Consider the following 60,948-nt stretch of genomic DNA (forward strand, 5'->3'; position numbering starts at 1 on the left):
GCTAGGCTGGACGGCTCCAGGAAGGCCACCATGGAGCTAGAACCACCCCACTTGAGAAGCCGAGAGCAAGGACAGCCGGATTTGGGGCCAGGAGGACTCGGAAGGACAGAACCACAGATGAGGTCTGCTTCTGATACACCCAGGAAGTCAGGGAGGACTGAGGCTGGGAGAGTCAGGGTGAGGTATTCCTGTGTGTGCCAAATGCTGTGCTAGATTCAATAGCAAGCACTCCACCTGTGGCACACACAGGCTGTGCCACCTTGCAGTTGTCCGCTCATTCGGTGCCAGGCACATCTTACTGTTTTCATTAATCTGATCCTACAGATGAAGAAACTGAGGCCCAAGGAAGTTATGTGACAGGCCCAAGGTGACACTGTATATAAATGGGAACTCAGAGTCTGGGACCCAGGCAGGCTGGCTTCTGGGTGGAGGTCCTAACTATGCACTGAGAGCCCTACTGAAGTCCTAAGCATGCACCAAGAGGCCACCATGAGCCCTGCTCCTAGGCACAGCTGGTAAGGGATACGGCCAGGACCCAAAGCCATTATTCTCTGCTTCAAAACCCAGGACCCCTCTATAATCTCAGCCCCAGTAGCTTAGGACAGAGCTAAGCATCCTCTGTTTTTTCGACAGCTTCTCCTCCACTAAGCAAACACTGCTAGCTGTCTCTTGCCTGTCTATTTTTGATCCTGGGCTCTGCGTCCTCCCTTAGCATCCCTCCCACCCCCAACTTTAATTAGAGCTCGTGATCCACTCAAGAGCTTGTTCTGTGCATCAGCTCCTCCATCACGAGCTGCTCGTGTCTCTCAGCTCCTCACAGCAAAGATGACCGAGAAGAGGACACATAGCTTAGAGTACAGGTGATCTGCCAGACAAACCTCTGGGGAGAGCAAAGGATAAAGCCACCCCTGTACCACAAGGGCCATGCTAGACTATAACGTTTGACCCTTGAGAAAGCTCTTCCCAACTGCTCAGAAGCAGGCAAAGCTCAGAGCAGGATGTGATAGGACTAAATTCCTGTGGAAATGACAGGATGCAGATACGTGGAAGATAATTGTCCCGATTGGGACCTAAGGCAGAAGTTTGGCACAAATGGAACTTGCATAAAATAAAATGAAATAAAATCTCAAAAGCAAGGGAGAAATACACGGAGCTTAGTGCAGTTCCATGACTTAGAGCTGCTGAACATTTCCACTGAGGTTGGATTTAGGTTTCTGTGGGCAGAAGTCACTGCAGGGCTGAACCCAGGGACGGTTCTCCTGGAAACACCCCAGCTGGGGCCATCTGACCCACCAGATGGCAGGTCCTGCCAGGGACAGGCATTGAGTGGTGGCTGAGCTGGACTGGGGCTGAAGGCTCTTTTAGAAGTGGGACCACTGCTGTGACATTAATAAAAGTTTGGAAACTACAGAAAATTGAAAGGAGGAGGCGTCGATCCTCTCCTAGGCATATAGCCCAGATACAGCTGTTATTGTCATTTTATTATATTTCATTACAGCCTTTTTCTTTCCCATGTATTTTTGTGAGCATGCTGTGTAAACAAATTTTGTACACTGTCTTCCCCCCAAATGGGCTTCTGCATGTTATTACTTTGTAAAAATTACTTTATTAGTTGCTCTATATCCTGTCAAGTGAGTTGGAATGCTCCTCTTTGAACATCTGAGTCATTTCTGACTTTTCACTATTGTAAAGACGTTTGTACATAGGGTTATTTTCCATATTTGAGGTTATGTTTTTATAAAACACCTACAGAAATACAGTTCACATATCAAAGAGCACAGCTGTTTTTAAAACTCTTGTTAAAAATTACCAACTGGCCCTCTCAGCATGACCGTCCGTGGGCCTCCCTCAGATTCACCTTGCAGTGTAGGCTTTGGCTTCTCTTTGCTATTTTCTCATTCATTCATTCATTCATTCATTCATTCATTCATTCAACAGTTATTGGGTCCCTGCTGTATACAAGGCACTCCTGTGCGTGCAGCAGAAACAAAAAATGAATCGGACACATCCCTGCTCCTTGGAGAACTCTCGGTCCAGAGGAGAAGATGGATGACAACACAGCATGCCATGTGGAGTCCGGGGAGTTGTGTGCCATATGCCGTGTCTTTCTGGACAGCCTTTGTGGAGATGCCTGTGGCTAGGCTCCCCCTGGGGCCAGGCTCCCATTCCCTAATCCCAGTGTTCCCAGGAGCACCTCCCACGCTTCTCCTTTTTCCAGAATTCCTCTCCTCTCGCCCGCTGCCCAGCAGGGATCCTCATATTCAGGCCACAAGATGCTCAGATCTCCTGAGCTGATAACTGTGTCTTCAGCTTCCTATCCACACCAGCCCTCTTCAGACAGACCATGTAGTCGGATTGTCTGACCTATTTCATCTCCTGCTGCTTCTGTCTTTTTTCTCTGTAGCCCAGAATCTCCGGTCCAGGCTGCCTGAGCCTCTGAGCTCTTTTCTCCATACATCCCAATCAGTCCTGAGTTTCTCAGCCTCCTGCTGGGATGCAGAGAAGATGCCTGGGTAGAGGCAGCAGCACGGTGCTGGAGACATAGAGCATTTCCGCCATCCCTGTGCCACTTGGGTGGTCTTTGGGAAAAGATCTGGGCAATGGCCCTTCAGAGAATTAAACAAATGCAAACAATTCAGGGGACAGAAGATTGTTTTTTTTGCAGCTTCGTTAGGTGCAAGCTGTTGGTCTGAAGTTCTAATGTTATTTTCATTTTTTTCTCTGTCATAACCTGTTTTGAGGTAAGAAGAGTTCATACAGTTTTTTTTTTTTTTTTTTTTTGACAACTTTTGCACAGAGGCAAAGTTGATACAAAGGAAGTCATTCCCTCCTGGTCCCAGAGGATAGTAACAGTAACACTTTAGCTTGCCTCTAATTACAGCCACCATGACAGTTCATATGTTGTAGCAATAAAAATAACCATAAACTTTACATAATCATTAAAGTTAAGCAAACAGCCCCTCACTGCATCATAATGTACAGGTAGTTGCTAATAATCCAGGAACAGCATTGGGGTGTTCAAGGAACATCTTTCCTATCTCCACAGTTTCTTAAACAACTTTAGAGACATATTTTTATTAAGTATATGCAAGGCAGATGATCTTAAACCTCAAGAAGAGCGTGCATAATAATTGTGTACTCTTCTAATGCTCTCCGAAGACCTATTCAGAGTCCATTCTGAAAGACAATAATATATCAAGAAGTTCTGCAAACTTCCTCCTAATGAAGACATGCCAATTTGAGACCAAGAATGTGGCCTCAAAGGACAAAATAACCACTGCTCTCAGTCTCTCGGTGTTTTGCTACTTTATTTCAGAGTGATTCAAAATCTAATTAAATTTCTAAACTCTAATGAAATTACAGAAGAAAAATCATTTAGGATTATATTATGTACAATTACTCACAGCTGAAAATTACAGTTACCCTCTTTCACCAGGACAGAATCTCTTGGGAAATCCCTCGTTATTTATCCACCATGTAAATCTGACACTTCTCCCACTATTTACCGGTTGGAGGTAAAGCCGAATTAATTAAACATATATATCCTGAGCTGCAACTAACAGGTGGGGAGGGAGCTCAAGGAGAGGGAGGAAGCATGTGGGCTGAGATTCCCTTAAGCATGTCTAGGATGGGTGGGGACAGACTGACACTGGGCAGATGCTCAGGATCTGGAATCTCTTGCACATGGGCAGAGAGGCACAAAGCCTTGGATGATGAATTTAGGTGTGGATGTGCATCCCAAGCTTTGCTTGGTTTTGGGAATCTTAGCTTAGATAGAAATATGGGTTAGAGAAGGTCTTGCCACCAGAAGATTGCTTAGGGATCGTGGCCTGGATTTCTGTACTAAAAGAGTTCAATGACTTGATCAATCCACACTAATATAGATAATTAGAATATTTTGAGTAGTCAGCAGCTGGTTAGTAATTCCATGAAATCCATCTGTTTGAGGTTTTTCATCTCCTTGAATAGAGAGCTTTGAAGGTGTCATCATACTTACAAATATCATAGCACACTGAAACAAGTTTGGCTTTGGGGGACTTGGACTTTCAAAAATATAGACAAGATAGATAAGATTCAGACCTTAATTCTTCCCATTAGGAATACCTAGAAAAAATAAATAAAAATATATTTTAAAACATGTGTTTGAAGGTAGCAGAGAGATAACAAGGGAGTGAAGAGTTATGAGAATAAGCTCAGGAGGTAAAACTGAAAAATGAACTTGGACTTTTAAAAGTTTTTCTTCTAGAGGCATCTTTCAATTCCACAAGAGGTGGCTGAGAAGCTGAGAAGTGAGTAAAGCTGCAAATAGCTTTGAGGGCTAGAACTCAGAACCTGCCAAGGAAGAGGAACCCTGGTAACCCTCCCAGGTTTGGGTCAGGATGCAGAAGGACTAATCCCTAGAAGAATGGTCAACCAGAAACAAACTGGTCCTTGAATGGTCTGAAACACAACTTTAATTCATAATCATCTCTGAAATTGGATTTAGGGGTTGCAGTTTTGCTAGGGAAATCTAGAAGACTGTCAAAAGCAACATGAATCCATTTGAAGGAAGATAACATTGTCCCAGGGTTAAAGTAATTTTATAATTTTTAATTTACAATGTCAGAGTCATTAAAAAATAATGACCAGACATAAAAGAAGACACAGAATTTTCTGTGTTGTGTTTCAGAACACACACACACACACACACACACACGCAAAAAAAAAGAGAGAGAGAAACAACATACAATAAAAACAGACCCATAGTTGATTCAGGAACCAGAATATATACTTTGGAAGAACTATGCTTACTTTGCTCAAAGAAATAAAAGATAAAACTGTGAACATTGGTAGAGAATTGAAAAGTATAAAAAAGAATTAAGAAAATCATTCTTGTGATAAATTTCAATCACATGAAAATTATAGAGTACCAGAAGGAGAGGATAGACAGTATTAAACAGAAATGATATTTTAAAGATAATGGCTGAGAATTTTCTTTAACTAACAAAAAAATTAAAGTTTCATGTTTAAGAAGTCTTGAAAACTCCAAGCAGGATAAATCAAAAGAAAATTATACTTGAGCACATCAGAGTAAAATTGCTGAAAATGAAAGACAAATAAAAAGATTAAAGGTAGAAAGAAAAAGAAGAAAAATAATCTATGAAGGGGCAAAAATAAGAGGCTGCCAGAGATACATTTTGGTGATAGCAATGAGGCTTAAACTTCAGTGTTCTTCACTTACATGGGACCTTCTTGGGCATTTGCTTATGTGGTCAAAAGCTCTTATAAAATTTACTAGTAAGAAAGTTTAACTCTAACTGTTAAGACCACTCCTTTTCCATTCCAAGTTCCCTGCATGTACTAATCACTGTGATGGGTGGTGTTAGAGAAGTTCTAGGAGTTTTGGGAATCAGGCAGATGTGAAGGTGAGTTGGGGATTTATTTAGCTTTGGTTTAATGGGATATAGTTGTGTGGTTCTTGGTTACTTTCACATATATCCTTATGGTTTAGAAACAGTTCTCAGTACCACACAGAGGTATAAGGTCAAAGGTTGCATCAAAGTCTGCATGTGCCTTGTAATGGTTGGCAGTGGAAGAATGTGGATAGTAGAGAAAAACAAAAAAAAGGAATGAGCAAACACAAGGTTTGGAACATACAGAAGCAGAATCTAGTCAATGGAAAATTCTTCCACATCTTATATCTAATATGTGAGAGAAAATTGATAAGGGTTTCCCCAATTTTGGCAACAATCATAAACATTTTTTTTTCTACGTTACCAGTAAGAGTGGCACTAAAGAAACTGCTATAAACAATCAGTAACAAAAAATAAATTCCAATCATGTTAGAAGAACTTTCCAAACTCTTTATAAAAGATAGTTATACGAAGATACACAAAAAATATGTAGCAAAAAAAAAAAAAAAAAAAAAAAAAAAAAAAACCGGAGGAAAATGTATTCTAGTCTTTTTAGGCAGTTAATTAATAAAATATTATTTTGCCTTTTTAAGATTTTTGATATTTGTATTATTTTTAGTTTTTTATAAATTTGTAATTTTTTGTGATTTATTCTCTCATTCTAAATAAATATTCACTTTTGAACCAAAGTTTATGTTCCTTTTCTTAAATTAGCTTTCCCACATTTTGTAATCTTTAGACTACACAATACCTGGATCTGCTACTGTAGATAGCTGTCTTTAAAAATTATGTTTTTGTTTAACAACACATAGACAACAGATTGGGGCATTTTATAAATTTTCATATAAGTTGTTTTATACATTTTAATAGTTTTATAATTATGAGGTGTCCCCATAAACAAAAAAAGGCAATAAAACAATATTTTCAAAATGATAAAGAAAAATTATTGCCTCTGTTTAATTCTGCTGATATCTAGCAAAAAATATCTCATGCAAATGAAAGTGATAAAGGCTTTTTTGGAAAAATACAGAATTTGTCCACTTCAGACTCACATTGAAAAATATACAAAGGTATTCTTCAGGCAGAAGGAAAATGCTCGCAGATGGAAGTTTCGAGATGTGGGAAGGAATGAAGAGCAATGAAAAAAATACATTACTATACAAAAGAATCATCATCATCTAATAATAATAATCTCATCATAATAATCTCATTATTCTCACCATCACCTAGTAGGGGTTAGCATCTAGTAGGGCAAGGTACCCTCCACCAACAACCCTCATTCCTACCTCACACTCAGTCTCTTTTTTAAAAACATCTTAGCTATTCTTCAACTTGTGTTGATCTATATAAGGTTTAAAATCAGCATATGAAGCTCCTAAACATTCCCCTGGAATTCTTATTGTCATTAGATCTAAACTATGCATTTCAGACAGCTATCATCTTTAGAATGTTAAATTGTCCCTAATATAAATGTGATGTTCTTTGCATTTATTCAAGTCTTCTTTAATGTCATTCATTGGAGATTTATGTCTCTACAAATGACTTGTGCATTCTTCATTAAATTTCCAGATAGTATAAAATTTGTTACTATTGAGCCTGATGTCTTAATATTTGAAAATATTTTTGAATTTATTTTTGGTGTCTTAAAAGAAAGCTATTGCTTTATATGGTTGCTTTGTGTTCAAATATCTAGCTTAGCTTCTTTATTAGTTTTTATAATTGTATATTAATGCTGTGGAGATTTCTATTCAGATAATTGTTTCATCTGGAAGTAATGGCAATTTCATTTCTTCTTTTGCAACATCAAGAACTCTTTTTGTTTTTAAAAATGATAAACAGGTTTTGAACTTTATTAAATGTACTTTCTGCATCTATTCAGAAAATTATATAACTTTTTGCCTTTGATCTACAGATATAGTGAACTACATTGATTGACTTTCTGATTTCAAACCATTCTTGAATTTCTGAAACAAACTTTTTTGGTATAGTTTATTAGTTGTCTTAAATAAGCAGTAGAATTGTATTGGTTAATATAAAAATATATATATTCATATGTGAATATCTTTGTTTGTTCTTCTCTTATCTGGTTTTGACACCCAGCTGATAAGAGCTTTTATTAAAAATAAGTTGAATAGGTTTTACTTTTTTTTACTGTAGAAATTTCTGTAAGAATGATTTGTTCCTGTAAAATTTGGTAGAGAATAATTATAAGGCTCATCTAAACATGGACTTTTTAAAGGAAGAATGTCTTTGATTACCTTTTCAGTTTTTAATGGCTTTTGTATCTTTAAATTATCTATTTTTTCTCATTTTAATTTTGACATTTTATATTTTTACAAATTTTTGTCCATTTCTTTAAGGTTCTTAATTTTATTGTTGTAAATCTTTATAAAATTATATTTTAAACTATTGGTATCTTATTTATTTATTTATACATTATTTCTTCTTTCCCCATTGTAAGTCTTGCTAGATGTCCATTGTGTTAGTCTTTGTAAATAACCAGTGTTTTGTTAATCATTTCTGTTGTGGGTCTCCTTTCTCCTCTATTAACCTCAGTAACAAATCTCTCAGCTTTACATAGGACATGTGAGTGAAAGATAACATTTCCCAACTTCTTTGCAGTTAGGTACAATTATATTACAAAGTTCTTGTCAATGAGATGTAAGAGGAAATCATGAGTCATAAGACTTGTATTCTCTCTTTGTTGAGTATAAATGTATTAGTATGACCTTATTTATAGTGTTAATCAAATTGTCCAACTTCTGTTTATTTTGTCTACTTGATCTCTCAGTTTTAGAAATAGATGTATGACATTCTCCAGCTAAACCTGTTTATTTCTCCCTATGGTTCTTTCCGTTATTGCCTTATGTATTTGAGATTACTTTTTAGGTGCCTACATGTGCCTGATCCTTATATTTTCTTTACTTATGTATGTATAATATTCATATGTATAATATTCAATATGTGTAATATTCAATTCATCTTTCCTCATGTAATATGCACCTTAAATTGTGTTTTATCCCATATTAAAACTTCCACCTTGTTTTTATATGTGTCTGTTACATTTGTTGTTCCTTATCGTCATCTTTTATGAATGTCTTTAAAAAATATATCTCTGTTTAACAACACATGGACAATAGATCGGGGCATTTTATAAATTTTCATGTAAGTTGTTTTATAAATTTTTAATAGTTTTATAATCATGAGGTGTCTCCATTTATATATTTCAATTTTTATTGAAGTTCAGTACACATGCAGGGAATGCATATTCAATATACATGCAGGGAATGTATACACACAGGTACATAACAGAAGAATTTTCACAAAAGAGTACACTGTGTAGAGCTCCCAGTTCATTACCAGTACCCCAGATCTCCTGTGCTCCCTCTCAATCACTCCCACCCCAGCAGAAAGCCTATCCTGGCTTCTCAGTGCAGAAATTAATTCGACCTCCTTTTGTACTTTACGTAACCTATCTGACTTCTTTTGCTTGAACAGTATTATATTAGTGAGACCCATCTATGTTGTTGTGTAAAGATGTTGGTTGTGCCTGTCTGTTACTATACAGAATTCAATTGCGTAAATATATAATTTGTTTACCTACTTAATTATTAGGCATTGTGATGATTTCCAGATTTTTGCTATTTCTGTTTGGGCTATGAACATTCTAATACATTTCTTCTGGTGAACATACACATGCACACATTTCTCTTGGGTATATACATAGAAGTGGAATTGCTGGGTCAGTGTGTGTGTGTGTGTGTGTGTGTGTGTGTGTATTTAACCTTCATGCATATTGCCAAATATTTTAGTGATTGTACCAATTTACCCTCCTACCAGCAGTATATGAGCGATGTGTTTGCTTGACATTTTCACCAACCGTTGGAATTTTCTGTTTTTGTCCTTTTAGCTATTCTGGTAGGTATACAGCAGCATCATATTGTAATTTTAATTTGCATTTCCCTGCTAACAAATGAAATTGAGCACTTTTTCATATATTTTTTGGCCATTTGGATGTCTTTGTGTGTGTGTGCGTGTGTGTGTGTGTGCGTGTGTGTGTGTGTGAAGTGCCTCCTCAAGTGCTCTGCCTATTTTTCTATTGAGTTGCTTGTCTTGTTTTATTGATTCCAGGGAATATTTGCTATATTCTCCCTACATATATATTCTGGAGATGAGGCCTGGGTCAAATACATGCATTATAAATGCCTTCTCCCACTCTGGGTTTTATTTTTACTCTTAGTGATGTTTTTTGATGCACAAAATTTCTTAATTTTAATGAGGTGCAAGTTATCAGTTTTCTCTGTTAGGTATTTTAGATCTTACTTAGGAATTCTTTATCTACTCCAAAGTCACAAAAATATTCTTTCCATTCATATTTATTTTACTTATTTTATAATCATTTCATAATTTACTTTTGTAGTATTCTTTTATTTTTCCCTTTACTATGCTTTTTGTCATTTGTTCTTTTTCTCTTTTCTTAGGTTTCCTTGGACAGGCTGAGTTTTCTTTTGTTCGTTTAAAACTTAAGCAGTCTGGGCGCAGTGGCTCAAGCCTGTAATCCCAGCACTTTGGGAGGCCGAGGCGGGCGGATCACAAGGTCAGGAGATCGAGACCATCCTGGCTAACACAGTGAAACCCCGTCTCTACTAAAAACACAAAAAACTAGCCGGGCGAGGTGGCGGGCGCCTGTAGTCCCAGTTACTCGGGAGGCTGAGGCAGGAGAATGGCGTAAACCCAGGAGGCGGAGCTTGCAGTGAGCTGAGATCCGGCCACCGCACTCCAGCCTGGGGGACAGAGCAAGACTCCGTCTCAAAAACAAAAACAAAAACAAAAACAAAAAAAACCAAAAAAAAAAAACTTAAGCAGTCCATTTTTATTTATGATTCTGATGTTTATCCCTAGCCTATTATAATCCATCCAGATGTTTTTATCTCCATTAATTTATTGAGTTTTGCAATATCTGTGTCTTTATTGGAATAAGATAAATTCATTAGCATAAGTTAACTTCCATCTGACATCCTATCTTCACCTCCATGTTAATATCATATAGAATTTTAATTCTTGAAATATGTGTATGTGTATGTCCATAATTATTTTAAAAGTGAAAACAGTGGGGAAAATGAAAATGGAGAAAAGAGGGATTTTATAAAAAGCATACAAATTTTGCCTATTTGTTTGGTAATTCCACATTTGGGCAATAGACTTGAAATTTTTGTTTTTGTTTTTGTTTTAACACTAATTTCTAGTATCTTTCTTTGGCTTCTTAAATTTTTCTTTTCTGGTGAAGTATTTCTTCTGAGTCCTTTCAAAGAGATCCTGACATTTTGCATGACTGAGACTGTATTTTATCTTTGCATTTAAATGAGAGTGTGGCCAGATATAAAATTTTTGGTTTTAAGTTCTTTTACTTTAACTCTCCATTTTATGGACACATTCATTTTCCCTTGTCAGTGATGTTCATTTTCTCTCTTAAAAGTCTTAGAATGTTCTTTTTTTCTTTTCTGTGATGTTATTAAATTTTAGCAAAACACACATAGATGTTTTCCTTCCTTATATATCCTTTTTAACATTCTTTGAGCCATTTCTATGATAAATTAAATTTATTATTTATTCAAATATCCTTCATGCTCTTAACTTTTTTTATCTTTTTCTAATTCTCCACGTATTTCAATGTTGACACTTTTACTCCAAGCTTCTTCTTCTTCTTTTTTTTTTTTTTTTTTGAGATGGGGTCTCATCCTGTTGCTTAGGCTGGAGTGTAATGGCTCAATCTTGGCTCACTGCAACCTCCGACTCCCAGGTTCAAGCAATTCTCCTGCCTCAGTCTCCCAAGTAGCTGGGATTACAGGCATGTGCCACCAAGTCCGGATAATTTTTTGTATCTTTAGTAGAGATGGGGTTTCACCATGTTGGCCAGGCTGGTCTCAAACCCCTGACCTCGTGATCCACCCTCTTCTTGATATTTATTTTATTCTTTCCATTCTCTTATTCTTGTTTCTGGTGTTTTCTGAGAGATTTCAGGAAAACCTGAACTTTGAGAACTCAGTAATGAATTTTCTGCTATGTTCTTTCTTCTATCTCCTCCATTGCGTTCCTTATTTACATACTTTCATACTCAGTGACTCTAATTATTTTTTATGACTGCTCATTCCTGCTCAATGTTTCCAACAGTCTCTCTTCTCCTTGCGTATTTTTATGTGCTTATGTTAAATTACTTGTTTTACTACCCGTTCCATTAACTGTAATTCATCATGATCTGTTTAGTTTTTCACTTTTCACTTCAGATGCCCCGTTACCTTCTGTGTGAACTCATATTATTTTAGGACCATCGGCTGTGCTGGTTGGTGATCCGCACTAAAGGACCAGCACCCTCTCGGCTCCACTGGTGCCTTGTTAAGGGAGTTGAGAGCATGTTGAGTGTCATTCCTCTGGTTTTAGGATCTGGGTTCAGACACTCCTTATTTGGACACCTAAGCCCACCCGCTAAGGCTTAAAGTTTATCTCTTTTCATGGGGCTGCTCAGAAACTCCACGTGGCCCTGCTCTCAGTTATTATTTCTTTGCAGCAGCGCTGTGGACGTGCATGCCCTGAGAGTGTGGCAAGATGGAGGCAGTGTCAAAAAAGGCTCTGGGACTGGCCAGTCGGCTTTCACCTGTTGGTATTGGTCTCCTCTACTCTGGTGTCTTCCTGCTGTGAACACGTCACCTCCACCTGGCATTGGGCTGCCCTGCTATTCTTTTGCTTCCTCCAGGCAAGTGGGGTGAGAGTAGGTCAAGTAGAGGACTTCCCACCAGCCTGAACCTGGTGCAGGGTGCCTGGCCTCTTCTGCTCCTGGCTGCCAATTCCTACCGCGCACACTGATGCCCAGCTGCCTCTGTCTTCTCAAGAGTTTCTCATGGTTTTCAGTTTAGATCCTAGGGTTTCATCCATTTTCTCACTTCTCCGAGAGAAGCCCTGTGCTGGTCTACCAGGGACCCTATGCCTGTCCATTCAGGAACCTGTGATAAGTGTCCATTTATTTAAGTCATCCATTATATCTCCCAGTATAGATTTGTCGTGTTCATCTTATAGGTCACTCAAAATTGAGCTAGCTTTTGTAAATCAACATTGCAAAAAACAACAACAATAGCATTGACAACACACACTTAAATTTACTATGTGTTAGTCGATGTTCAGAACTATTAATTCACTTTATCCTCATAACAACCTTATGAGCACATTTTCATTTCTGTTTTACAAATGAAGAAACAAAGACAAAGATTAGTTCTAGGGTCAAAGTCATCTGGCCCCTGAGTCTGTGCTCTTAATCACTACCTTACAGCTGACTCTGAATTTCCTTTTTAAAAGCCTCACTTAACCCCAAGACCGTTTCTCTGTCCTACATTTGTTTATTCTTTTCCATCCCAAGTCTTACTACTTAGTAAACAATATATCCTGATATGACTATTAACCAAGTAGATAGGTCTTTGAGATTGTGTAAGTAAGAAGACATTTTTCATGTAGGTGCATTTTCAGAATTTTTACCTATAAGATGACACTTTTTAATACAAAGTAAATTGTTGTCTATACTTAATTCTTGTCATTCCAGAGCTGAATCCCAACCAAATTGAGAATTTGTCATTGACTTGAGGCTCATTTCCTAGGCAGAGAGGCCAAGAAACATGCTTATTACTCCTGAGAAAATGAGGTGGGGTGTGGGATCCCCAATATTTGGTAGTGTTCTCAAAGATGCTTCCTGCATGATATAAGATGGCCAGATATCAGGACCTCTATTACTCACGGTTGAGATAAAGAAACAAGGCCTCTGGGTGGCTTGGTATTTTTGCTGTTCTTCAAACTCGATAAATGCAAACTTTTGCAACGTTCTAAGAGATAGGGGCTGAGAATGAAGGTCCTCTTTTCAACAGTGAGGAAAATACTGTATGGGCCATAGTTTCCTAATTTCACACAGCCTTCAGGTAGCCAAATGTGGATGAAATTGGATGCCCAGCTTGAAAGAGCTGCTCTGTCCTCCAGCATCCCTTTGAGCTGGGCTCACAGAAAGCCATGCCTTGGTTTCCTTGGCTGGGAGGCCCGGGCCCGGTCTCCTAGGCTTTAACTCTTTGTATTTTCGAACATGGCTTTGGTCCATGGCTTCCCCAAAGTCCATTCAGTGGCTCACCGGCTCCTTGGCTCCTATGAGGCATTGGAAAAAAAACTGAGGGTGAAAGTTGCCCATGGGTTTTGGTGATGTCATTGTTTCAGAATTGATTACGTTAACAATGAAATTTACATTTGTACTTTAATGGACTTTATGCTTTTTTACCATGACCTGGACATATTTGGGAAAATTTAGAACCACAGTATTATTCTTGGGTTAGCAACAGAAGTGTGCATAGCCATACCGAGATAGGGAAAGAAATGAAGCCACGTGTATGTAAAAGCTAAGAGAGAATTTTTATAATCAGGAAAGAGTATTAAAACAGCACAGGCCGGGCGCGGTGGCTCAGGCCTGTAATCCCAGCATTTGGGGAGGCCCAGAAGGGCGGATCACGAGGTCAGGAGATGGAGACCATCCTGGCTAGCACGGTGAAACCCTGTCTCTACTAAAAACCCAAAAAAATTAGACAGGCGCGGTGCCGGGCACCTGTAGTCCCAGCTACTCGGGAGGCTGAGGCAGGAGAATGGCGTGAATCTGGGAGGCGGAGCTTGCAGTGAGTCGAAAACCCGCTACTGCACTCCAGCCTGGGCGACTGAAAGAGACTCCGTCTCCAAACAAAAAAAAAAGCAACACATACATGTGTATTTATGGTAAAATTGGGTCATATTTATGTGTATGATTCCCTCTAGACTCCCCCTAAATGCACACATATTCTTATTTTTAAGTCATATCTTCTACTAACTATGGGCCAAGGTGATATGGTTTGGCTGTGTCCCCAAACCATCTTGAATTGTAGTTCCCATAATCCTCACGTGCCATGGGAGGGACCCGGTGGGAGGTAATAGAATCATAGAGGTGGTTACCTCCATGGTGTTCTTGTGATAGTGAGTTCTCACTAGATCTGATGCTTTCATAAGGAGCTTTTCCCCACCTTTGTTCTGCACTTCTCCTTGCTACTGCCATGTGAAGAAGGACGTGTTTGTGTCCCCTGCTGCTGTAATGGTAAGTTTCCTGAGGCCTCCCCAGCCATCCCGAACTGTGAGTCAATTAAATCTCTTTCCTTTATAAATTACCCAGTCTCAGGTATGTCTTTATCAGCAGCATGAGAACGAACTTATACACAAGGTAACACTGTTCTTTAATTGCAAAAGTTCTTGCACAGATGGGCTGCAGCCATTGACCTTGTCTGCTTCCAATCTTCAGCTTTCTTCTTTCCCTGGAAGCAGGTATCCACACCCATTTGGTTACTGGAAGTCAGACGAGGTGGTAATAAGAAAGGAACTCTGATTTCCTGGTGAACACGCTTTTGCTTGGTTACCATTGTGTCAGATGTGTGCTAATTTTGGTTGTTTCCTGTCTTTCACTTGTTGTTTTGACTTTCAATTTCAAATAATTCGGTAGTGAGCATCCTTACATATCCATTCATATACTTTTGTTCAGTTATTTCCTTGAACTATGTCCCTTAAAGTAGAATTAATGGGACAAAATTGGGGTAAATTTTTAAAGCTAGAACTGCTAATTGCTAGAATGAGTGAAACCGTTACAATGTCTATCAACACAACCTTGCTGGAATTAATATTTGTTTTAGTTACTTCTTAATTATGCAATCTTCAATAAACATCAAATTTTCCATAATATATGTAGGTTTTGAATAAGGACCTTTGCCAGACCTTTGAGAGTGAAAGGGGATGCTATTATTATTGTATTAAGATAGTGGGCATAAACCAGGACTTTAGGAAAAACTCAGAGTCTGACCTTCCTACTAACAAAACAAATACCCATGCACCTACCTCACGGTTAAAGAGCCAGACCATTACCTCTGCATCTTACTGTGTGTTCCTTCCTCTCCCCTCCCTCTGCCTTGCTCTGAGAGATTAATCTCTCCGGAATGTTGTGTTTATCATTTTCTAGATTTTTAAAAATACTGTTTAATGAAGAATATATATATATCTCTAGGTTCTTTATTGTATAGTTTTGCTTGGTACCGGGCTTCATAAAATTAATGTAATTCTGTTTATCCTCTTTCACAATTTGATTTTTCATTCAATGCTGTTTTTAAGACTTATCCAAATTGTCCTAGGTGGCTGTCATTTATTCATTTTATAGCTATATGCTATTCCATTATAAAAATGTATCATAAATTATTCATCCATTTTCCTGTTGATAGATTTCATGGTTCCTCTAAGGTCTTTTTTGCTGTGACCAATTATGCTCTATGAATGTTCTTTTCTATGTCTCTGAATGTACAAGTGTGAGAGAGTCCCTGGGCATATATTCAGGAGGAGTACTGTTGAATCACAGGATACACTAATCTTCAACTTTACCAAAGAATAAAAAATTGCTGATGTTACACCATATATGTTCACATCCTTACTTACGTTTAATATTACCCAAGATTTTTATTATTGCCAGTCTGAAAGTGTAAAATGGCGTCTCACTGTGGTCCTCATTTCATTTCTCTGACTACTAATGAAGTTGACTGGAATATGGTATTGACACCGTAGATTCATTTGAGAAAATGAAAATCCCCAACTTAAGGATTTTTGAGTTTTTCTATCCATGGTGACACACTTTTTGCTTACTTAGACCCTCTTTAATGCTGTGCACTAGTGTTTTCTCCATGTGTCTTGAGCAACTTTTGTTAGATTCATTATTCATATATATAAAACAAATGTATTATTATATATTTATTATATTCCTTAAATATGTGTATATATTATTTTGGTCATGTGGTCTAATTATTATTATTAGCATTTATGTATTTATTTAATTAACAAAATTGTGTGTATTTATCAGGTACATGTTATTTAAAAATATGTATATATTATGGAATAGTGGTTGTGTAATTTTATATTTTTAAAATATTTTTATATTTTTAATAACTTGTTTTCTTTTTGTTACTGGTATATACAAATTAAATTGCTTTTAAAAAATATTGACCTTGTATTAAGCCATATTATTATTTTTAACAATTAGTCTTGGAGTCTTAAAGGCTTTCTGTGTAGACAAACATATTAACATTCTTCTTCCTTCCCAATCCTCATTATTTGTATTTCTTTTTTTAAAAAAATTGTACTAGCTAGACCTTAGACAGTTTTGAATAGAAATAGTGATAAAGAGCATCTTGTTCCTAATTTTAAAGAGATTGCCTCCGTGTGGTTCACCATAATGATGACGCTTGCTGTTATATTTTAGCAGATAATTTTTCATTAGATTAAAAAAGCTTTTTTCTATTTCTAGTTTATTAGGAGCTTTTATCATGAATGGATGATGGATTTTATCAAATGTTTTTCTGTATGTATTAAGTTAATTTAACTTATTTTCTGTTTAAATCCATTAAAGTGGTGAATGACTTGGTCATAATAGTTTATCCTTTATATGTACATATACATCACTACATTTGATTTGGTAATTTTTAAAAGGATTTTGGCCTCTATGTTATTTACTGGGATTGGGATATACTTTTATTTTCTTGCTTTCTTCTTGCCTGGTTTTGGTAAAAAGATTATGCTAGGCTCACAGAACTGTCAGAGAATTCTCATTTTATTTCTATTATCTGAACTAATTTGTTAAAATTGTAATTTCCTAGTCCTTAAAGTTTCTAAAATTTTTGTAAAATTCTGTAAAATAGTTTGGAATGATATTTTCTTTGTGGCAAGATTTTTAACTATCTGATTCAATTTTCTGAAAGGCATCTAGACTCTTCTGTCTTGCTGTTTTTGTCTATTGCATTTCAGTAAGCTACATTTTCCTGAGATTGTGTCCATTTCATCAAAGTTTTCAAATTCATTGGCATAAGATTGCTAATAATGCCATTATTGCTACCTTTTTGGACTTATTTATTCTTAATATTATTTATTTTTGTCTTCTCTTTTATTTTAATCCATTCTGTGAGGAATTTTTCACATTATTAGTTTTTTCAGAAAAAACTTTTAAGATGTGTTGATCCTCCCCATTGTATCTTTGCTTGCTTGTGGTTCATTCATTTTTGCTCTCATATTTATTGCTTCCTTTCTTCTGCCTTTTTTTCTGGGCTTTTTTTTTTTTTTTTTTCCCCTCAAACTCCTCAGACTGGATGGTTATCTCATTCCTTTTGAAGTTCTTCTTTTCTAAGTATTTGCATCTATGCATTTCCTTTTAATTATTACCTGGCTTGCATTCTAGAAAATCAGATGTGCAACATTTTCATTATCATTCACTTCCAGCTATTTGTAATTTTCATTTTCATTCACTTCCAGCTATTTGTAATTTTCATTGTAATTTTTTCTTCATCTATGAGTTACTTAGAAATGTTTTAAAATTTCCAAGCCGATGGAAATTTCTATCATGTATTTTTGTTTCTGTCATTTAATTCAATTACATTGTGGTAAGAAAATATGGTCTATATGTCACCTTTTCTTTGAAATTTTTGAGACTTATATTATGGTCCAGTGTGTGACCATTTGGGGGTTATAAATGTTGCATGCATGCTGAAAAGAATGGCTATTTTCTGTTGGGTGCACGGTTCTATGTATGGCCAATAAACAAATTCGTGTGTCGAATCCTCCCTATCTTCAAATTTTTAAAAATTTTGCGTAATGATGGAGTTTGGCAGTTTCTTGTGACTTGCACTAAAGGTATTCACGTGAGGAGTGAATCCCGCGAACTCCCTGGCTGGTCCTGAGGGTGCAGTGTTAAGGACAGAAGAGTCCCAGGCTTGGTGACCTTGGAGGAGGCCCCGCACCCGAGTGAGGAACAGGACATCAGAGCTGCTGGAGTGGGGCTCATTTTTTCTGATTGGCAGTACAGTGACCTTCCTCACCTAGATGACCTGGAAAACATTCCTGCCAGGTGGGCTGGAGACTGGGCCAGCTGAGCATGAGATAAGAAAGTGAATTAAAGTGACTTCTTTCTTTTTTTTTTTTTTTTTTTTGAGACAGAGTTTCACTCTTGTCACCCAGGCTGGAGCGCAGTGGCTCAATCTTGGCTCACTGTAACCTCTGCCTCCCGGGTTCAGGTGATTCTCCTGCCTCAGCCTCCTAAGTAGATGGGTGAATTGAATTCTTCATTCAACAAACACCGCTGGGAGCCTGCGCTGTGTCAGGTGCTAGGCCAGGTGCTCTGGGCCCTGCCCTCACAAGCTCCCAAGTCAGTGCTACCATCCTACACCAGTGACAGGAGCAGCCTCACGGTCAGAACTGGGCGTTCATTACAGGGGTACGGGGTGGGGCACCCGCTCCTCTGGGTGCATCGTGTCATACCGAGAAGACACACAACCATCTTGCCAAGGTGCCGCGGCTGGGTGCCAGGGCATCTCATGAGATTCTAGCTTATGGGGTGTTTTGAGCCTCTGCCTGTCCGAGCGGGGAGCAGACTGCATTTTCCAGACTTGGAGGCTATGGCAGAGTGAAAGCAGAAGTAGCTGCAGATGCTTCCCCTCCTGAGAGTATGTAGGATGGGTTGAGCTCCCAAGGACATTTGGAGAGGTGTTTGGGAGCAGAAGTTCACGCTAGTGTTTAGATCGACTTACCCCATGCAAAAGTATTTTCAAATCAGTTTCTGACGACATTTGAATCTTAGTGATTTCACATAAAAATGGACCTGCCTGGTGTGGCTAGAAGCCCTGGGCCTGGCCTGAATGTAGCTCTGCTGTCTCCAGCCACTGTCTACAGATCATTGGGTCTGCACTGGCATTTTCTTTCAATACACTTAGAGGAAAGTGACATATTTTTCTTACACATGTTCTCATGAACTGAGGCAAAATTAAGAAAACTCCACATATTCCAGGAGAAATAAGAGAGTATGTTTCTTGGTGCAGGTGGAGACTGATCTTAATTTCATGAAATAAAGTGTGGACAGATGGAACTTGAAGGCACCCAAATGAAGCCAATTGCTTCTCTCATGACCAGCCTTCTCCACTCATGTCCATTATTTATGTGAAACTCAGAAGGAACCAGAGCAGCCATGTAGAAGGACTCAGGGGGCATCTGTGGCAGCAGGGCAATCAGACTGCCTCTGGCTGGACCTCGGCAGGGGGTGTGCTTGTGCACGGAGGGCACATGCAGCCTGAGGGGCGTAGGCTGCCAGCCAAAGGCCTGGGTTTCAAGTCCAGCTCTCACATTTACTGCTGCGTGGACTCGGACAGGTCACATGCTAGGATGGCACTGGGCACAGTGGCAAGTGCTCATGGTGTTGGCTGCTGCTGTCAGGGATTTGACTGAGGGAGCCCAAGAATGAAAAGAGCTCAATTTCTGCCAGCTCAGTTGGGTGGGGGACTCAAGATTTGTCATTAAGTTGATTTATATTTTAAAAAGTGACATTTCCTGTGCATTTGAGTTGGTGGCTGAACAGCTAAGCATTGTGACAACGTGTAGATATAAAGGAGTACAGGAGCACGTGGCCCTCAGTCTGCTGGCTGAGCCTGTGTGACTACCAAGGTTCCTCCAGGCTAGGGACCTGGACGTGGGGCCTGTAAACTTGGATGGGAAAAAAATTACATCTCTGTTCTCTAACCTCTAAGGAACATTTAGCATCTTCTTCTAATAGTAATGTGGTGAAAGAACCACAGCAATATTACCACCCAGTAACTTTATTCCTGGTAGGAATCACAGGTCTTTCCATCTACATTCCAGCTGTTACAGGTATCTCTCAATATCGATTCCATTTATCACCATGTCGAGATGGTGGTAGCTGTTTCATCTGCTGCCAGATCTTGCTATTTACTGTGTGGGTAAAGAAGCATGTATATTTCTATGTTGCAAGTTTAACAAAATATTTTGATAACTATGTGTTAATACTACTAATTTCTGTTATGATCCTTATCTATTTTAGTTTGGGGATTTAAAAATCTTATTCTGAGAAGAGAGTGATAGGCATTCCTAGACTCAGAAGCGCCCATGGCACAAAAACAGTGACCAAGCTGGACTATTGGCTGGAGGGGCATTTCCTGTTCCTGCTCCAACGCAGAGGCTACTGCAAGGTCTGGACTGCAGGGCAGATCGGCTTTGCCCACATTCCTCTCTGAGACTTACTAGCATGGGTCGTTGGGCAAGAAACCGCACCTTACTGTGCTTTGTTCCCACACTCTGTGGGGAGGTTTACAGGAGAGAACACTGGGTATAATACCCCAGCGTGTGCAGTGGGCCTAATCACAGCCAGCTTCTGGTGGAGGCCAGGACGACAGGGGCTTCCTTCAGCCCTGTATTCAGAGAGGCTGAGAGGAACTGAACAGCCTGCTGGCTGTGGCAGCGGTTTCCTTCCCCATCAGTCACGTGGGCCTTGTCCTCTCCCCGGAGCCTTGGGTCACATGGCTCATTGTGCCTGCGTTGCCAGGAGCCAGGAGCCAGGAGCCAGGAGCAGAGCAGAGCGCCAACATGAACTTGGGGGTCAGCATGCTGAGGATCCTCTTCCTCCTGGGTAAGTGGGGATTGTGGGGATCTCTGGACTGGGGGACCTCAGTAGGCAGAAAAGTGGGAGAGCCTTAGCCCACTGGGGCTTGATTCCTAAAGCATAACTCTGTCCCTTTACACAGATGACGTTTCTCACTTTGATCTGGTAGTAGGCAATGATCTTGTTTGTCTTATTCCAGCTGCAACTTACAAATGCTTCTGGGCTAAAGGAGAATAGGAAGGGTCATGGCAGACGGAGCTTCAGGCTTGGGATCTAGAAACATCTGGGTGTAAACTGTGGCTCCGTTGCCAATAAACTGGAATAAGCTTCCAAAACTCTCTAACTTTCTGAACCAATGAGATAGGAGATAATCATGTTTACTTTTTGGGATTGTGAGATAATTAAGTTAAATTTAATTAAGTCAAATCAAAATACTGACATAGAATGAGAACATGTAGGCCTGTAGATGCTGCTATACAGTTAACGTTGAACCAGAACTCTCATGCAGTGAAGCAGACTCTTTGCTACTCAGAGGTATCTTTGTTTTTAAAAATTATATTTAATGCATTCATTGAAAGGAGAAAGGAGAGAGGCAAAGATAAAAGAAAATTAGGGCCAAATGAAGAGAGAGAAATATAAAGTCAGAGAAGTAGACAGAGAGGAAGAAACTCAGACAGAGAGAGAGAGAGAGAGAGAGACAGAGATGTAGAGAGATGGCTGGAAATATGCATAGATGGAGACAGACAGAGTTGGAGAGAGACATGTGGCTTTACAAAATCCCCTCTGACATTAACTGTTGTTTCCTAAAAAGGCAGCACATGTCCCTCATATATACAAAGATGTTCCTTCGCAGAACTTGCACTGGGCCAAGACTCGATGGGAAGCAGTCTGTCTCCAGATTAAATCTTGTGTCTCCAGACCAATAATTCAGACCACCCTGAATTACCAAATGTTAATTACCAATTGTATCCTGAATGCGGGCAAAGTTAGTGCTGTGGGCAGGTTTCCATCTAAAGTCCGCACTAAGCAGGGGATAGCAAAGACTTTGGCCTCTGGGAGTCAGCACGTCAGACAGACAGACAATCACAACATCCATCATTTTACACATGGAAACGGGCCCTTGGCAGTGACTGTGAGGGGATGGCAGGAACCAGCAAGAAGCAATTAAGAGTGTGCATGGTGGTTAGACGCAGTGTGCCTGCCTGGAGATGTGGTGGAAGGTAAGAGAAGTTGTAACTCTTATTTCTGCTTTTGACCTATCTAGATAAACAAACTAGTCTGCCCTGGTAGAAGAAAAGGAAGTTAAATTTAAGAAATCCAGTGAAAAATGTGCAAATTATATAAACAGGCAATTCATTGAAGAATTACAGACAATGAAACTTAAAAATGTCCAGTCTCACAAATAATAATAGAACTAACAACACCTTGCATTTTTTAGTGTGTCAATGTGCTGGGTGCTCTGCTAAAGATGTTGCATGAGCTCATTTGGTCCCCACAGCAACTCTGTGCAATAGGTGCCACAGTTACCTGCATTTTATAGGTAAGGTTTTAATCACTGGGCCAAGGCATCACAGCACGTTTGTGTTTTCATATACTATTGGTGGAGGTACACAGTGGTTAGGAGCGGGTATCCAGTGCTAGACTCCCTGAATGTTCATCCCTGTTCTGTTATTTACCAGCCTGGAAAACTTGGACTAAGAATTCATCCTCTCTGTGTTCAGTTTTCTCATCTGTAGGATGGGGACACGTCATCGGACTATTGGGAAAATGAAATCTATTACCACATTTAAAACACTTAGCATGGGATATGAAGCGTGGTGAGCACTCACTATTGGATATGAGGAAACTCATTTATTCACTCTCTCCAGAGGGCAATTTGGCAAAATCTGGGTGTCAATGTAAGCAAAATGTAAGATGTTCATAGCCCTTCACCCAGAAATTCCACCTCCAGGAATATAACCTAATGAAATAATAGGGTAAAAGCCTCCCGAAATATTTCACAGGATATTATTCAACACTGCTGAAACCGTAGTGAAAACCAGAAACAAGTGACTATCAGTAGGAATTTGACTAAGTTAATTATGCTTCAGTATTTCCAACAATACCCAATATATTTAGTTGAAAGACATGCCTTTCTATGAACTGACATGGATGAAACAGAAGTGATGAAGTGATAGTTACAGGTTAGAGTTCCGTAGTAATAATTTGCATGTGTTTAGTTATCTATCCAAAAACTGACTGGAAAGAAATAAAGCAAATGGTTCCTAGTATCCCTCCTCCTCCTCCTCCTCGTCCTCCTCCTCCTCCTCGTCCTCCTCCTCCTCCTCCTTCTTCTTCTTCTTCAGATGGAATTTCAAGTGATTCTCCTGCCTCAGCCTCCCTAGTAGCTGGGATTACAGGCGTGTGCCTCCACACCCGGCTAATTTTGTATTTTTAGTAGAGATGGGGTTTCTCCACGTTGGCCAGGCTGGTCTTGAACTCTTGACCTCAGGGGATCCGCACACCTCGGCCTCCAAAAGTGCTGGGATTACAGGCGTGAGTCACCGCACCCGGCTATCTTTTACTATTCTTAGGAAAAAGATTTATATAGCATCTTAGTTTCTCTGTATTGGTATTTTTCATAATGATTGTACATGTTGTTAATTCCAGTAAGTAAATGTTTGTGAACAAAAAGCAAACATGACAGCCTGTTGAAAGCAAATGAATAAAATGTTGGGCTTCCCCTTTATTCACTGGAGAAGGGCCTAGAGCACTGTTTAGTGCAATCTGCCGGCAGATGGGGGTCTTTGAAGGTGGGTGACCAGGCCAGTCATCCAGGGTGTATGAGGACTGTGCCTCAGGGGCCTTGGGGGGCATGGGGCACTCTCTCTCTAGTCCCTCTATGACATCCAGGATCCCAAGTATGACCGGGGGGGGGGACCCTGGGATGAGAAGCCAGGTCACTCTTTCCCACACAGAGTAGGTAGAAAGTTTTTAAAGAAACAGTGTTTGAGTATTCTTTAAATATTTTTCAAACATGTAGATTAATGTAACAGACATTTATGGAGCCAACACCCTGAATTACCAAATGTTAAGTTTTTTTCTAGATATATATTTAAAGGTAAGTAGCTAAATCAATATATCCATCAGAGAAATAGAACATAAGAGATGGAGTTCGGCTCTCTTCCTCCTCCTGTTTTTCTCCCTCCCCCGAAGGGAGAGGCACCCCAGGCTTGGCTATGCTTCCTTCCTGGGTTGCTTTGCAGGTATTAAAACCTTTGCAAGAATCTGCCATAGCATAGTTAATAAGTTGCATTATCTACCCATTCTGATAATATGGGTCAAATGCATTCATCCCAAATACTCTACAAGTTTCCACAGAAACACTGTCATTTATCTGTTTATTTATCCATTCCCATACTGTCAGAATTTAGGTTGTCTCTAACTTGCAGCCTGATGGCTGATGCTTCGATGAGCCCTCTCGCCCTGCCTCGTGGAACCCACCTGCAGCTATTTTTATAGCAGACACCCCTGGCAAAGGAAATGTGTCAATTCTCCTTTTATCAGATATGGCCAAATTGCTCTCCAACACGGGGTTGTGGGCATATCTGTTTCCTTACATACTCAGTAATACTTGATACTGCCCAACTTCTCAATTCTTGACATATCAGAGAGGTATAAAATTTTATCTCAAAGTTTTTATTTTAGTTTGTGTGTTCCTAATTACTACTGAGAATAACTACTTTCTCTACATTATCAGACAGCCCATTCTCCTTTTCTGTAGATATCTCATTTTATATACCCTTCTCCCAAGTTGTATTTGATTATTGGTCTTTCATGTAGTATTCTGGATATTAATTATTTGTATGTTTCATGTGTTGCAGATATCTTCTCTCAGTATGTTGCTTATCTTTTATCTTTGTGGCATCCTTTGCCGTGAGAAGTCTTTCAACGTGATATAATCAAATGTATTGGTCTTTTCCTTTTTGTGTGTTTGGTTTTTCTGTGTTAAGAAACATTTAAAAAATTATTTTTACTTTAAAATGGTTGCATTTTTTATGATTAGGTCTTTAATTTATTTGGAATTTATTTTTATTTATGGCCTAAAGAAAGGATCTAATTTTAATGTTTTCCATATGGGACATCAGTTGTTGCAATATCACCTGTGTAATAATCTTTCTTTTCTTTGCTTTGCAATGATTCTATATTGCAAACATATTCTATGCCTATTCTGTACCCGTTTAATATGTCTGAACCATTAATGGGCTTCATCTTCTGTGCCACTTTTTGCATCTGTCTCTCTTTGAATCATGCCACACTGTTTTATTTGCTATAACTGACTAATCTTGATAGCTTGCAGGTGAAATATCTACTGCTTGTCAGTGTTGTTGCTAGAATCATTTTGGCCTTTAATTCACTTCCTCTTACATGTAACACTCCTTCCTTGAAAGTGTGATAAAATTTCACTTCCTGAGAGCCGACCATGGGCCAGGGCTGCTCTCAGCACTCCCATGTGGACCCTGTTCATTTCTCAGCCCCAAGGCAGATACTTTTATCGTAGTCATGTCCATTTTTCCAGACAAGGAAACTGAGGCACTGATAGGTTAAAGTAGCAGGTGAGTGGCCCAGCTGGGATTCAAACTGAGGCATTTTAATGCTCCAAAGCTGAATTTTTAGCTCTAATGCCAAACTGACTCTTAGTCAAGAATAAAAAGGACATTGAAAAAACTGAAGTGACTTTTTAACTTTAAAAAAAATTTTTTCGTTTCAAAATAATTCAAACTCTCAAGAAAAGTATAAGAATAAAAATAGTACAAAGAACACCCATATGACTGCCTATTTTAAATAATTTATCTTATTTGCTTGATAATATATTGCCTCTTTCTCTTTCTCTCTCTCCACATACACACACGCACACACACGATTTGTTTCCTGAAACAATTGAGGTAAATTGTGTATACCATGGGGTTTCCTTTAACCCTTAAATACATCAGTGTTTATTTCTTAAGAATAGAGATACTCTTATATACCACAGTATAATCATCAACTTTAGGAAATTTACTGTTGACAAAATACTTTTATATAATCTATTTATCATATTCTAATATTTTCAATGGATCCAGTAATGTCCCTTCCAGTCTTGGTTTTGCCTCCAGGCCAGGACCCAATCTAGGAGGGGTATGGCAGGGGTGACCGACTGTGTCACATTAGCCTTCCTTAATCTGGTACAGCCCCGAGCCTCTGTTTGTCTTTTATGATAAAGATATTTTTGAAGCACACAGCTTTCGAACCCCACTTTTTTCCTCACAGAACATTCCTCATCGTGGGGTTTGCCTGATAGCCCCTGGTGATTCGATTCAGATTATCCACTCCCTTCCAGAAGACTGCATGGCTAACGCTGTCCTTCTCAGGTGTCCACACTTGGAGGCACGGGATGCCTGAGGAAGGCTGATGTATTTTTGCTATCATGACTAAAAAAACTTAAAACTAGGTTTTGGATTATGGTTGTCACAATTCTAAATAAATTGCTACTTAAATATCAACCAATCAATATTTTTAAATTTTGCTAAAATATTGATCTAAGACTAGCTATTGAAAATATCTGGTGAAATTTCTAGGCATTTTATTAGAGGTCTGCATCTTCCTTTTACAAAAGCTGTCATATAAAATATTCCTGTGAACTCTAATTCCATCTAAAATGTCAGCCATCTATCTCCGTTTTAATTCTGTTGGCAAGCATCTGCTGAAATCTATGTATTATTATAATCTTGATAATAAGAGAAATGCAATATCACTTTAATTACATTCCAGGGCCTAAAACATTCTTCACTGAAGGAGCCAGAGTTATTGAAGGGAGCAGAGTCTTTTTTTCCTCCCTTAATTTATAATGAAAAGATGGAAGAGGCCAGGGTAAGGAGAATTAAATTCGTTTTTATCTTACAAGTCAAAATCATCACTTTATTCCTTGGGTCTGAATTCCTGAGATCTTTGTAAAAATCTTTCCTGACAGCTTTTCCCCTGTTCCAAGTTCCTGCCAAGACAATGGTTCAGAATCATGTGGTGTGTGAATTTTAGTGAGGAAGAATCTTTGGTATATTCATTTTATTTTGCGCAAAACAAATCTCTACAAATGTAACAAAAAACGAATACACCAGGGTCTGTTGCAAGTCAGCAGAAGGTCAAGGAAAAGGCTGAAACCTCAGGTAGGCAAGAGACATTTCCTGATAGGGCAAGAATTCCCCTAATGACTTCTGCCCATTTTCTAAATGAATTGCTTACTTTTTTCTTTTACTGTTGAATTTTAAGAGTTCTTTATATACTCTAGATATGAGTCATTTGTCAAATACGTGGCCTGCAAATATTTTCTTAGTCTATAGTTTGTCTTTTCACCCTCTTAACAGGGTCTTTTACAGAACAAAAATGTTTAATTTTAATTGCCTAACTTACTAATCTTCTTTTTTCATGGATTGTGCTTTTGATAGCATGTCTGAGAAGTTTGCACCAAACCCTAAGTTCTCAAGATTTCCCCCTAAAATTTACATAGTTTTATGTTTTATACTGAAATCTATGATCCATTTTGAGCTCTTTTTTGTATAAAGTATGAATTTAATCAAGGTAATTTTTTAACCTATGGATATCTAATTGGTCCAGCACTATTGGTTGAAAAAATGATCCTTCCTCTATTGAACATACTTTGCTCCTTTGTCAAAACCCAGTTGGTCATACTTGGGTGGGGCTAATTTGGGGTTCTCTTTTCTTTTCCATTGATGTGTCTGTCCTTCTGCCAATCCCACACAGTCTTGATTTCTGTAAATACATTAAGTCTCAAGGGAGTAGAGTGATTCCTTCTACTTTATTCTTCCTTTTCAAAAAAGATTTTTCGCAATTCTCTTTCCATTATCTTTCCATGTGAATTTTAAAATAATCTTTTGTACATCTACAAAAACAGTCTTCCTGGGCTTTTGATGAGAATTACATTAAACCTATAGATCAATCTGGGGAGATTTGACATCTTTATCATGTTGTATTTTTCCATGAACTCGGTACGTGCCTCCATTTATTAAGATCATTTTGGATTTTTTTTCTTCAATGTTGTGTTATTAGACTCACACCTGCATAATTTTTGAGTGATCGTAAGCTGTGTTGTATTTAAAGTATTTCTTTCCGTGTATAATTTTGAGCATACGGAGACATCATTGATTTGCATATGTTAATCTTACTATATCCAACCACCTTGCTGAACTCACATATTCTAAAGGGAGTTATTTTTCAGATCCCTTGAGATTTTCTATGTTGACCGTCATGTTCTCTGCAAATAGGGTTGGTCTTATTTTTTCCTTCCTGAAAGGTGTGCCTTTATTTCCTCTCCTTGTCTTACTAGGCCGACAAGAACGTTAGTACTAGGTTGAACAGGTGTGGCGACGGCAGACATCCTTACTTTGTTCCTGATCTCAGTAGAAAAGTATTTTGTTTCTCACCATGAAGTTTGATTTTAGCTGTAGGTGCTTTTGCAGATATTCTTTGTGACGTTGAGGAAGTTTTCACAATTCATCATGGAAGCATTTTTATGGCTACTTTGACATCTCTGTCAGATGACTCTAAATCTGTGTCATCTAGGTGATAGCATCTGTTGATTTTTTTTTTCTCATTCAAATAGAGATTGTCCTCATTCTTGCTTTGACAAATAATTTTCCACTGAAACCTGAACATTTTGGATTTGATGTTATGAAACTCTGAAACTTATTGAAATCTTCAATTTTAACAGGCCTCCTCAGATATCATTCCGTCAGGAGAAAAGAGGCATTTCCTCATAATTGCTAGAGGGTTGGAGCTTGACATCGTCTCTGGCCGCCATTGACACCTGGTGGGAGAAGGGCTCTGTGTTACTGTGGGGTGGGGTGCAGGCTAGGTTCTAGGCCATCACTCTAGAACCTGCTCAGTAATTAACACTTGTTTGAGTCAATTATTGCCCTAAGTGGAACGTCAGCCTTGGGCTTGTGCGGGCCTCCCCTTTGGCCCTCGCAGATAGCACCTGGCTGGGAGTGCCCAGGCTCATCACTGTTCTCCATGTGTCCCTTGCTGACACTGTGGGGCGGGGGTAGCCTCGTGGTGGCTGGGCAGTGGAGGACGTCCTGACTCTTTCCTAACTGGCGCAAGGTGCCTAGAGGTGCCTTGTCACTGCCAGGAGGGGGTGGAAGTGCAGGATCCCACAGGGTCTCCACTGACACCCCTGGGGGCAGGGACTTTTTCATTCATTGGGCACGAAAGCCTCTCTTCCCCATGTGACCCTCTGACACCACCCTCGTTGGGGAGTGGGGGCTCCTTATAACTGACCAATGAGCGTGGAAGTCCAGGTCTCCACTTGGCCTCTGTTGATGAGGGTGGGGCTTGGGGTGAGGGCACAGTTTTTTCTGTGCTGTTTGACCGTTGTGGAGTGGTTATCACCTAAAAGTCTTGTCTTCCTAGGCTGAGCCTTTCCCAGTCTTTGGCTCATGGGAGCTGGCTTTTCTTGGGGCTTCTGTGTCTGTGCCCAGTGTCATTACAGGGTTGCCAGCTTCTCCCGTTCCCATCTGAGACACCTGAGGCAAAAAGAAAACTCAGAAATTCACCGCCCTGTTATTCCTGGGCTCCAAAGGTCCCTAGCCAGTCGGCCTTCTTCTCTCTATTTTTGGGGGTCTTTTTATATTTGTTTTTTAATATAATATTTAGGGGTTTTAGCTGTACTTAGAGGAATAGGGAAAAGTAAACCTATTTCATCTTTCCAGAAAAGTAAGTCTGAAATGAGTTCTGGGGGATAGGTGATTTGGAGTAATGCTCTTTGGGGAGGGGCCCTGGGCTGGCAAACCTCTCTCAGACACACAGTCTTGATTCTAGAGGCCCCTGAGGGGGTCTTCCCCATGGGGTGAAGGAAGGAGTGGGGATGTAGGCAGAGTGCCTGCTGGGGAGTCTCTGATCCTCAGTCCCTGATGAGGGCCACAGCTGGACGGCTGCAAAGCCGAGCCCCCCAGGCCAACACATGCTCAGCAGACCTTTTCGCTAGCTCCCAAATTAAACATCTCCACTTCCTCTTTAAAGTCACTATAAGCATTGTTGTCACACCTAGACCCTTGTTTATCCACCAACAATTGCTTGAACTGCTCCCTTTATTAAATTTCATTCCATGAAATAACTGGATAATGGTTCTTAGTGAGATGGACTGGGCTTACTCTCCCCTGCTTGTCTGAGGGAAGCAGATGGTCAGGCAGGGAACTCCTGCCTGAACCCCAGCTGCAGCCAAGTTCTGCTCCCACCTTTGCAAACTCTCTGACCATGTAATCAAGAAGTCACTCTTCAGGGCAAGAGGTGAAGGACCTGGAGTTGGACCCACAGGCTGTTTCGGAGGACTGGGACTCACAGACACCCAGAGCTTTCTCTTTGATTAAGCAAATATTGATTTTCACCAAAGTCTACTGGCACATGAAGATAAGTAAGTCAGGCTCCAACCTGAGGAGTTGACAGTCTTAGGGGGACAGTTGCAATGCAGTGTGTTAAATACTGAGATGAAGGATGCACAGAAGAAAAAGGAGAAGCTCTTGATCCAAACTGGAGTATTCAGGAAGGCTTCCTGGAGGAAGAGTCTTGTTGAATGCTAATTGCTTACATCTCTACCTAAGTGAAATTCTTCAGCAGCTTCCCATTGCTGCCAGCACATACTCAAGTGTTTACTGTGTCACTGGCCTCCCAGCCAGCCCTGTCACAAGCCATCCCCTGTTGTGCCTGCTCCCTGGTCTCGGGGAACATCCATCAGGTTACTGTCCAGCCTCCTCGCATGTCGTCTCTTTTGCATGGAATGATGTTGTTCCCCTCCAGGGCCATAGAGATACTCCCACTCCCCTCTGTACTATCACCACCGTCAGGGGAGAGATCTGGTCTTGCTGGGCCATCACTCTAGAACCTGCTCAGTAATTAACACTTGTTTGAGTCAGTTATTGCCCGAAGTGAAACATCAGCCTCCGGGAGCCTATCTGCAAGAAAGGGACAGGTGGTGTGGCTTCCTGAGAAGAGAGGACAGCCTCTGCTGAGGCCCCGGGCAAGGGCAGCACGGAATGCTGGGGTTATGCAAGAGGGGAGAACAAGAGGTGACATGGGCCAGCAAAAGAGGAGGGCTTGATGAGCCCTGGGAGGACATTGGGCCTCATTCTGCAGGATTTTAAACAGCCTTACAGGACGAGTGCCTGGCTGCAGTGCCCCAGATGGGTTGGAGGCAGGGAGACTTACTAGGAGAAGGCAAATGGATAGTCCAGGAGAGGGGAGGCTGGCTGGATTAGTCCCAGGCCATGCCAGCAGGATCATGTTGGCTTCTGAGGCCCCAGGGCACCCATCTCTCACAGTACTTCCCCGAGGCAAGCAGTGTGTGGCCTGAGGTCAAGGTGTGTGGCTGAGTACACTGGTGTCCATCCTAGTTCCTGGCCAGCCCATGCTTAGCCCCACCGGCAGACAGTGTTGGACAGGCCAGGCCAGGGCTGTGTGGCAACAGCCCTGAGTAGCTGAGCAGACCCAGGCGGGGCTCCCTGAGCCAACCCTAGAGTCCTAAAGAACAGAGATCCTCCCAAACTGCAGATGAGCCCTGATTGTTGAGTCACATGTGACACATTAAGACACTTTGGTCAATTTGTAATGACTGTTCACCCTCCATGCTGCTGTGAGACTCTTCCTCGGACCCAGTAACTCAGGCTCAGGCATGCGAGTCTGAAGAGGTCATGTCAGTTCCTGGGGCTTTCCCATGAAAAGAGGCCACTGTCCCCAAGAGAGGCCTTTGTCCTGACACTGGCTCTAGGACCCCACATACACACATATATGCAAATGCAAAGACAATTTTTTCTTTTTTATCTTGTCAGGAAATGTTTTGAGAGTTTAGGAACCAGGTCAGCACTCGGGCAAAGAGAGAGGGATGTGTGTGTGCAACGGCTCAGTGCAGCTAAAAGTGATAACCCGAGTCGGGGAAACCACAGCTTGTGGCTGCCCTGGGAACTAGAGAGGGAGGGAGGAACTGCTTTTATTTCAATTTCCAAAAGACCAGATTCCCAGATAACAGCACTTCCCCCCTCCACCTGGTGGTTTCCTTTGGGGACTGAGCATTGCCCAGAGCTCTAGGAGAAAAGCCAGGGCTTGGGTAAGGGAACTTGCTGGTGAGTCTGATGACTCAGACCCCATCCTTGGTCCTGGAGGGTCTGTGGTTCCAGGTGGCCCAGGCCAGGCCTGGCTTCCTTCTGCTTTACCCATCTGACCCTGCTTCCCCTGGGGGCAGGCAGCAGGGCTGCACCTCCCCCTCTGGAAGGGACCCTTGAAGAGTGGACTGCAGGGCCCTGGGGTCAGGGGGACTTTGGCTGGACTGTGCATGGGGCTTGATTTATAACTTAAATCTTTAGACATGTGGCATGCTCTAGGCTCTGCAAATGTCAGGAATTGCCTTAAAAACTAACTAGAGTGGAGATTCCTAACATGGATGCTAGTGCCCCGCAGGGCTCACAAATGGCCTGTCATGGTAAGTGGAGGCCGATGGGTTTACTAAGGGGCTCCAGTTTAGGCTATGTGCTGCTGTTTCCTCTGCAGCATCATGGCCCCTTCCCTGTGGTGCAGGACAGCTGTCATCCCACAGCTCTGCTCCCTGGACATGCACTCCCCTCGGTCAGGTCCCTCAGGACTCCAGAGCAATGTTTCCCAGAGGCTGAAGAGCACAGTATGAATATTGCATGAATAATAATAACCCCACCACTTAGCGGTTATGCAACGCTTTCCTCTTCCACAATACTTTACCATCATTAATTAGTTATTCTGCACGGCTTCCAGCCTCCCCTGCTCTCTATGCAAGGCATGCCCTGAGAATTGATCCTGCAAACAGGCCTGTCCTGGTCTGAAGCACCAACATCAAGTGGCCAGGCCCCTCTTCGCTGGGATTGTACAGGCTTTGGGAGGCCTTGGCTTGGCCACTTCTCATAACAGCAGAGACCTGTGCCCTTGCTGGGGAGCACTACCTCCTTTCTGACCTGAGCACCTTCCCAGAGTGCCTCTCGGTGTGCTTGGCTCCCTGTTTCACTCACGGCCCCTAGGAAAGTGGCAGACGCCGGTCTTAGGTGGTGGCGTGCTTGCGTGTGGAAGGGCAGCTGCCGCCTGCACCTCACTCTGTGCACACACTCCTTCCAGGGACTTGTCCAGCCATGCTCTGTGTGCAATGGGGCCACTGAGCTGGGAGCTGTGTTGTGTCTGGTCCAAGGCCACTGGCTGAGCAATGGGTAGCAGAATGGGGACTCAGATATCTTGGTTTCAAATACCCTTCCCTCCTACCCGCCATGGGGGTCATGATGAGGTTTCAGATCCCCACAGAGAGGCTCAAAGGTGGGGCAAGCCCTTTCCCCAGTGAATAGGGTCACTTAGGTGTCCGGCTGTGAGGCCTCTGATCTGGCCCTCCCTGGATACCACTGTCCACCCAATCATGACAGCCTCAAGTTCCTCCTTGTTCCAGAAATCCGTGTCTTCCTCAAGGCTTCAGCAGCCCCTTCCCAGGTGTGGCTCAGTGCTCACATGTGTCACCACACCTGGTCAGAATGGACCCGGGACACCCGGGGGGCCCTACCCCCTTGGAGGAGCTCTTAGCCCTGGTTAAGGCCCAGGCCAACTCCCCGCCTCCACCCCTCCATTAGCCTGAAAAGTTATTGATCAGTTTGTCTTCTGTAAGCTGAGTGTTTTAATCCCACTGTGTGAATCTTTAAGAATTAATTAGGAAAGATTGCTCAAGAAAAACAAAGCGGGCACCAGTTTTGATACCTCCTGGTCACCGACTGTTATTGTTTCCCTCTTAATTATGATGCTATTTCTGGAAGCTAGAGGCAAGCTCCCTGGTGCATCTCAGCCTGGGGTGGCTTCTGTGTGGCCCTCCGTGGCCTCCTGCTTCTAGTTTCTGCCCAGGGTGGCGTGTGTCGAGGAGAAAAGGCACAGGGGCATTGTAGCAGGCAAGATATGAGTGGCCAAGCACTCCCACCTCTGGGAGCAGAGTGGCCACGGGACTCTCCTCTCTGCTTGTCTGAAAACCTTATCTGTCCACAATGCCAGCCACATCTTACGCCAGTATCCCCAGCTGTTCTGTCCCTGCTCAGCTTCTTTCTTTAGCTCTCAAGCCCTCTGTACCTTCTTGAATCACCTGACCTTTGCTTGTACCTTGTCCTCTGCTTGGTCACAATCCCTGTCTGGGTACGTTCCATTCCAGTCCCTGCTACCACCTCACTGAGACTTTATTAGCTCTAACTGGTCCTTTTGTTTTTAATTTAAATAATGGTATCTCCAGGGGAGCTTCTGTGACACCCCTAGGCTGGGTTAGGTGCCTGCCTTGGCCCACCTGGCTGGCTAATCATTGTACTTTCATGCATTAGCAGGGACTGCCGTGTGTGGAATTCCTCAATCACTGCCTGTCTTCCAGAAACCTTAGCATCAGGGGCTCAGGGGTCCTGAGCTGGAGTTGCCAAGCAAGTGGTCTGCTCTGACTCCAGGCTTCTTGTCTTTCTGTGGATGGGGGAGCAGTCCATGGAAATCAAGGAGTTGTCTGAAAGCTCCCAGAGTCCCCCTCGCCTCCCCCCACCCCACCACTGCTTTGCACTCCCTTTTCCTGTGTGTCCTTTTTGTACAGCTCTGCCAGGTAGGTTTGGGTTCTGCTCAAGCCTAGTTCCTTTCACAGAAAGCAAGGACCACAAACAGATATGGGAGGGGTCGGCCGACGTCCTGTTTAGAGTCATGCTCTGATAAGACTGGAGGGTGATTGAGGAAGAGAAATCTCAGGTGGTTCCGGGGTTTGAGATGGAAACTCTGAGATTTCTGCAAGTCTTGATCTAGAAGGCTCTAGACTCTGGCAGGAGCCAAGCGATGCTGGAAGTAGGAGGACTGTGTAGCCAAGGCCCACACACCTATGCCCCTGCATTCTGCTTGAGAGAGGGCTGAACAGGTGCTATTGCACTTGGGGTAGGTGTGCTTCATTTCCACTTTCAAACAGCCCCACGGAGTGCCTGAGAAGCGGACCCATTTGTGAGCCCTGAGGCAGGGGCAGGGCCTGCCAGCACCCACACCACCCAAGAGAGCTAAATTTAAAAAAGTATACCTTGTGTTTCAGTCTGACCCCAGGGTCCACTGACATTGCAGGGTGTCACAGGATAAATGAACAGAAAGGCAGGATTTGTCTCTGGCGAGTCTTCTATATGTCAGGGTCCTGCATCCCCATTTTCAGATGAAAAAAGGGAAGCCCAGGATCAATCTGCTGTGTGAAGCATAGCTGGGCTGTCTCCCTTGACTCTACACATCCGGTTTCTTTTCTGAGCCTCTTGGGTGCCATGATGTGCCAGCCGGGCCTCCAAGGCTCACAGCGGGCTGAAAGATGGAACCATCATAGTGTACATGGTCTCAGAGCAACAGAGGAAATGCTATTGCCCCCGTTGTCTCTCTGTGGCTGAACTGTACTTGGATCCTAAGCTCCGTACCACTCAGTACTTACACTAGATCTTATCTCTTCAAGCCACTTTTGGTTTAATACTCAGTTCAGACTTCTCCCATCCACCTCTCCCGGCATCCCCCAGGAGAAGAGTCTAGTACTCACGCATCATCTTGCTCTTGGGAGAAACAGCTTCCCCTGGGTTTTTTGTGGCCTTCATGCCATAGAGCAAGCTGCAGACTGGGGCCAACAGTGCAGGGGAGAAGTGTGATGCATGGAAGGGGTGATCCTGGACCAATGAGAGCAAGGGGGACTTTCAGAGGAGTGGCTTTGAAGGATAAATAAGCACTTTCCACAGGGATGAGGGAAAGGCATTGCAGCAAAGAGAGCAGCAGCCTGTGCAGAGGCCTGGAGCCATGCATGTTGCATGACTCGCAGGTCCCAGGCCGGCTTGTGTGGGACTGTGTGGCATAGCTCCGCCTTCACAGCCAGCCTTCTCTGCTCCCATCTCCCAGTCTCCAGTGATGCCCTCTCAGGACCCATCACCAGAGTCATTAGGATTCCTCTGATTGCAGATGACAATTACTGAGCTCACATAAGAGTAAGAAAAAGAAGCAATTTCCTTACTGAGGTGACTCAAAAGTCCAGGGAGAAGTGCTTCAGGCACAGCTGGATTCAGAGGCTTCAAAGTATCTTTAGGACTTGGTCTGGGCTCAACCTTCTTCAGCAGGGATTTCAGTCTGCAGGTTCCCTGCAGTGGGCAAACTCAGGCCTCCCTCGGCCCTATAGCTCTCAGCTCCAGAAGACATTCTTGCTTCTCAGTTTCCCCTGAGGCCCTGAGTTGGGTGTCACTGATCTGAATTGGATCATCTGCCCCACCTGTCGACCAATCACAGTTGACAGGAAGAAGAAATATGCTAATTGGTCAGGCAGGGTTCACACATTCCCCTGGAGCCAGTCCTATGGGAGTCACGTGGAGTGCCTCCCAGTGTGCTTGGCTCCCCACTTTGACCACGGCCCCTAGGAAAGTGGCAGATGCCCATCTCAGGTGGTGGCATGCTTGTTTGTGGAAGGACAGCTGTTGCTTGCACCTCACTCTGTGCACACACTCCTTCCGAGGACTTGTCCAGCCATGCTCTGTGTGCAATGGGGCCACTGAGCTGGGAGCCATGTTGTGTCTGGTCCAAGGCCACTGGCTGAGCAATGGGTGGCAGAATGGGGACTCAGATCTCCTGGTTCCAAATATCCTTCCCTCCTACCCATCGTGGGGTCATAGTGAAGTTTCAGATCCCCACAGAGAGGCTCGAAGGTGGAGCAAGCCCTTTCCCCAGTGAATAGGGTTGGCTGGAGTTCTGGTTGTGGGGCCTCTGGTTGCTCAGAGGAAAACCGAGGTGCTAGTCAGGGGAGGAAGGCAGGCCATGTACCAGTGTCCACCCTGCACTCTGTTCCCACTTCCTCCAGCTTGTGAGACTGAGGCTTGGGGAAGGTGCTGAGCTTTGCCTGTGACACTCTGATCTTTTCTTCAGTGTAAATCTTGTCTCCCTGGTCACTCTGTGAGCTCCTTCATGGGGGACTTAGGTCTTTGGTTGCTCTTTGATTTCTCCTAGGCCCTGGGGCCCCAGGGAACACCCTGCAGGCTCTTTATTTACATGTGTGAGCCCTGTTAAGAGACTAGGAAGCCTATCCTAGACATTTGAAGCCACTTCCTCTAGCTGAGAATGTTGGAATTCATGAGCTCTAAAGTTAGGAGCCATTCAGCAACATTTAAGTCCCAAGATGACTATGGGCAGGCATCATTGACAAATACTTAGGGCAGCCTCTCCCTATTTTTAGTTCAAATACTTATAGAACGACATCTGAGTGCACGCACGCCTACTGGCCCACAACTGGGAATCCCACAGCCCGATTCTGCCCAAATAAGGGTGGCAAAGAGTGCCAGTCCCCCATCGAGGGTGGACCCAACAGGTGGACAGCTCAGAGAGGCCTGGATGCTGGGGATGGGCTCTCAGCAGGTCAGATTCCAAGTGAGATGGGGCAAAGCTAGGCCGTGCCTTCAGCGCTCTCCAAAATAGCTCATCTCAGCTTGTGTAGAGCAGCCCTGCCATCTTCCTCCCCAGGAACTGGGGTGGCTGCCCTCCCATGTTTCTGGGGGTCCATAAGACAGAGGGCCATCCACTCTTGCAGAGGGCTCCTTGCTGTTGGGAGAGCCACTTACAGAGCAATCTGTGTGATGCATGCCTGAGATGGGAATAGCAGCTGTGAGGGGGCTGGAGCCCACTATTTTGTCAGGGAGGCACAGAGTACCAGGTCCACATGGGGCACCAGGGAGAAAGCAGAAACTCTAGAATCTAAAGCCCTTAGAGTGGCCTTGTGCAAATTAGGAAAAGCTCCCATGGTCAGTGGCTGATCTGACCACACATGGAAGCTACACAGGTGGAGGCTATGGAAAACCCCTGCATCTCAGCAAGCCCTCTGGAGGTAGCCCTCTGCCTTCTGCTCTCTGCTTTAGGCAGCAGCAAGGGCTGTGTTCTGGCTCTCTGACCCTACACAGTGTGGACAGTTCAAGGGAGGCAGCCAGCCAGACTCGTGCAGTTGGTGGTAGCAGTCAGAGGGGGTCAAGCCAGATTTGGCCAGAACTTTGCCTATTATGGCCTCAGCAAATCTACAGGTTGGAAGGGGGCCTGCCCCACATAGCCCCACCTCAGCCCCGTGTGACTCTCCTGTGGGTGCCAAGCTTCCCCCTCCTTGCATGAGATCCCGGAGAATTCCTGCAGAGAAAGTGTAGTGCAGCACCTGCTGGTCCTTGTGGGCTTCCTCCTGGGGTCTCCCACAGATCTAAATGTAGCCAAGGCACTCCAGAGACCTCTGGCTGTGATATCGAAGCAGGCCTGCTAGGGCCAGCCATCCTCCAGCTACTTTGCAGAGCCAGGGGACAACAGCCAGTGCTGGAGGCTTGCAGTGGGTCTACGGCCCAGGGGGCCCTCCCCAGCTCATGACCCTAGCAGGAAGCAGGGGCAGGGCCGGCCAGGCTGCTGTCCTGAGCATGCACCCTCACCCAAGGGCTCATGAGTGTGTGGAGTCACAGCTCCAAGCACAGGAGGGCTGCATGGAGGGATTTCCCTCCCTGAGGAGGGGAAAGGCTGCCGCCGAGTGGCCGAGGGGCTGGCTCGCAGGAAGGGCTGGGCCTTTGGCTGTTTTGAGTGCACAGCTGGGTTCTCCGCCCACGTTGGTCTCCCTGCAAGTGACTCAAGGTAGTGGTGGAGTTGGGGTGGTGGTGGGAATTCACTCAGTCCCAAAGTCAGACCCCAGGGAGGAGAGTCTCTTTGGGGTCAGGGATTAGGGGAAGCCTCACAGCTTGGAGGGGACACAGGATGAGACATAGAGGATGGTGTCTAAGGGACTGGCCTCTGTTGGGGGCTGAGCTGAGGCTCAGCCAGGGGTCCCAGCCACAGAAAGGGGCAGAAGGAGCCGAGGTTTCAGGGCAACACATTTGGGGAGTGAAGCCGATGAGGAAGGATGCGGGACAGCCTGGCGAGAATGGAAACTGTGATGCTGCTGGGGAGACCAAGGCCAAGATTGGGGCCTTTTGATGTTAGGGTTTTCTCCTCTTCCTTTCTCTTCCCTCCCGTTGATGGTCTGAGTGACTCAAGCACAGCCTGAGTGTGTCTCTTGAGCGTCTCTGTGTGTACCTCTCTGTATTTCTCGCCCTTTCTAACCTGTGTCCTTCCTGCCTCTCTGCTCGGATTTCATCTCAGGCTAGCATGAATTTTCCATGCCAATGCTGCAGATGAGAGCAATGCCTACCAAGGGAGGACCGGAGGGGGAATCAAGCAACATGCTAGCATGGCAGGGGGAGGGTGTGGGGTGAGGCTGCGGCTCAGGGGCCTGGCCCCACCCACTGAGGCCCTGCCCTCTGTTGTCCTCCTGCCTTCTGCCCAGTAAAGACAGAGAGAGATCAGAGGTGTCAGAAAGGGTCCCGTCCCAGGAAAGGGTGAGGACATAGCACACACAGCTCTGGGTTGGGAGCATTAATCTGGAAATGTGCTCCCACCCACTGCCTTCCATTGAATATAAACCTTTGCCCCATGTCCGGAATGATGTTCAACCTAGCTGGAGCAGCAGGACTGATTTAAAGAAATGATAAGACAATGGAATGAAGCTGATTGGGGCTTCAGAGAACAGACAAAATCAGGGTCATATTGTGTGCGATGGTGTCTGTGTGTGTGAGCAGATGTGCTCTGTGGGAAAGAGAGAAGAGGTCATTGAATTTCCAAAAATATCTGTGATTAGAACAAAGCTGGGAAATTTTGCTTTAGAAAAAACTTGGGGAAGCTTTATCAGTCTACAAAGTTAGGCTGCCAGAAAAATTCTGAACTCTAGTAGGACAATCCCTCTCTCCACCAAACACACAAAGAGCAAAGCTGTCCCTTGCAGAACTCCAACCTACCATGCCACTCTGGGCATCACTGAATGTGGTCAGCAGACAGGGTTGGGTGGAGGATGTCTTTGCTATGATGCTTCCTCCATCATACCATCTGGTCTTTTCCAGTGAAGTCACCGGCTTCCCTTTGTGAGGAACAGGAGTGGTAGCACTCTCTCCTGCTTTTTCCTGGAAGTTTGAAAGTGAGACTCAGGCTTGGATCTCACCATTTGCCCATCCCCAGCCCAAGTCCATGCAGCCCCGCGGCTTGATGGTTTTGGTGGTGTTGTATCTGTTAGTTCCTTGGATTCATGTTCGTGTCTGCAGGCCTCCCTGGGCTCTCAGTGCAGACCTGCCGTTTCCCACTTCTCTTGGCACTTGGGTACATTAGCAAGACCACGATGCCTCCCATTCCTCATTTTGTGAATGGCAATAATAACAGTATTTATCTCACAGAGTTGTTGCTGTGAGTATTAAATATCTGTCTCAAAGTAGGTGGCCAATAAATGTGCACATTTCTCTCCAAGGACCTCACGTCTGAATCGCTCTTCTACGGCCCTGTTTGTGAGCAGTGTCTCCTGTCTTAAGGTTTCAAGGCTTGGCTAGAAGAGTGAGGGACCCTTACAGCATGCTCTCTTTCCTTCTTTCCTTCCTTTTTTTTCCTTCCTTCCTTCCTTCCTTCCTTCCTTCCTTCCTTCCTTCCTTCCTTCCTTCCTTCCTTCCTTCCTTCCTTCCTTCCTTCCTTCTACCAACGTCTATTAATGCCTCCCGCGGCCAAGCACTGCATCAAATGCTGGACACTGTACCATGCAGTCCAGGGTGAGACCAGCCAGAAGACACATTGATGTGTTAATATGTGAGAAGCTTTTAGGATGGTGCCTGGCGCACACTAGTGCCATGTAAATGTTGCTACATAACGACATGGTCAGTTATGGCGGGCAAGCACCACAGCTGTGGAGCACACTGGGGTCAGCTCACTCAGGTCTGGGGAGTCAGGGAGGAAGTGGCATGGAGCCAACACCAGGTAAAGAAGGAGGGAAAGAAGATGGGGCCAGGCAGAGTGTGTGGCTCCAAGGCAGGAGATGCCCTGGCTGTGTGGGGAACTAGAAGCACCAAAGCCCTGCTGGATTAAGGAGGGCCTTGGGAGCCACAGGGGAGCCTGTGGAGCAAGCTTGGGTCAGAGTGCAGGTGTTGGAAACTGCTGAACAGCTGACTGAACTGCATTGGGTGGAGACGCGTTCCTGGTCTGAGTTTTGAGGGAGCTCTGATGTCTCAGCAAGGCTCCAAGATGCTCCATGGCAATTGGGAGCCCACCTCTGTGCTCCTGGGGTACCTCAGGCAGGCTTTCCCAGGCCTCTGAGACTGGGTGGCTAGGGCCACAGCCAGCTCTGTTCTAACCAGGCTCTGGGGTTTCTTTCTTTGCAGATGTAGGAGGAGCTCAAGTGCTGGCAACAGGCAAGCCCCCTGGGGCTGAAATCGGTAGGTGGCTGCCCATGTTATTCTGTGCACAGGGTCAGGGGCAGGAAGGAGACTCCCACAACACACAAGCAGAGGGCTGCAGTGCTGGAATTGGTTCCCTGCTGTCAGCATAGGAAAAGGGGCACCTCACCTCCAGGCCCTCCCGAGTGGCTGACAGCTTTATTTTGGGGGGCAACACCTTGCATTAAAGCTTATCCACACAGGAGGCATGATACCTCAGGGCCAGAGATGCGTGACTCCAGCACCCACAGAGCCCTATCCTGCAACCATGGGCCCTGAAAGCACGCTCTGCCAGGCTCACAGCCCTCATCAGTGCCTCCCTCCACCTGCGAGCTTCCAGCCTCTCTGCCCCTTAAGGGCCTCATATGCTGGCCAGGCTCAGTCTGCATGCCTCACCCTCTGAGAAGGCTCTGGATGCCCATGATTCCAAGCCAACCCAGCCTCTCCCGTCATGAGCTCCTTCCCTGCCCTCCCCAGCTGACTGCAGGCTCCTCAAAGGCCAGATAGGCCTTATCCATTCTCCTGCATTGCTCACCATAGAGCAGGCAATTAACACACACCCAATAGATGAGTGGATGAATTAACGAAGGGATCGGTGAGGAAGGGCTAGGAGGCTCAGGCGGCCAGAGAAATGAGCAACTCACCATTTGGGGCAGGTAGCCAGGTGAGCTTCAGGGAGCGTTGAAAGGTGGGAACAATTCCCACAGCTGAAGGAACCAGGGATGGTGCTTCTGAAGGAGGGGATGGGGTGCAGGCAGAGGCTGGGAGCAAAGTGACTCCTGGGAGAGTGGAAGGTGAGGCTGGCCTCAGCCAGTGGGAGATGGCGTGTTAAGGGCCACATGCGTGCTTTGGACCTCATCTGGAATGTAGAGGGAGCTGCAGGTGACTGAAACCCGGTGTTCAATTCCTTCCTGAGTTTCAGATTTCAAGTACGCCCTCATCGGGACTGCTGTGGGCATTGCTGTATCTGCCAGCTTCCTGGCCCTGAAGATCTGCATGATCAGGAGGCACTTATTTGACGACGACTCTTCCGACCTGAAAAGCACACCTGGAGGCCTCAATGGTGAGGGATGCGGTGCTCAGGCCTGGCTCTGCCCGACGAAGCCAGGCACCGAGGGCCACTCTGTGATGCTGGCTACAGCAAGAACGAACCCACAAGCGCAGAGCCCAACAGGCTGTAAAGGAAGGCAGTGACCTCTCCAGGTTTCTGTCTCTCTTACTATGTCTTTGCCTCTGTTTCTCTTTCTTCTGTCTTTCTCTCTCTGTCTATTTGTGTTCCTTTTTCTGTTTCTCTTTCCATCTCTCTGTCTTTCTGTGACTCTTTCCCTCTGTACCTTTCCTTTCTGTTGCTCTTGGCAGTCCTGAGAATCACATTTCCTGGAGAAAGGTGGGAGAGGAACTAAAATTGGCTTCACACAGAAATTTCTGTTCTCTCATCCAAATGATGAGATCAAATAAACCCAGTGCCAGGAGGCAGTGAGGTTGGTCGTAAGTGTGGGTGGATGGTGGGAGGTTCTGTTGACTGTGTGGGTCACGATGCATTTTTTTTCATAAATTGGGAAAGTCCTTCTCAAAACAGTACTGAGTAGCCCCTCAGATAGAAACTGAGCTGGCTGATGTGCACCCTGGCACAGTCCTCCGCCTCCTTGGCACCCAAAATGCAGTGTTGATTTGCATCCCTTCTCTCAGGGTATCACCCCCAAACTCATCCTCTGTTGTATTAGATGGCTCAGTGCAATGATGGCGCAGTTTCCCACGGGGTGCTTCTGGGGAGAACAGAGCCTCACTGTCTTTCTGGAAGATGTGATTATGATCCGTGAAGATAAACAGAAGGGGCTGGTCTGGGCCAGGAGAGGAGGAGGCTTCCCAAGATGCTGGGGTGTGCATCACCCGAGGGGCTTAATAGGCCATGGGAGTTTGCTTATCCTTGAGTTTGCTTATCCTTGTGTATCCCCACAAATAAGGGGAGGAAACAGCCTCTTCATCACATGGCAGCCAGGCCCCGGATCTCTCGAGGGCATCATGAATGAGAGGACCCAGGAGAGGGAGGTGAAAGTTCTAGGGAACGCTCTGCACCTCTTGTCACAGGACCCCCTTCCTAATGCCCGGCTTTCTCTGTTTAGACACCATCCCGCTAAAGAAGAGAGCCCCAAGGTAAGGTCACTGCCCACATAGTCAGGGAGGGGTATCGTGTTCTCTCCTGTCTTGGCCATGCCACTCCCTTGCCTGTCATCCCCAGCCTTCTCTGCATTCTGGCATGCTTTCTAGGTGACTAGAATGCACCTCATGGCACCCTCCTTACACTCTCTCCTCCTCTGGACGAGTGGGCAGGTGTCACAAGAGTGAGGGCCACAGGATACGGTCGTCAAAGGAACTAGGGCTCGCCTCTGCACAGCCTGGATTAGATCCTGTTCCACCTCCACTCAGACCCCTTCAGTGCATACCTCTGACACTCAGAATGAGGCCTCCAGCCCCTGTCACTTGGGAGGTCACATGTGGTTTGTTCCAGGTTTCCAGGCTTCTCTGCTGGCATCAAAGTACCCTGCTCTTCTGCACAGAGCCCATGTCCTCAGGGACGGTCCTGCCTCAGGACCTTTGTATTTGCTGTTTTCTGTCATTGGAATGCTCTTTGCCGGAAAGCTGCAAGCCTCACCTCTCTTTTCATTCAAATCCCTGCTTCAGTGTCACCACTACATCATAGAGGGCCTATTTAAAGTACAATCCCCTCTCGACTCCAGCCACCATTCTCTTCTCTTTGCTTGGCTTCAGTTTTCTTTATAATTCTCTGCACTAGTTGATGCTATATGATATATTGATTTGTCTATTTTGTATGGATTTCTTTCTAAAATGTAAGCTCCGGGCAGGTAGGGTCTTCCTTTTCACTTCTGTAGCCCAGCACTTAGCACAGTGCCAGGGACAAAGTGGATACTTGCATATGTGTTGAATGAATGAATAAATAAATGAACATGAGGCCATGGGCTAGGTGCTGGGGGTCAAGCAGAGAGAAGTAGGACAATCTCCTTCAGTCTACAGGGGAGACAGGCAGGTCTCAGGTGGTGGCTGCACAGTGAGGGTGGGAGTCCCGGGAGGGCTATGGCAGGCTATGTGTGTGTTGCCTTGTGTCTTGGGGGTGCAGAGGGCTGCATAGCCACTAGGAGGTGCAGGGGAGCCTCAGGTTACATGCGGAAGGACTAAGAGAAGCTCAAGAAGGCAGAGGGAACCCTAGCATATGTAAGCATCATGGGTAAAACCTGCAGCTGACAAACATGCCATGTGGCAGAAGTAAGTGTTTCATGTGACGATGTGGAAGGAAGGGCTGGAGAGATAAGTAGTTTCTACGCATGTACAGTCAGAGGAGCTGGTGCTAAGCAATGGAGTCTGAAATCTATCCTGAAACTTCTGGTCGCCTACTGATGGATTCTAAGCAGGGGAGGGATAGAATAATTTTTTGTTATCTGGTAGCATGGAGGAGGGCCCAGCTGCAGCCAGGAAGATGTGTTGGAAGCCCGGACAAAGACACAGGCCTGGTGCAAAGCCCTGCTGGAGTAAGTCCGGGTGGAGGCAATGGAGAAAATAAAAGATGGGAACAAAGTTAAGGAAGAGCTGGCCCAGGGACCTGGGATGAAGGACTGAGACAGCCACTGGAGGAGAGAAAAGAATCTAGAACAGCTCAGAGTTTTCTCTGAGCTGGTGCCCTTTGGGAAGTTGGTGGGGAGCAGCTTTGGGCAGTGAGCTGATTGAGATGATATTTTTTTTTTTACATGGTGAACCGAAGGTTTCTGGACACTTCCACGTAGAGGAGATGTCTAGTAAGTGGCTGGCATTTAGGACAGAGGCCTGGGCTGACACAGGGATAATGGCTTTTAGAAAGTACCCAGAGCCCAGTCTCACCCTCCAGTTCTTCCATGGGACCTGGGACTGGGTAACTTCCAAGCAGTGTCTATTGAAGGAGCAGATGGATTAATGGCTGCATGAGGGATGAACGCATGGTGCACTGTGGCTGCAGGTCATCACTCATCAGCCCTCATGGAGTCATGCCCTTGGGATGAGCTGGACATGGATTGTCTTGAGAAGTTCATTTTTTTGTGTGTGTGTGTGAGGATTTCTCCTCCCTCAGATATTGTAGTTTTCAGCAGTGGTTTCTGATTGTGAAGCATTAAAGCAAGTTTCATCAACTCTGTCTCCCAGCATTCCATCTCTCCTTCTGTTTCTGACTCTCACTCTCCTTCTCTCTGTCCCCTCCCATGTCATCCCCCCGACCCCAAGTTTGTGTCAGTCCACTGGGTCCTGGGCTGGAGAAAACAGGGGATATAACTTATCATCCAAGACATGACTGTGTGAGAGTGAGAAGAGACTCTGTAAAAGTTACACCAGGATGATGGGTGTGAGCCTGGACTGTCCTAGGGAAACAGATGTATGGTCAACTTAGGTTGAGTGGGCCTGTGAAGTCTCCAGGACCTGGTGGCCACACAGCACTCCTCTTGCTGGCCATGTCACATTCTGTGCACTCAGGGCATGTAACCAGCTTGAGTGGGTTTTGGAAATGTGTGGTGGAATTGGAGATATTTCAGGTTGAGGGACCAGAGATGCCATGTGTCCCATTTCTCTCTCTCTCTCTCTCTCTCTCTCACACACACACACACACACACACATATTCACACACACCCAGACCCACATTAGCTGAAGTTGTCACATTCCTTTTTATAGAAGAAACATGCCGAACAGCTCCCAGTGCCCCCAAATCCACTGATGCGGGAGAGTGGAGTTCCGTGCTGGCCACCTCTTCACACCCCTCCCTTCCCTTCACCCTAAGAGGCTTTCACCCTGGGGCAGCTCTGTGTTCTTCTAGCCCTAGGGGGGTTGGCACAATCACAGGTTCTCCTGAGCATGCAGCTGTAGCACCTGGCCAGGAGGGTGTCCCAGTCCCCACTGACCCAAGGGCAGCACTCGGATGACTGTGGGTTGGGCGCTGAGTCAGCCTCTCCCACCGTGGAATCAGGGTGGACTGGCCATAATAAGAGTTTTCACACAGGGCTCTTGGAGGACATGAGGAGGCTAGATTGAGTCTGGAAGGGCAAGAAGGATTGACTCCCTAGAACCTTTGTTGCCTTTGTGGGTCCAGGTAGCCTCTGTGGTGAGGAGTACAGGAGGAGTCTCTTTTGAATGGATGGGCTGTGTTGGCCATGGCGAAGACTCTGGCACCACATGGCCTCAGGGGCCCTCTGTTGGGTGCTTAGGTACCCAGGCGGAGGACACAGGCTGCTGTGGCCAGCTCAGGCCCTGTGGTTAGGAATATTGAAACGTGTGGGGATTCTAGCCCAGTGACCTTCTCACCACAGGGAGGGCTCTAAAGTGCTGGAGCTCCACCCAGCACAGGGACGCTACCTTGACCATCCGAACTCCTGGCACACATTGACGGGGACTTTGAGTTAAGGCACTTTGCTTTGCAAATCGCCAGACCTTGAACCAGACCATGCTTCAGGGACATCTTAGCCGTGGACTTGACATAGAATGAAATTCCACAAAACCTGATCCTTAATCCTGTTGTATGTGTGTGCACACATATGTGTGTGTGTGCATGTAGTGCCTGTGTATATGTGTGTGTATGTGCGTGTAGTCATTCATGATGGACTCTGACACACATACGTCTGTGTGGGAAGATGCTGCTGTGAGCAATACAACACAGACCCATTTGAAAACACTGCTGAATGAGCAGTTACTGTGCTTTTTATGTTCTTTTGCATGATCATCTAAGAAGAGCATCTCTGTTATATGTGTTTTTTGGAAGTTCTGGGTTATTTTGAGCCATCAGGGCTATAGAAGGCATTTTTCATAATCCAGGAAAGATGGCTCCAATAGTTATTCAACAATGAACTTTTTGAAAGCAAAGTTCATGAAAAAACATGAAGGGATGCTAGAGGAAGCAGGTGGGTGAGGGAGGCAAGAAATAAAGGCCAGGAGAGAGCAGGGCTGGGAAGCAATGGCTGGATGGGAGTTCATGCCCCTGATAATACATTGCCCTCACCACGTACAGGGAGCTGTTCTTGGCAGGTATCGTAACAGAGCTCCTCTGCAAATAGAGGGACTTTCAGAGAGAAGCAGGATTCGAGTTTCCAAAACTAACACTAGATGGAGTCAGGCTGAGTCATGAGGCAGTCAGACCCAAAAGAGCAAGCTAATGACAAGCAAGCCACTCTCCTGCAGCAAGCTTTGCACTGTCTTTCTGTCATCTAAGGCTTAGGCAATAAACATACTTTTATTTTCTTTTGCAGGAGAAACCACAATTTCTTCGAAAGGTGAGTTGTAAGAGTGATCACTTGTCTTAAAATGAGGACAGGCAGTCTCTGCCCTGTGGGGCTGCATGGGTTTTCGGCAAGGCCTCTCCCTCACCCTGGCCACGCGGGAGGGGCAATGATGGCCATGGCCAGGAGCCCTCATGCCAGGACAGCTGTGAGACCAGGAATCAGCATCACCTTGGGACGTGCTGGTACTTGGCAAGATTTAAAGTGAAGCTGTGGGGCATTTGCCCAGTTAGAGCTGAGAAAACAGAGTTTTAACAGGATAGGTAAGCTGTTTTTCATTCTCCAAGACCTATCCTATGATAGTGTCCAATCTAATAATTAGCCAATTTAGTCCATTTGGTGAAAAAAATTCCCAGACATCTCTTCGTGTCATTATGCTATCAGTTTGGCTGGGTATTTGCATCTCAGTGCTGCTTTGGGGTCTTGGAGTGGACGAAGCCCGTATGTGGAGGGCCAGTCTGCAGAAGGGGACAGGATCTTGGACCCCTGATTGAATGAGCCTATGAATGAAGACTCCTAGGAATGAAGGCATCTTCACCAGGGTTTTGAGAATCATTATTTCACAATCCACCTTCCCCAGCTTTTTTCTCACTTCATGCGCCATGAATGTGCCAAACCCACTGAGAATTTGCTCCCTGTCTGACCAGCCCAGGATGGTCACACAGTCCTGGGGCGATCTCTTGATCTTTCTCTCACTCTCCTGCTTTATGAAAAAATTTCAAATCCAAAGAAAAGTTGAAAGAACGGGACAATCAAAATATATACAACGTTCACCTAGGGTCACTCATTGACATGGTGCCCCCTTTGCTTTATCTCTGTGAACATAAGCATTTTTGACTGATCTACTTGCAAATTAGTATAGATACCATGATATTTCACCCCTGAATACAGCACCATTGTGTCTCCTATTGTGTGTAATCACAATACAATGACCACTCCTAAGAAAATTAATGCTAATTTAATATCATCTATTATATAGTCCATATTTAAATTTCTCTGGTTATTTCAGAAGTATCTTTTATTGCTCTATATTTTTGTGCTATTTTCCAATCCAGAAAAAATATTTGTATTTATTTTATCTTTTTTAAAGTCTCTTTCCGTGTTGAACAGCCCCTCTGCTTTTTATCTTTATGACATTGTTGATTGAGAAGTCCCTAAACCCCGTTGTCTTACACAATGTCCCATTTTCTGGATTTGTCTGATTGTTTTCTCCTGAGTGGATTCAGATTGAAGTTTTTGGTCGGAAATACCACAAGGTGATGTTGTGTACATTTCATTGTATTGCATCACTGTTGGTGATGCTTCGTTTGCTTGGTTAAGGGAGTGACCACTAGATTTCTATATTTGTGGAAATTAGAATTTTCCCCTCTGAAATGAATGAATAATACAAAGGGAGGCACTTTGACACTATGTGAATATCCCGACCCCCAACAATTCCTCACCTAATGATTTTAGTCTATTCATGATCCTGCTTGAAGCAGTTATTGCCATTGGTGATTACAAAATATTGACTTTCTGATTCCAGCATTTCTTCTATATCTAATAGCTGACATTCATCTAGAAGAAAGCCTTTTTATTCTATCTCCCCTTTCTCCTTTTTCTTTTGTTGAGGATTATTACTGTGAACTTCAATGCATTTTAATCCATTACCATCATGATTCTTTCTGATGCCCAAATTGTTGCAAATTTGGCTTGTGCAAGTCACTTCTTGGGGGCCCCTGTGTCCTTCAGACAGAACCTCATTAGTCTTTGAGCACATGCTAGACTTCTGACAATACAACATCTGAGACTCACCTTGTCTTGTTCCCAAGAGTAGCACAAAGGTCTAATTTTCCCAAGGGTCCCTGTTTCTTTCTCTCTCTCTCTCTCTCTCTCTTTTATTTTATTTTATTTTATTTTAATTTTTACTATGGAATGATTTTTAGAAACTAAGATCTGGGCACAATGTGTGCTCAGGGCTACTGAGGTGTCATTGATTCTAGGCCCTTTCAATGGACAGAGTCAGGAAATGTGCATTTAAATTACAAACTCAGTATCATAAGATTTTTTCTAAGCTTTCCCTATTCCATATGTCTAGATTGCCTTCTCCAAAGTAAAAACCCTGCTTTTCAACCACATAATATTTTTACTCATTTTCTCTATTCTATAATACACACAAAATACCTCCAGAAATTAGAGCACTATACAGCGGTAGACCTGCTCTGTAAACTTGCACATTTCTTTGCAGTGGCTTTAGCCCTCTAGGTATGTACAGCCAGAGTATTGTGTTCAAATGAAATTAATTATATTCTCTGTGTGGTTATGTTATCAATTGGATAGAGAGTCAGAAACATTTGTTTTAGTGTGTATTCTATTTTACTATTTCCTGTTTTAATCTTTTAAAATTTTAATTTACATAGTTTTGTAAACAGAGATACATGTGTGTCATGTACACGATTCAGAGATAAACTATATAAACAGATAAACTCGGAGAAGTGTTTCTTTTGTAACTTCACTCCACCGTGTTCCTACCTACTGCTTTGAAGTTGTCATTTTCAATAATTCCTGGTTTATTCTTTCTGTGATACTGTTACAAAAATATATTTAATTAAAAACACTTTTATATAGACACACGTTTTTAAAAATAAAATTAGAAAATGTTTACATATAGATGTATACATCTGGGCATATATACTTTTTCCAGCACTTGGATGGTTTTATTACTTACTCAGATGTCTGATCCATTTGGCATTTATTCTGGTGTGTGGTGTGAGTTACAGATCCAATTTTGTTTTTTTCCCAAATGGCAATTGATTTATTCCAATACTATTTTTTAAAACCACCCTATTTCACCCGTGTTTCATTTGCCACTTTTATAATGTTCTAAATTTCTGTATGTACTAGGGTATTTCTAGACTTTATTCTCCATTGGCATTTGTGGTTATTCATGTGCTGAGGGCTTCCTAGAGAGGCTGAGCCTAGAGAGGCTTCCGGATGTGCTCTACCTTCTGATGGGCCTGGTTCCCTCCACCCGCACACATTATGCTTCCTTTGCAGGGGATATTCTTGCTAGTTTATTCCAGCTATTCTTGCATATTTATTTTTCCGTATGAACTTCGGAATCAACTTCAGAATCTTTCCACAGAAACAGAAATCTTTCATGGTGTGGGGGCTGGGGGAGGTCCCAGTGGAGAGTTTTATGACGATTGCTTTGTGTTTTTGGCTACCAGGTTTTTGTATAGACCAAAGCAAATAAAGTAAAAATAACACACAGAAAAAAAGAAGCAAACATCTTGGTATTTAGATTGGGATTGCATTACATTTACATATTGAGTTAACAACGATTTACTTCTTTACGATGTTAAGTGGTTCTCCACAGAAAAGAGGTAATTTTTTTCATAAAAAGTTATCTGATTTTGTGTGTTGCTGTTTTGTGTGTTTCAGGAGAGTTTTCAGATTTTACTCTTATAAGATTGTCATATATTTTGTTATATTTATTCATAAGTATTTTGCCTTTGCTGCTTTCAAAATAGAGTTTTTGTCATGATGTCGCCTACCAGGTCTTTGATTGTATTTTGATTTTGGAGGATTATGTTAACATTATAGGAGTTGCCTTGTTGCCTGCCAAATCCAAGGCAAACAAAACTTCATCCACTTTGATGATAAAAAGAGAAGTCATTCCTCGAGGTTAATAGGCATATTTTGGGAAACTTGTCACTTTCTGTAGTTGGTGAATTTGCACAGATCTGTACAGATCTGGGCAGATGCTAAAAGGAACAAGGTAGATAGACCTATGAGAATGGAACTGGAAAATAATGCCTTCACATCTGAACTACAAGCTGTTACAGAGGGTGAGAATGCTTGTTGAATTCTTTTATTATTTTTCTCTGTTTTCTCCTCTGTCCCTTGAGTTTTTACGATATTATGTCATCTGCCAAAATATAGTTCTTCTTTCCCAATTGCTATGCCTCTAATTGTTTTCTCCTCTCCGATTGCATTGACTAAAAACACCAATGTTAAATAATAGTGGGAAAATTGTGCATACAACATGCCTCTGACAGACTTTGATGGGAAATCCACTAGTGGTGTCCATCAAGTAAGATGCTGGCTCTAGGGCTGAAGCACACATATCTTACCATGTTGAGGAGCATTCATCAGTTCCTATTTTACTGAATTTTAAAAATCAGAAATGTGTGTTGGATTTTGCTAAAGATTTTTTTCAGTATTAGCAGGCATAAATGTATCCTAAAGAGATGAACCCTGGGGCTAACCAGAATGTATAGGCACCCTCATTATTAGTTTCACTTTTGTTGTTTTTTTTGTTCTTCTCTCCTTGTTGGTCTATGTGATTCTTGGAGGATGTGGTCAAAGATTTGGGTCTGTAGCCACTAAATTGTAGGGTATGCAACACTCTTGCTCTTTCTCATGATGCCAGCCTGGAGTACCATGCAGCCTAATTCACCTACTAGTCCAGCCAGCAGATGCTACCCCAGACTCTGCCAGCCTTACCTTGTTTTCTCCAGATTGTGCCTGGCTCTCTGGTGGCTGGTGACACACCCATCTGCAGAGGTATCGCTACCTGTCAGAGAGCAACTTCATCCATGAGGTAGCTCAGCAGTGTCCCTTCTTCTGTTCAGGTCAGCCAGGGGCGGGAGGAGGCTGCTCTCTTGGGCTGCCCATCCACTCTGAGTATTGGTATCTCAAGTGCGAACCTGGCTAACCCCAGCTTCTTTAGATCCCTTCCTTATCAACACCTGATGGGGCCTTTTAATGCAGGGCTTGTTAAAGACAGTAGGAAGGATGAACCCTCTGCTCAGTCTCTGGTCCTCTAAACCTCATGTTCCTCTGGACCTTCCGTCTTTTAAAGGAGAAAGAAAACCCTGACGGCCTTTGAGGCCCTTGCATGGAATCCCTTCCTTTACTTTCCTCGCCACTTCCTCTTACCATATCTTGCTGGTTTCCAGTGTCTTTCTTGTCTTTAATGTTGGTTCTACTACCATCAAGCTCTATATCCCTGACCATGACCTGTGTCCTTGGTCCTCAAATAGGGGGTAGTCAAGTTTTTGTCTGTTTTGTCTGTCTGTTTTATGGCCTTTGATGTGGCTTGTCCCACATCTATCCCGCTTTCCTGCTGTTGCTGCCCCATCTCTCATGGGGAGATCTTAGCTGTCAGGAGATTGTGACTGAATATGCACAATGGAAAGTCATAAACAATTTCGCATCATTCAATGTAAACATATATACCATTCTATTATATTCCAGATGTCTATGTGAAACTACAGTGAGGGTGTGAATTTGGTCTTAAGGCATGGAGGTATAAGTGAGTTCCTTAGAAGGGTCTGCGTCCTACTTTCAGCCCAAGTTCTGTTGTATCAGAGTCTGGTTTGTTGACTCATCTTCTCTTCCATGTTCCCCTTTTTAGACACCTATGCTGTCCTTCCCTTCCATCAAAGCTGGTACACCAAGTATGGAGAAGTCTCACCCTCTGTAACAGCTTGCAGTTCAGATGTGAAGGCATTATTTTCCAGTTCCATTCTCATAGGTCTATCTACCTTGTTCCTGGTAGCATCTGCCCAGATCTATGCAAATTCACCAACTACAGAAAGCGACAAGTTTCCCAAAATATGCCTATTAACCTCGAGGAATGATTTCTCTTTTTGTCGTCAAAGTGGATGAAGTTTTGTTTGCCTTGGGTTTGGCAGGCAGAAAACAACTTCCAGGTTGAGCTCTCCCCTTTACCCAGAAGCCACTGGCCTTCAGGTTCCTTTCTATGTTGCACAAGGAAGTGTTCCACCTTGCAGGCTTTGCTGATGAGCTTTTTTACCTGTTTAATTGTGTGAGTTGCATGAACACATGCAATAATTAGAGCATAGTTGCCCTCTCAATAAGTCTTCCAGGTGGTTCTCTTCCTTTCCAGAGATGCACAGGTGATTGAGCTGTAGGTGAGCAGTGATGTGAAGAGGGATTCTAGCTCTGTGGACAGCGGCCCATGGTTAACGTCTCAGGATGTTCTGCATTCGAAAACCCAAGGCTGGTAATGAACTTTCACATGGACTGAATATTGGAGGTAAATAATAGAAGGAATAGACTATACAGTGCCTCTGTCCTGAAGGAAACTATCACGCCTCTTCTGGAAGAAGCGGACTGCACAGAGGAAGCCTTGAGTGCTTTAGCCTGCAGTAGGAAAAGGTGGACACCAAAAACTTCACCCTGTGTTGGAGCTGTTCATGCTTCCACGAGGGCATGGTGTCCATGTCCGTGAAACCTACTACAGAAAATGGCTCATGAAAAGGGGAATCGGACCCAACACACAGCTTCCTATGCACTGCCATCTTCTCATCAGTTAGGCAATACTTTGTAGAACGATTAGCTTCACCTCTTAGCTGCCAGAGGATCCCTTCTTAAAGATGAACTCTGTGAAGATTCGGGAGTCCTGAAACATGGGGTCTCCGGGATGGTCTCCAGCCCTATCGATGATGAACACTGGCCTTCTGGAGGGGAAATGGCAGGCTGGGCTGGTGTGGGAGGAAGGGCTTTGGCATTCATGGAATGGGCCTGCTGCTCTCAGACCTTCAAAGGACGGAACCAACAAAGGACCAAATAAGAAAGCAGATACTATGCCTTGTAGAGGGCCATGAATGTCAGTTATTATTTTTTCTCCTTATATAAATTATTTTGTGGTTATTATTACAATGTGCATGGCTGTTGCATAAAAGACATGACTGGTGGAGGCTCAGGAAAGCCACGTCATTCTACAATTGCCATCAGGCTAAGGCCCCATGAGCATTTCTCTCCCTTGTAATATTAACCCTGTGTTTCTGGGATCACATCACGGAATTTTCTTTGCTTTTCCACTTTCCAGGAAATCTTTTGGACTGGGCTGCCTTCTTCATGTGTGATGAAAGATGATCTGTATTTCAGAACAAAGTGCTGTGTTGTCATAATTTGCCTGACTCCCAGGGCGTCTCTTATGCAACTTGATAACGATGCTGTTCATTAGCAGCCTTTGTTAACTGATAACCAAGAGTGGTAACGTGATACTCATAAGCAATTTTCTGTGTGTAAGATAAAATAAGCCATCTTGTATGGGATCTGCTAATTGATTTGCTTCCTTTAGCAGCATTTTAATTAAGACATCTGGTTTGTGAATGGCAGAAACACTTGTGAACTGAAGGTGAATGCTCCTGGACTCTCAGCCATCGTTTTACCTTCTGTACATACAGCAAAACCTTGGTGTTCTCTCCCCGACCCCACCTCATGACATATTTTCCTAACACCACCACTGAACTCTGGTTTGGTTTTAGCCCCACACAAAGTTTCCCAAGTGAAGAACAGAGAGAATTATGCTGAAGGCCAGCGTCCTCTCCTTGGGTCATAAAGGCCGACATCATATGGGAGGCCAATGGGCAGGAGGCCCTGACATTGAGGTCTCCCTGGCTTACACTCCAAACCCAAGCTTAATATCTTCCTTCTAGATGGCCTTCTAGTCCTATTGGAAGATCTCTGAAGCCCCCCTCGACAGCTCCTCTCCATAAGAGCAACTCCTGGGGACACAGGGTCCAATGGGCAGTAGCTCTTGGAAGTGACTGAAAGGAGTCCTAACAAGCCATTGGGTCTGCAGTGTAGCTTCTTGAGTCAGGGCCATTCCAGCATGGTTGCCTCACCCCATGGTTTGACAGTATACTAGCAGAGGCCAGAGTCTGGGCTAAGCCCCATCCTCCCAGCCTTGTAAGTTCTGGGACCCCAGGACACATACAGCTTCCCCCACCACAGCCCGCCAAGCATGGAGAACATCAGACCCAAATGGAAGGGGACAAATGGTTCTCAGATGTCAGGAGGAAGAGTCATCCTGCACAGGAAAGCAGGTCACAGATGGCTGCAGCCAGCCAGGATCTAATGAAGTGGCAGTGGTTTGGGGCCTCCAGGATTCAGTATGGGAAGGAGGGGAAGGTGAGATGGGAGAGGGTTAACTGGCAAGGTCAACAAATTAAAAATCATCTATATATGTATCAGTCTATATATCTGTAAATTAAGCGTGTTTACATTGAATCTATACAAATTAATACATAAACAATTAAATATGTGTATGTATGGGTGTCCTCCTCTGTGTGTTAAAAGTACACATATCATGCAATTTTAGGAAATAAATGCAGGTTTGGAGGAATTAATAAAACTCCTTTCTAAGCCGGCAGGGTTGCTTAGACAGAGGGAAGCTGAGCTGAACAGAACCTGAAGATGCAACCTTTTCATCATCAAAGTTGGGAAACAGCTGAGAGGCAGATAAGCTAGGCAGTTGGAAATAAAAATATCACTGCTATTGTGATTTTCAAATGAGTCACGGCATGCCAGCATCCCTCTGCATCCTCTAGAGTCCCTGCAGCATCCATGCTGCAGTCCAAGCAGGAAGTGAGCATGGCCCAGGTAAAGTGCTGGCAGCAAAGAGGCAGAGAATTGGGGGTGGGGGTGGGGGTTGGGATAGACCTTAGGGGAAGAGATGCCAAGACTTGCTGGTGGATCAATCTGTAAGGGAGGCAGAGGGAGTTCAGCACAACCCTAGGTTCGGGAGTCATTGGCTAGGATGTGGAGAGCCTGAGGAGCAATGGCCTTAGAGAGCTCTGCAACTGGGTCTTGGGTCTCCTAGGCTACTGGGGAGGCAAGGATGGGCTGCATTTGGAGAGAGTGAATCTCACCTTTCTACAGGTGTACAAACCTGCAAATCGGGGTTAAAAGCATGTGTCAACGATTATTCTAGAACGTGCTCTGGGATTTATGAGAGAAGATGGGGAAAGCCAGCTTGGAGGCTCCTTTCCCCTGAGATGGAGTGTGCAGGTTGGCTGCTTAGACAGAGAGAGGCTGAACCGGGCAGACCCGAAGATGCAGGCAGAAGGGGTAGTGGCCTGTGATAGGAAGTCCATACAGGGCCAGGTCCAGGCTATGACTGATTCTTTCCGTTCTAAGTCATTTGTCTTAATCTCAGATTTGTCAAATGAATTAATCATCCTTCAAAGAATATGATTTTTTATGAGTACATTATCATCAGATGACAAATAAGTGGCACATCTCCCAGGCCGTGTATACAGATGCGGGGAAGTCACTCAGGCCTTGAATGTCCCAGCCCCCGTTAGCAGCATATCCTATGTCCCAGTGTTCACGGTCCTGGAATTTTAACGGACTCATGACTGTCTCTTCATTTGTGGCTCCGCTCTGTGCAGTACAGAGCAGTGGTAGACTACATGAGCTGTGTAACAAAATGCTGCTTTCTGAGCTGGATAAATTATTTAATGGTGCTATGCCTCAGTTTCTACATCTGTACAATAGGCTAATGGTTGTACCTGCTCCTATTTTTTGTGAGAATTAAATGAGTAACGTGTGTAAAGTTCTTAGCACACTGACATGTAGTCAGCACTTGGTAAACATGAGCTATTACTTCTCATCGGTTTCAGGCAACTTTTACACAATTCCAAAATTCAAAGAAGGTGAGATTATGGAAGTTTTTGTTTCATTCTTAATTTACATATGTATATGTATATGTATAGGTTTTTGTTTGTTTGTTTGTTTTTGAGACAGGGTCTCAGTCTGTCACCTGGCTGGAGTTCTTTTTCACAATCACGATTCACTGCACCCTTGACCTCCCCGGGCTCAGGTGATCCTCCCACTTCATCCATCTGACTCACTGAGACTACAGGCATGTGCCACTAATTTTTGTATGTGTTGTAGAAACAGGGTTTTATCATGTGGCCTAGGCTGGTCTCGAACTCCTGTGCTCAAGCAACCCTCCTGTCCCAACCTCCCAAAGTGCTGGGATTACAGGCATGAGACACTGTGCCCAGCCTCGTTATATATTTTTAAATAAAGTTTTAATTTTAGAACAGTTTTAAACTCACCCAAAAGTTGAGAGCATAGTTGAGAGAGTTCTTGAATGCTCCACACCTGGCCTCCCCTGTTATTAACATCTTTCATTGGTATGGCACACTTGTCACAATTTAATGAGCCAATATTGATACATTATTATTGACTAAGATCTACACATTATTTGCATTTCCTGTTTTTATCTAGTATCCTTTTTCTGGTCTAAGACCCCATCCAGACCACCGCATGACATTTAGTCACAGCGTCGCCTTAGGCTCCTCTTGGTTGTGAAAATCTCTGAAACTTTCCTTGATTTTGACGACCTTGACAGTTTTGAAGAACTCTGGTCAGGCATTTTGTAGATTGGTCCTCACTAAAGTCTGTCTATTTTTCTCATGAAGATAAATTTCTTTTAAGCTAAGTTTAACATAAAATTGATTGTAATTATACAAACACCAAGTGTTCACTGATCTTTATTATTGCTCATAAAATTAGCCAGATAGCTGGCAAATCCCACTTAAGTTTGAACTGGGTAGGCTCAGTAAAGAGGAAAACTTTTGCTGTGTAAATAATGCAAAGCAGATGTTTCTAATGAGTGAGGGGCTGCTTTGGTTAGCATCACGCAATTACCATGTGCTTTAGGTAGCAACATAGTCTGGGCGAGCACCTGGGGCTCCGTGCAAGGCAGGGTAGATTGGACACTGCTGTCTTTCCTTATCAAGAGATCACCAGTTGCCTGTGCTCACTCTGCAGATAGGAGCTCCTGGTAGTGTGCTCTGAGCTCTCAGGAGAGGTGGATCAGAGCTGCTCATTATTTATCTTAGCAAAAAAGGAACCATAAGGAAGCTTTTACAATGTGGTTCTGATCTTTATCCTGTTTCCTGAGTTTAATTCAGGAGATGGCAACAAATTGTGAGTCAAGCACAACTGCTGACTAGCAGAAAAGAAATTGAAACCAGGTCCAAGAATCACCCCAAATATGTTCTGATGGGGTATTTGCAGCCAGCAGCAAGCGCTCTGCTACCGACTCACTCTGAGGGGCAGTATTTTGTGGACTTCTTCCCACAGCATCCAGAGGATGGGGCTGTGGATGGTGCTCCTCTCCCCTCTGTCAGCCTTCTGAGGTCTGCTCTCATTGATGGCTCCTGCCCCTCCTGTCAGGCCTTGACCTGGGGTCCTTCTGTCTGGATGGAAGTGGCACTGATGAACGTAAAGAAACAGTCGGTCTCAAAACAAAAATAAGACACAATGGAACAGGAGAAAACCTTCTCAGAGGATGGCGGCAAGCACCTGTTATACCCTATGGATACTTTACTCATGTAAATTATATCTGCACTCGTAGCCTAGCTTTTGTAGACACAGCTGCATGCACTCTACCAACCCACCATGATGGCCAGTGTGCCCCTTCATGGATGGAATCGTTCCTTCTCACAGTTAAGAGTGTGGACTGTAATCCAGCTGGCTAAGGTCTAATTCCTCCTGCTTACTATCTGTGCATGACCCTTGACATGTGACTCAACTTCATCTTTGTTTTCTTATTTGTAATGACGATGATGGCCCTAGAGGGTTGCTGTGACCTCCCAAACAGTTATTGCACATAAAACACTTGGAGTAGTGTCCAAAATGTATAGGTGTTCTATAAATGTTCCCTCTTCTAAAGTACGGTATGAGACACAGTGGGAAAAAACACAGAAGACATAGATGTGGCCTTAACAGAGGAAAGCACAGGCAAACAGTGTAAGTGAGTGCTGCTTTTGAAGTGTGAACAGGGTGCTGTTTGATCCCAGGAAAAAGAGAAAATCACAGTGGCCAGCAGAGCAGCATCTCTGTCTGGACACAAAGGAGTTTGTTGGTCAGAAAAGCAGACAGGACATCTGGCACCTGGCAGGGTGTCTGGCACCTGGCATGACAATGCCTGGAGGCATGAAATCATGTGGCAAGCCGGGATGAGTAAGGACATTGCTGTGTGCAGTGCTGCGGCTGAGTAGAAGGAGGGTCAGGAAGTCTATGGGGACAAACAAGGTGCTCACGTGTTCAGTCATTTGGTTGTCTGGATTTTGTGAAATCAGTTTTCTCTTTCACAAAGCAAGTTGCAGAAAGACAATAGGCAATTCTGTGAAATGGAAGTTGTGAGATGCGGAGGGAAGATCCAGGAGTTCTAGTGCTCATTTAATAGGTGTTCTAGGAGGAGGGAGCAGACAGAGCAAAAAAAGGACAGATCAGACAAGAGAACACAATTTACCAGAGCTGCCAAAAGACACTAGACCTTGGCTTCGAAGGAAGGATCTGGTGCGTAATTGGCCCTTAAAAGAAAAGAAGTAAGTGAGCTCCACATTTATTTAGATCAACTCCTGACGACCCATTCCCGTTTATACTGCATACAGGACAAGAGAGTTGAAGCAGGATGTGACCATCTTACTGTGCTGGGAAGACAGAGGTTGGGGCTTGAAGCCATCACAGTGGCTAGAATTTAGGGGAGCAATCCCAGAAAGGAAGTACCTTTTGATTTTGGAAGAGACCCCAACCCTGCTTCAAAATTCCCCTTAAATTGATGGCTGACTCCTAAACTAGGCATGCACAGAGTGAAATGCCAAGGGGCTCAGTGGAAAACAACAGCTGGAAGGCTTAAAAAGAGCTGAGCAGAGATTTCAGCAGCTGTCCTGCCATTGAGAGACAAAGTTTGAAGTTTAAATCCTGCCAAAGTATTAATAGAAGGACTCAGTGTGACGCTTAATTGTATGTATCAACTTGGCTGGGCCACAGTGCCCAGATATTTGGTCGAACATTATTTTGGATGTGTCTGTGAGGGTGTTTGTGAATGAGATTCACATTTAAGTTGGTGGACTTTCAGTCCACCAGAATCTAAGAAAACATAGAACAAGCAGATTGTCCTCCATAACTTGGCTGGGATTCATCTAATTATTAGAAGGTACGGACAAAGCAAAGCCCGAGCAGGAGGACTTCTGCAGCCTGTGGCCTTCAGGCTGGAACTGCAACCTCAGCTCTTCCTGGGTCTCTAGCCTGCTGGCCCAAACTGCATGTTGTACTTGCCAACTTCATAATTGTGTGAGCGAATTCCTTAAAATAAACCTCTTTATACACACACACACACACACACACACATCTTGTTGGTTCTGTTTCTCTGGAGAACCCTAATATACTTGGTAAGCACAGCTTGCTTCCCATGGAAACCAAGACTAGCGGTTGTGCTCTAGGACCAGAGACAGAATTGAAATAGACCCAGCCAACACAGCCTGAAACTAGGATTCTCTAGAATCAAGGTAACTTACCAGTGATGTCACTTGCCAGACTAATGATTTGTGCCCAGGCCTTAATTTTAAAGGTGACTGAAAGACCACACAGAGAGCTCATGTCATTGAAGGAATAATTTATTACAGTACTTATATTTCCTAAGAGAAGGGGACATACCATGTCCCATGAGACCACAGGGAGGAAGCACCAGGTTGGTCAAGAGGCAGAAAGAGCTAGAGAAAAGCATGGCCCAGAGCCTTTATTGAGCTTTCCATGGGAAAAGCAAGGCAACAAAGAGGAAGCAACTTAGTACTGGCTAGTGTGGATAGGGTTGG

At 43.9% G+C, this 60,948-nt stretch overlaps 1 protein-coding gene across 17 annotated transcripts; it reads left to right on the plus strand.

The window, feature by feature from the left end:
• Positions 1 to 20,822: 20,822 nt before the first annotated feature.
• TMEM273 (transmembrane protein 273) lies at positions 20,823 to 54,603 on the plus strand. Of its 17 annotated transcripts, XM_050805389.1 has the most exons (7): positions 20,825 to 20,928; positions 41,178 to 41,231; positions 42,154 to 42,294; positions 43,355 to 43,385; positions 43,790 to 43,946; positions 47,504 to 47,527; positions 53,079 to 53,147. In XM_050805389.1, exons 1-7 carry the CDS (start codon positions 20,886 to 20,888, stop codon positions 53,145 to 53,147), a joined length of 519 nt encoding a protein of 172 aa, XP_050661346.1. In that variant the 5' UTR covers positions 20,825 to 20,885. The 17 variants fall into 17 exon arrangements, with proteins under 17 accessions (XP_050661331.1, XP_050661346.1, XP_050661338.1 ...); XM_050805374.1 differs by lacking the exon at positions 43,790 to 43,946 and having other exon boundaries at positions 20,823 to 20,928; positions 52,935 to 54,603; XM_050805381.1 differs by lacking the exon at positions 43,790 to 43,946 and having other exon boundaries at positions 42,148 to 42,294; positions 50,743 to 54,603.
• Positions 54,604 to 60,948: the final 6,345 nt, after the last annotated feature.

This window comes from Macaca thibetana, chromosome 9, assembly GCF_024542745.1.
Source record: "Macaca thibetana thibetana isolate TM-01 chromosome 9, ASM2454274v1, whole genome shotgun sequence".
Classification (NCBI taxonomy): Eukaryota; Metazoa; Chordata; class Mammalia; order Primates; family Cercopithecidae; genus Macaca; species Macaca thibetana.

What these genes read in the sequence shown, in the direction of transcription:
- TMEM273 (XM_050805371.1), top strand. Translation starts at nt 20,886, where the DNA reads ATGAACTTGGGGGTCAGCATGCTGAGGATCCTCTTCCTCCTGG. An exon ending in GCCCCCTGGGGCTGAAATCG is followed by an intron (nt 41,232 to 42,147) that starts GTAGGTGGCTGC and finishes TTCCTTCCTGAG; the next exon opens with TTTCAGATTTCAAGTACGCC. An exon ending in AACCACAATTTCTTCGAAAG is followed by an intron (nt 47,528 to 52,934) that starts GTGAGTTGTAAG and finishes TCCCCTTTTTAG; the next exon opens with ACACCTATGCTGTCCTTCCC.